Source organism: Homalodisca vitripennis, chromosome 8 (assembly GCF_021130785.1).
Source record: "Homalodisca vitripennis isolate AUS2020 chromosome 8, UT_GWSS_2.1, whole genome shotgun sequence".
In the NCBI taxonomy this organism is placed as follows: domain Eukaryota; kingdom Metazoa; phylum Arthropoda; class Insecta; order Hemiptera; family Cicadellidae; genus Homalodisca; species Homalodisca vitripennis.
In genome coordinates, this window is record NC_060214.1 from 124,136,665 (window position 1) to 124,208,753 (window position 72,089).

General features: G+C 31.1%; 4 protein-coding genes across 5 annotated transcripts in view; all 4 read left to right on the top strand.

The window, feature by feature from the left end:
* The first annotated feature begins 9,567 nt into the window (after positions 1 to 9,567).
* On the top strand, positions 9,568 to 14,878 carry LOC124368356 (zinc metalloproteinase nas-13-like). The gene is made up of 4 exons (XM_046825631.1): positions 9,568 to 9,735; positions 10,570 to 10,878; positions 12,552 to 12,685; positions 14,786 to 14,878. Exons 1-4 carry the CDS (start codon positions 9,639 to 9,641, stop codon positions 14,876 to 14,878), a joined length of 633 nt encoding a protein of 210 aa, XP_046681587.1. The 5' UTR covers positions 9,568 to 9,638.
* Positions 14,879 to 16,851: 1,973 nt separating this feature from the next.
* LOC124368003 (zinc metalloproteinase nas-13-like) lies at positions 16,852 to 28,341 on the top strand. Its single transcript, XM_046825270.1, has 6 exons — positions 16,852 to 16,950; positions 17,620 to 17,778; positions 18,939 to 19,115; positions 20,658 to 20,966; positions 24,077 to 24,210; positions 28,138 to 28,341. Exons 2-6 carry the CDS (start codon positions 17,646 to 17,648, stop codon positions 28,228 to 28,230), a joined length of 846 nt encoding a protein of 281 aa, XP_046681226.1. The 5' UTR covers positions 16,852 to 16,950; positions 17,620 to 17,645; the 3' UTR covers positions 28,231 to 28,341.
* Positions 28,342 to 39,808: 11,467 nt separating this feature from the next.
* Positions 39,809 to 50,909, top strand: LOC124368002 (hatching enzyme 1.2-like). Of its 2 annotated transcripts, none has more exons than XM_046825268.1 (6): positions 39,809 to 39,952; positions 40,612 to 40,770; positions 41,918 to 42,094; positions 43,626 to 43,934; positions 46,008 to 46,141; positions 50,708 to 50,909. In XM_046825268.1, the coding sequence occupies exons 2-6, from the start codon at positions 40,638 to 40,640 to the stop codon at positions 50,798 to 50,800; spliced, it is 846 nt and encodes a 281-aa protein (XP_046681224.1). In that variant the 5' UTR covers positions 39,809 to 39,952; positions 40,612 to 40,637; the 3' UTR covers positions 50,801 to 50,909. The 2 variants fall into 2 exon arrangements, with proteins under 2 accessions (XP_046681224.1, XP_046681225.1); XM_046825269.1 differs by having other exon boundaries at positions 39,936 to 39,956.
* Positions 50,910 to 67,558: 16,649 nt separating this feature from the next.
* LOC124367175 (zinc metalloproteinase nas-13-like) overlaps positions 67,559 to 72,089 on the top strand; it is a 6,497-nt gene continuing 1,966 nt past the window's right edge. Inside the window, exons 1-4 of the mRNA XM_046823826.1 lie at positions 67,559 to 67,625; positions 69,171 to 69,267; positions 70,051 to 70,197; positions 71,054 to 71,365. Coding sequence (XP_046679782.1) covers positions 69,180 to 69,267; positions 70,051 to 70,197; positions 71,054 to 71,365 — 547 coding nt within the window. The 5' untranslated portion in view covers positions 67,559 to 67,625; positions 69,171 to 69,179. The remainder of the gene's footprint in view (positions 67,626 to 69,170; positions 69,268 to 70,050; positions 70,198 to 71,053; positions 71,366 to 72,089) is intronic.

The window sequence follows — 72,089 nt, forward strand, 5'->3', positions numbered from 1 at the left end:
CTTTTAGTTTAAAATTTTAGTACGATATACATTGTATGGTTTTTTGGTTACTTTTAATACAATAAGGAAAAAGAGGTACTATATGCTTCTGTTTCATCTGATGAGGCAGTAGTGACAATCAAGGAGAGGAGGAAACTTCCGAGGCCACGAAACCGAGGACGTGGGCAGGATATGTGACGGTTTTAGGATTTCGTTATAACAATAAACATGTATTCGAACTTACTCTTGTACTCATGTATTACTCTGTGTATTTATTGTAATTACACACGCAAACCTAAAAACACATAAAAAGAATAGAAATATATAAGTTAGGCTTAACGAACAACAAGTAAAGGACTTGGACTGTTCTTAAACCAAAACAATCACAATTTTCTTGAATTTTGGTTGGCATAGACGGAAACAAGTCCAAATAATTTTCAGTATATAAATATAAACAGGACCTAATTCTATTTAATTAATAAAGCAATAAACTATTACACATGCGTGTTATTATAAAATAAACTTATGAACAACATTGTGTTGCTATTTTTAGTGTAGATTGCAACTTATGAAGCTAAAGGTATAGTTACAACTCAAGTATAAAGTCACACCTTGCTTGACGTCGAGAAGAGTAGAGCAGATATCAAGACTGATCTAAAGCCAGATTTATGCTCGTTATCTCTGTCTCTCATCGCTTATCTCTCTCTGCGTTTACTGAATTGGAAATTCTGCTCCGTTAGTCTTGTTTATTTTCTTGGAGGATGGATGAAAAGGATTTTGATATAGCATATAAGTTATTAATTTCCTCATGATCTAAGTATAGATCTGATTACAACTCTCTTTACAAACAAAATCCAGTTAATTTTAATCTATATTTCTTGTAATAATTTTAATATTTAATCTGTTAAAAATGTAAATTTTAGTTCAAAACCTATTCGGTATCTCCAATTGACTTTTCTTTTAAAGAATTCTTAAACAATGGCAATTACAAGGTGAATGTTCCAAATCAGTTTTAACAATTTTCAATTAAATTGCTTATTTATTTAATCGAAATCGAGTTTTAGTTTAGCTTTTAAAAGAATATCAAATAAATTTTATCGTAATGTGAAAAATCAGTTATCGTTTTCATTGTATAAAATACAAATTACCGTGCAAAAAGGAGAATACAAAGATATTTTATGATATGTTTTTGCATATATATATATTCAAATTTATTATACAGTACATAACATAACGTTTATTATTATATATTCAATATTTTAAAGTTTTTATGCATATCATTAAATATAATAAATTCTCTTTGTATACAAGACAGAGTTAAAAACTTAGGCAATCTAAAGATTTTAAGTAAGAAGGCGATAACTAGAACAAACTACCAGTACATACAGCTTGTAACTATCATGTTATATGAGATATATAGTATTGTGACTAGATTGGAGGAGCTAGAGGATTTCGTGTACTGATGATGTTTGTTATTTAGCGATCCTTGTGAAGCTGAGACTAATACTAAAAGTGAGGTCAGTTTGAAAGGATATGCTTAAACACGTCTTATTATGCAAACTGGACGATTCAAATACTCTAGAGACACAAATAACATCTAAATCCATTAAATTAAGTAACAACAATAAACCCACCTGTTATTCATTGAACAAGGTCCTTTAATAATGTACATCTCAATAACAATCTTGAGACAATTTCAATTACTTGTTGCATATAGCAATAAACTACAATCAAAATATAAATATCGCATAATAGAAAACATTTTGATTAATTTTGTATTCAATACCAGCCTTTTACAACCCACCTCAATGTAATACAAAAGAAAATAAAGAGAATAAATCAAAATTGCTCTTGAATGACTATACGATCTACTAAACACTAAAAAAATAAAAAATGTATTGGTATCTTCAACGGTTTTAGAGATATTATATGTAAATCCCATAATACAATTTCTATCACGAAGATATGGCTATAGGAATACTGGAACAAGTTCAAAATTTTTCCCAAAATTGATATCATAAATAGCTTGATTAAGTTCGTTCGCCAGCTTAGTATTCAATTAATTAATTTACATAATGGCGGAAAATTAATTAATTGTGATTTTATTTTTGTAATAGTTTATATACTTATAATATCTAAAAATGTTGAAACATGCAAATTATTTAAATTTAAGTTCACCCTCTACCAAAAAGAGACTGAATAGGCTTTAAATGTCCTTTGCCAACTGTATATAAAATGTATATATAATGCCAATATATTAAAAAATAACTTCTTTTCCTTTTCCACACGTGCTTTGTGTAGCACGTTGGAATTGCATGTTTTTTGTAAACTTTCTGGTAAATAAAGATTTTTTGGACTGTGAACATAAACGTTTTTTAATCATAAACCTTGAAAAAACTAAAATTTTTTTGTAATCCTTATATAATGTCCTAAACATGATATAAACATGATTTTGTATCTAGAACAGTTTTAGAGATATTTTGTACATGTAAATCGCACGAGAATAAAATCAAGAATATTTCAGTAGTCAAAAAAACCATTTTCTTCTGCGACAAAAAATAATGAACTATTTTACAGCACAATCTATTTTTGCACACTGAAATGAATATTAAAAGACATGCATGTATTAATTTGTACCGAACACATAAAAGTAGTAAATTGAATCTAAATCTAATTATGGAAAAAGTATAAAAGGGTACATTGGACAAAAACATCTTTACTGAAATCTTGCAAAACTCTGAAAAGTCTAAGGGCTTTTGGTGGGATGAATGTTAAACTGATTTCTTTGAGTAAGAAATGAAATATTTACGTAGTTAAATATTTTAAACATTTTAAATTAACTGTGTATAAAATACGTGTATAAATGAATAATGTTAAATCTGACTAAAATGTGTGAATAAAATTATTGTTTGTATTGCAAACATATGCCAAAATAAATACATATTTTCTGCATAGCATTATATTTTAGAAAAATAATCTAAAATTTTTTTATTTTTTTAATTTTCTTATTCAAAAATACTACTCTCTTAGTTCAATTTAAGATATCTTACTATAGACAATCGTTGTATTTTAGTTACGTAATAGGAGCATGCAAATTTTCATTTTCAATGCCGTGAATTATATTAGCAATGGACAAAATATGTGACTTCAAAGTTAATTGTTCAAGTTTACATTCCAACCTTACACTTTTCCTTTGTAAAATATAAAATGTATTTTACATTAAGACAATAAAAATATTTATATTGTAGGCTAGAGATAATATTATTATTACATTGCTAATAATATGTTCATGTTATATTAATAAAACCAATCGATATTGAACAATTTTGAGTTAGCTGAATATACCAAAGTTTACATTTTTAATACTCTTAAGCCGTATAAGTCACCATCACACATAGGTAGTGTGAAGATGTGTTATACTAAAGTTATTTTTTTTCATCTAAGAAAATAAATAAAGGAAGAGTTAGACCTACAATCGAGGGAACACAGAGAGAGATAAGCGATGAGATACTCAGATACGGAGTATAAATCCGGCTTTAGATAGGCTCGGTATCTGTTACCCTCTTGACGTGGTGATATACTCTGACCTTCCCGTTCTCCCATTGTAATCTGTAAAGAAATGCCATGTTATGAAATTTAGAGGTCATCCATCCTTCAAAGACAAAGTCTATTTACTGAATTGTTTACGCACAGCTGGTTAGATTTGGTGGAATTTTTATATTCCGCAATATAAACACTTAGTAGTAAACTTTCTTGATTATAATGCTTGTAAAATTTTACTCCCCTTAAAATTTTCGTAGGTGGTTTTATTTATATGTACAATGTACTAAAAGTGTACTTTTTGGCTAATTTCCAAGCTTATAATAGAATTCTTAAGTTTGATGATGAAAAATATAATAAGCACAGTTAAATTTTACGTATGATTTAGTTACCAAGCCTAATATGGAATACCTTACTTAGAAGACAACAAATTAATAATAAATTTACTATAGAGTGTTATATTTTGGACTCTTACCTCTGATAGCTTTTATTGTATTTCAGGAGTACTGAAGTAAATATTATTTCTTCGTGAAAAATTTGTTATTGAAGATGGAAGGTTTTCAAAGGATAACAAGATTTTGGACATTTTTCTATCGTTATATGTTTTGTTACAATAAAGATTAGCCAAGCTTGATACTAGTCCAAGTATCTTCATGTGATGTAACAGTAATCTCATGCGTTATTTCTGAAAAATGAGAATATAAATAGAGACATGCAACAATAACAAACGATGTGAGAGTGTTTTTGTAGTATTACACAACACAAGCTGGTAAAAAACTCGAAAAATTCACTCAAATCTTATGCATTTGTTAACTAGTTGTGCATATATTTACTAAAATCATAAACAAATACTTTCAATCAAATGAAAACATAACATTATTTAACCAAAAGATACCACTAGTACAACTCTTTATGTGTGTGACTTTTCGGCATGAAGGAATACTAGATAACTAACTATATGTAAAAAAAACTTAAATTAGTACAAAAATAACAATATAATTATTGATATGTTTACCTCATTATTGTTATCTGTATTATTTTTATCCACCTTGTGTTTGAAATTGGGTATTGGGATCTATTATATCAGTCTTTTGGTTGTAAACTTACGGGTAATAGTAGATATATTATACCTAACCTAAGTACTATTACTTTAATATTGCGTAGAACTAAGCAGTCAGTTATCTACTCTTCTAAGGAATGAAATATTGTGTTATTTATGAAATTATAAATACGACAATTAAAATTCTTGATAGAGCAACTTAACAACTAAAAATAACATTCAATTTCACTAACTAAAGATAGGTAAAATTCATATTTAATAAGCATAATCAAAACGTCGATATAAGCTTATATGGCGAAGCACCCTAATGGGTCATGGTATTTAAAGTAATTTACTGAGCATATAGTGAAGCCTGTGTTCTAATGGCTGGAAAAACTTAATTTCTGCTGGCCTGTCTAAAGATCTGTTTTGTGGTATTATAAAAACAAAGTGACCAAAGGACAAAATTTTTTATAAAGGTTCATTTATTACGAAGCACATCGAAATTCATTACAAAGTATGTCATTTGAGATTTTGTTGAGGGTTATCGAACATTTACTGATCCTGCGATCTACCACTATGGCAAACGAGAAAATCGTTGTATAAGTCAGCTTAGTACAATGATAGCCATACCATTTAAAATTTGAGAGAGAAAGAAATGCTGCCTAACGAAATAAGCTATAGACTTGAAATTTTTTTATAAAACCAAAGCGAAGCCTTGCGACAATTTGTGTGTGCACTAATTCTCTGTAGGGATCCTGCTAGTAATAAAATACTAAAAATATATTAGTAAGGTTTATTATGTCACAAGATATTTTAAGATTTGAAATTTAGTAAAAAAATGCAAATTCTTGATATCGATGTAATAATAAATACAAAATACTGTATATACACAACATAACTAAAATAGCTTATAAACGCCATGTTATACCTGTGCTATTATGTAATAAGCTGGATATCCATTTCAAAATGTGATTCTTCATATATTTTCTACAAAATGTATTATTTTCTTTGCATGATGAATTAAACCAATTACTTATGCAATTCTGAACGATTCGAGATCATTCATCACCTTTGTACAGGCCTTGTGGTCAATCATCACAAATCACCTTCCAAACATCGAGTAATCACCATCACAAAGCATCACGTAGGATCACACATAAAACAGTCACCTGTTGAACAAACACAACACACTGTGAGCACCGCGGTTACAAACCTCACTAATTATCGCTAACAATGCAAACCAATCGCACACACAGAGTCAGTGTACACATCATTTACAGCAGCTATGTCTAGGTACCGAGTATGAGGAAATAATTGGAAAATCAATTCTTTTGTTTGTTACAATGTAAAGAGAATTAAGTTCCGTAAACAATCATATCTTTTTACGGGAAGCAGTTGGGTAGTAGATTGCTCAAACTACACACAGCTGAAGCTAAATGTTTCAGTTCAGGTCAAAACTTAGTTCATTAATACAATTTAACATGCGAGCTCATTCTGTGACGTCACAGTTGAGAATTAATTTTGAAGTAATTATGTAACATAATACTTGCAATTTTATAGTTTAATCCATCTGTCCATTTATTTTATCGTGTCTACTACCATATAAAAAAATCAGTAAATGAATTTGAAAATACATATCACTTTTGGTAATGAAAGGGGTATAATGGTCATAACAAAAATGTGACCTAGAACGCAAAGAATATAAAATAAATGTGACAAAATCCTTTATGTTAAAATATAGTAGCGTGATGATATATTGATAAAAAGAAAGGTAATTTTAAATTATTCTTGTTATTTAGTGAGGAACTATGGGTTAATCCTTAGATACTCCTTTTTAAAGTAGAAAAAGAAATAAAAAATTATTAACTATGCTTTTTAGTACAAAATAGGAGTACGCTACACTAAGTATTGTTTCATAACTTTGCTGATGTTCCACTAACAATTTCCAGTTTTTAGCTCATTTCATTATCGAGAGATGATATGCGAACAGATGGAGAGACAGAGAATCATACAGAAAGTAGATGTTACCATTCCATTCGTTGATATTTTCAAATGTATTTTAATCTTCCGGTATTACAGAATATTATTAGTGAATGTATGAAAAAACGAATAGTAAAATGTCAGGATTAACCTGTAAGGTTTTGGTTTTATATGGTGTTGTTTATTTATTATAATCGAAAATAATCCAACAGTAATTATCAGTCAAAACAATTATTGTCATTATTAATCCTACTAATATTATAAATACGAAAGTTTGAATGTTTGGATATTTGGATGTTTGGATGTTTAGAGATTTGTTCTCGAATCATGCTAAAACTGCTATACGGATTGTGCTGAAATTTGGAACAGGTATAGATTTTGGTCTGAATTAACATTTAGAGTGCTTTTTACCACCCATTCATTTCACCACATAAAGTCCAATTGAAATTGAAATTATGATAAGAACGAAACGTAATAAAGTTTCACAATTCAAATTAAACTTGCACTAAACAGCTGTTGACAGCTATAATTCGACAAACTTTCTTAAACATCTGTTTACATTGCTAATTAAAATAAAAAGATAATGGCGAGCGGCTTATTATGCCAAAACACCGGTGGTGAATTTAAACTACCAAAACAGACCCATATTGACCGCAGCAACTTTTTAGTTGTACGATACACTTTCGTCATTGGGATAAAAAGGCTAACTCTTATTGTTACTGAAGCCATCAAAGAACTTCAATAAATTATCAATGGAATGTGGGAGCGAAATACTAATCTTATAAAAACTGTTTCACTTTACGACTTCAGGATCCCAAACCTCTGTTCTTTAAACTTAAATCTAAATTGGATCAGGAGATTGGAATAGCTTTGAGTGACTATCAATTATCTCTAGACTGTTTTTTATGTCATAGAAAAAGAATACATTGATATATTGTCCAGTTTTTCTAGTAAATAAGTGAATAAATAATCAAGCATTTTGTACTAATCATAAGTACTTGTTATCACAAAATTAGGACTGACACTGTTTCTCATGTGTCAAACCAAACGACTACGTCACACATCCACACGCTTTATCATCTCCGTATTAGATTGCGCACAAAAGAAGCCATACATATTGAACGCGATCGTGACGTACCCGGGCCACGGAAACTCATTACAAATTTCGGCACCTATTTGCAAATGAAAAGCCTTGTTGTGGCCCACTGATAGGGGTTTTGTTTCCACGTTATCTGTATTTAAAACATGTACGAGCCTAATCTCCACCTCCTTTCACCGTAGCCCACCGTAGGATGATTAATGATTAACTATAACAGTGACTTGACCTTCTAATCTCTAGTGTTTATACTCCAGTCCTGTTAGTTGCAAGGTCCAGTCAAGCCCAAGCAGTTGTACAATGCAGTCCGTTCTTCTGTTGTTGCTCGTGGGGGTCTCCACTAGCTCGGTCGGATCCTCGGAAACTCCAGAAGACAACCACGAACACGAAGAGACCGATTACACTTATGACGAGGATAAGTGGACATCAAATACTGTCGGTAAGAATGATGTACTCGATAAACATTTAATTTCAGTACCAATAAGGAAGGAATCTATATAATTAGAATCTCGTAACAAACAATACTGATAAACTTTATTATTTATAAATTTTAAAGCAGTTATTTAAAAGATTCAGTTTTAAAAAGTATTAAACAGTAAATCTATGAGATTAATATGAAATATTTGATGAATATATAATTTTACTTGTAAATTTCAGTAATATTAAAAGATATTCTTATTTTAATGTTATGACTGTAAAGAAAAGTCTTATCGGTAACCTACCTATTGTTACTTTGTGTGTCTAACATAATGTAAAATAATATAACTAATTTTTAAGATCAGTATTCTTTTTCAAATATTTTTAATCACAGTCTTATAGTGCGTTTTCCTTGAAAACTGGAAAATTTTAAACTTATTTACAATTCCTGAATATCTTGTATGTATTTGTAATATCAATTACAGACGTATTAAGATCATTCACATAGAAAACTGTTGATGATATGTATATGGTTTATTTTACAGTAGGCGTACTACTAACGTAAATACATAAATTGTTAATAGTTCAGTCACAAAACAAATTCTAACATCACTGAAATAATTTACGTTTTAAAACTCACGAACATCTTTTCTTCCTAATTCCTGTCCTAAATATTGAGAACTTCTCGTTGAGTGATCAACGTGTATGTATATATATATATATATATATATATATATATATATATATATATATACTGACAACTCTCTTATACATATAAAACTCACTCACTAAATCAAACTTTCAATTTTTTGCATGAAGGTAGTTGATTAATATACATATATAATATATTTATAAAAATGTGTGTGGGTATTGTGAGTACCTATACTTTTAAAGTACAGACGGTAGAAGTAAATTAGAAGTGATTTTATTAAGTATAAGTTACAAAAATTAAGTTCATGACCTATAATTCAAACTCATATTGCCATAGGCTATTGCTAATTGAAAGGATAACAGGACTTCGGACATTTGCCATCGTCACATGTTTCAAAAGGTATAACACAACGTTTCGAGGATTGAAATCTATCCTCTTCGTCAGGTGGGGGGAGGGATTTAAATAATACATAGAAAAATAAATAACAGAAAGAAGAAGTCTCACGTACGAGAATCACAATCACATATCACACCAGCACAGGCTACAATGGGATACCAACAAGAATGTCAATGCTCTTTCATGGCCACTGCGTAATGTCATCTGAAACAATGGTACCGGAAAGCGATGGTCATGAGGGGGAAGAGATAAAGGCAAGCCGCTTCCGGCCCTATGTTTTCGTTCTCAGTGTTATGGAGTGTGTACGAATTGTATTATTTGAGGTATATTTAATTGGTATAATCTTTTTAATTTTCTAGTTAGTTAATGGTACAATATAATATTGCCAATTGCACAACTAAGGACAACGTCAGTATGAATAACAATAAAAGATGTTGCATTGATTGTTTTTCCCCATAGCGGAATGGATTGATGGGTGGTTACCTTACGCAAGGCAGAACATCTGGGAACGCAGTGGATTGTTTGAGGGCGACATCATGGAAGACACCAGGGAGGTGGTTCGCAACGGCCAAATAGACAACCGATTCCTCTGGCCAGGTGGAGAAGTTCCGTTTGTCATCAGTCCGGTTTTCAGTAAGTTCGTAGTCAGTACTAATTGGGTTTCTTTATGTTCGTTTAGTTATTTGGTGATATAGACACTTAAACCCACGTAGAAAATCAGCCAGTGAGGAATAAGTAGAAAATTTTAATACAAGCGTAAGTCAAATTCCGTCAAAATAAATTTATTACTCATTGTCAGTCTATGATCATTTACAGATTTTAGCATTATAAATAAAATGATTCATATGCATGAGCTATATTAAAAGACCATACACAATAATTAAAAAAATGATTTGTAATAAATGGGAATTCTAATGACACAAATTTATTCGTCTAAGTAACTTTATACCAATTTACCTTTTACAACCCTTCACCATTCTCTTAATTTATTATAAAAGAAGAGTCAAGTAATTGTCTACCTTTGACCATACGTAATTCATTTTTCGAGTTTATTATCTTCACAGGCCTTATTTGAATCGTTACATGGACTATTTACTTTAAGTAGACACAAATTTTTTCCGGTTTGATAATTTTGTTCCTATTTGTCATTATTTTTTCTTAATAACACCTTAAAAGCAATATTACATGGAAAATGATTGAATTTTACATTTTTTTATCTTATCACAACGATCTTTAAAGAAGTCAAGGGTCACTGTTAGGTTTAAAAAAAATGTTTAGTTCTTATTTTGATTTATGTGATTTTCATTGTTTAATTTAAACACAGTAATGTATTCATTTGTATCTATTCTAACGGAGAATCCATTGAGCATTGTCTATTAGACATATTACATGCTATGTATGTAGTGTAATTAGCCAACATTGAATAGGAATCATTTATGTCAATAATAAAATAGTTTCTGTCTTTAGGAAATTCAGAAAGGGAAGTTATCCTGGGTGCGATGAACGAGATCAAGAGGAAGACCTGCGTTTCCTTCAGGCCTCGATCCTCAAGAGATACCGACTACCTGACTATAGGGGACGACCGGTCGAAGCCTGGCTGTTGGTCGTTCGTAGGTCGCAAGGGGAACGACCAACACCTGAATTTGCGGCGACCGTGGTGCCTAGAACACAGTGTCGTGGTCCACGAACTGCTTCACTCGCTTGGACTCTTCCACCAGCAGAGCGCCTCGAACAGAGATGATTATGTTCAGATACACTGGCAGAACATCGAGCATGGTACGATTTATTACAGTTGCCACATTTTTTTCATACTGTTTACTTCCTAATAATACCTAATAAGAGAATAAACTATTTTTATTCATCTCATAATTATATTACTGAAACGGGTGCTTAATAGATAAAACCACTGAATGTGGAAATAAGCAACATTTTTTTGTAAATAAAAAACCATAGCATGAATTTAAAATTTTTTATTTACAATTTAAACTACATTGCCGTACAACAAAGCGCCAATAAGTCCAAGTCTTTAAAGGCTAAAGTTATTAATAAAAAGTCATGGTAAACTGTTTTATTTGATTTATTTCAGTAAATTTATAGCAGCCTGTATTGTATTAATCGAACTAACCACGTTTAGCATAGCAGATTTGAATTTAAAATAAATGTTAATTAATCTTTTCTCATGAACCTAATCCTTATACATTATCATTAACATGACTTATACTTACAACTACTTCAAAATCAAAGTTAGGAAACAATAAAAATTGAAGAAATTCCGGGCATAAACGTAGTAAAAGTTAATAATAATACGTAAATTTTACAATATTCAAGGATACAGTATCAAAATTTTCAAACTTGGGAAACGTGTGTAAACAATGTTTCAAGTGATGACACACAGAAGAACTTAATTAAACGATATTGCTAGTACGAGAGCGATATTTTAACTTTTTCAGTAATTGTCCATTATTTAATTTTCTTTTCCAATTTAAGTATTAATACTTTGATAGGAGGAATACTTTATTTACATTTACATTACAGCTCTAGTGTTTAATAAATAAGTCCCAGTCCTTATTGAGTAAGTAGTACATAAGTATACCATTCGAAAAATGTATCATGAATATTTTGTGTGTTGTTTATTTACCGTTTTGTAAGTATTATACACTATTTTTTAATATTAGTTTATAATTATGTATAATATATAAAAACCGTACATATATTTTGTCTCTTTAATTACAAGATAAGCTCGGATACTCTTTGGATAGGTTATACAACTGAGCTATCCTGAGTCTACAAGCACACTGTCATCCTGTACTGCGTCATTAAAATGATGATTTAGTCTTAGTTCCACTTTTTCGTATTCTTTATGTGACTCCAAAAAATACACGGACGTTATTTAAGAATAATCATAATTCTTTACTGATGAGAATCACTCACTTTCTTATACTTGTACTGTATACTTGAACTCATACTCTGGTTTAAATTTGTTATTGATTCAACTGCATGTTTCCGTATTATCAATTCATAATTGTAAAATGTTTACTATGTACTATAATTCATTATTCAATCCTAATATGACTGATTAGCTATATATTATATCACTGTATCAGTACGCCAATCCATGTAGTTTACTTTGAAACATACTAAGTTTATAAAATCTTAAGAACTAAACGAAACTTAAAACAAAACTTAGTTCTTTTAAAACATTATCCTTTACAAATATACTTAGATGAATAAAATAAATTAGTATTATTTTTATATTTAAAATACTGTTTAAAAAACATTTAACATAATAACTTAACGACGGGAAAATTTGCTACGGTTGTAATCACATCGTGCCTGTCAAATTAAAAGAACTTGAATATTTAGATTGTAGGTATGAGTAAATTATATCACTACTACAAGTATAATAAAATATATTTTTAGAACGGAAAATGTAAAAATCTGTATTTTAGGACAAGAGGACAACTTTGAAAAACAGGACCCATCGACAGTAGCCAGCTACGGAGTCCCGTACGACTACAACAGCATCATGCACTACGGCACACACGCCTTCAGCCGCAACAGAGAACCGACCATCACACCCTTGGTGAGCAAACATATTTCTATTGGGCAATTTATTAGTAAAATTCACGTATCAGTTTGGATTATAGCTTTAAAAGAGCTGTTTCTCAGTTAATTTATAAGTCATAGCAATCACTTTAAAAATAAAAACTACTAAAATATCAGAAATCATAACTAAAAATATATAATAATTTCAATGAAAATCTTTATAAATATGAAAACAGAGTTAACTAGTTAGCCATATTTCTGAAACATTAGGCACTTCTATCCAACCGTTTTATTAGTTATGTTACTTTCCTTGTACCTCAACCTTGGTGAGAAAAAATATTGTATTGGTCATTTATTAGTAATGTTTTCATGTCAGTTTCGATTATAACTTTACAGGAGTTGTTTCTCAGTTAATTTACAAACCATAACAACCAATTTACCAGTATAAACCACTAAAGTATTAGAGATTTATAATAACTCGACTGGAAAAATCTGTACATTTTAAAACAGACTTATATAGATTAAAACATTGCTGAAACCATTAAGCAATTTCATATAACCGTTTATTAATTATATAACTTTCTACTTAAACCTTCTTTAACAGTGTATTAAGGTTATACCGTGGATTAAAAGAAACAAAGGCAACATTGTACTCTAATGAAGTTTAGACAATTGTATATGTTCATAGTAATGTCAACAGGGAATAAGATGATCATACTTCACATACATAGAACTTTCATAGTTAAGTCGTTCTAGAGATATTAATAGTAGGGGAAAAAAGTTTTATACAGATTGCAAAAGGAACATTTTATCCTTTCCGTGATTTTATTTCTTAAAATACGTCCTGAATACTTATCGAAACTTGAAATGTTCATTAGGCCGTGTCAAAAACTACACAAATTTTAATGTATTCGTGGGCATATCTATATAAAGAAGGTCAGGTGCACAGTATGAAATAGATTGCACGGTGGGTTATGTGTCACTGGCTTAACTTATATGACGGACTATGTGGTACTTTCCATTTGTAGTTATTTTTTTGTAAGCTATTGGTTTGAGAGGATGTATTGAGCTATGTCAATGATCTGCTGCCATAAATAGAAAGGTTAATAACTATTATGAAAGTTCATTCTGAATAACGTCGGATTAAAAAATTATATGAAAAGAGAGTAGCAATAATACAACATCAAATGTGAATGGTTTGGAACAAACAAACCAATACAACGTGGTAACTAAGGATTGAACAGAAGGTGTAGTAAAGAAAGGGGTTTGGCAGACGGACAGACAGACAGACACACAGAAATAAAAGATGCTATTTGACCATTTTAGTTAAAAAACAATATGGTTCTTCCTTGCTCCAAGAGAAATCTATGCACTAAGTTTCAAGTCTATAGAACCTTTCTATCAAGGTTTATCACACAGATAGATCATCAAGAAGGATGGATAAAGATACGATTCCGAGAAAGCTCCGTCAGATCTGTATTTCCGTCAATATCCAAACAAAGAAGGATCTTTCTGAGAGCCCTGCAATAGAGAAAAAACTAAAGTGAATGTTTTTGAAGTAAGTCATTACAATTCGAGATCTGGTGGTTATAAGGTATATTTAATATACGAGTATATAATTGGGATTAGACACTTTAAACGTCTTACATTGGCTATCTATAAATACGTACCCGGATATAAGCGTTACTTCGGGGACCAACAATTTTATTTCCAATGGATATAGGAATTTGTTTGGATACAGAAATTTTATAGTGAGCCAGTGATACTAATGTTAAATTTTAAAGACCACTAAAAACTTCAAATAATTAAATAACAATTTAAGATGAGTCCCAAGAAATAATTTATTGTTTTTGTCTCGAAGCTAACGTTATAAGGTTCTATACATTTAGTTCCATAGGTTGCACTTATAACATTATTTTAGGTTTTAAGAATTGATTATTTAATACTATTTACACAGCTATTAATTGTATTAGCAACTTGAAAAATTAATGAAAATAAAATAAATAGAAATAGTGTTAAGTTTCTTTAGAAGTATTCGCAGAACTAATATTAGTTCTAGACATTAGCCTATAGAATGCAGTGAGCCCTCCTCACAATGTCATTTTAATTGGTTTTCACCTTAATTCAATTTTTGCAGAAGGAAGGAGTTGAAATAGGGGTGCGAAAAAACTTGAGCAGAGGAGACGTGGCAAAAATCAACATCATGTACAACTGTAACTCTTCCGGCTGAATTGTGTGGTTACTTTTTGAATTGGATTAAATACACAAGTACAACATTTATAGAGTATTAGCTTTATTTTAAACCTCCATTCTTTTTCATTTAGTAATTTTTTATGAAGAAATCGTTATACACTCTTAATCATGCACGTGCCGGTTGATAGCAGAAGATATACAATATATGTATTTCTACGATAATTTAAAAGGTTATTTATGCGGCAATATGAAAGACCGTATTGAAGACCACACTTATTGAAACGTACAGACTATTTTTTCAAATAAAAATTTTTTTTGAAATTACTTCACTTTCTCATAATTTTAACAGCCTCTTATACTAAAGGCCATATTATTTACTGTTGGTCATACTGGTCGTTAATTGATGAAGCATCGTCTTGATCGCCCGTGTACAGACGGACATGTATTATAGGCATCTTCGGTTCAAAACCTGTTGATTGAAGGTGGCTTCAAACTAGGATAATTACTTGCTTGAATATGAGAAATTTTTTAAGATGATACTTTACAAATTCTGTTGCTGTCAGTCTATTTCATCGATTGTGCCCAATGAAATTGCGCAACAATGTAGGATTATTTCTGTGACCAGTGTTATGACAAAATAATCCCTTACTAAAGATCAATATTTTGTGTGTCGAGTCTCAGTTTAAGATAGCTTGACAAGATATGGGGCTACCTATAATATTTAAAAATGTTCCTTCTCGTACTGTAATTCTATTGGCAGTATTACACGCACTGTGAATCGAAACACTTCACTGCCAATAAAAACTTTATTTGCTTAGTGTTAGCAAAGCATACATATTTTCTGCCTGTAAATATTTCATTTCTGTCTGCCTGTCCCTCCACATTAGCCTCGAAAACAGACTGGCCTATAGACTTAAAATTATTCATGAAGCTTTATTTCTGTATAAGGATCACTGAATGTGATGAAGATTATGTCACTCTATGGGATTCGGTTAAGTTTTAACGAGGATTTTCACATTGGTCTTATGGGTAAACATGATATCAACGAGAAAATAACAGAATAAACACATTTGTAATCAAAATCATTATGGTCATAAGATATTGGTAACATAGTAACATTTGCAGCCCAATATCCCAACATATCCAGCATAACTTACTTACATTAAAACATAAAACCAATATTTAATACCTTTTTATTTTGTGATGCCTTTCGATATCAAGGATATCTTCTTCAGACACATCTCAAAAAGATATCCTTGATATCGAAAGGCCTCACAAAATAAAAAAGTATTGAATATTGGTTTTATGTTTTAATGTAAGTAAGTTACCAATATATTATAAATTATTATTAATATATTACCAATAAAAGCTCCATCTACAACATATCCAGCATAATTTAATGGTGCTTTGGTGTATAGTTTTTATTATTTACACTCTGTTATGAAACTCAATTTAATGAACAAAACAATAAATGCCTTTTTTGTCAAAGTTTGAAAAGGAATTTCATCTTTGGCCTTTATGAGACTTTAACCTTACATTGAGAAGATTGATTATACATAGAAGCTATGATTTTGAATATTCAACCATTTAAATGTTTTTGAGTGTTGTTGAAGCGTATCATTTTGCCAGGAAATTTAACTATTTATTTTCTGTATGAATGTCGTTCTATCTGTTAATAATGAAATGAGCTACGGGCTTCAAATTTTGCATTGAATCTCACCGAACCTGTTACATGACACGTGTTGTGGTGTACTCTAATCTTGCTCTTAGAAAATACAAGCAGTAAACTGAAGGTTACTCTTTATCAATTGCGTTAGTAAATAATATTAGCATTGTTATCTTGTTCATGCACAAAGATAGTGTTGTTATATCAAAATATGCCTAATGGAAGGAACCGTATTTACCCTGCCATTCTACTATTTAATGTGAGTCCGTACACCGTGAAAACATAACTGTTATCTCCACCACTCGTATTGTTTCAGCTCACTATTATGCAAATCCTTTGGTAATCTTATAAACGTATAATCTTAATTTGTTCTCTCTCTTTCAGTACAGCTTGCTAGCTGATACTTTCAGTTGCTTAAGAACAAGAACAAACACGGTTTAACTGCAAGTATTTTAGTTTTTAATTTAAATTTTAAAATATTTTAAAGCTAATTTAAATTTTGAATACTTAGTAAAATATTGAAAAATATAGATATATAAATTATATTAAACTATTTATAATTTAATAATTGAAAGGTAGTACTGTAATGTTTACATATAACTATATATTATACTTACGTATACCTACAAACTATTTTCCAAAACAACCAAACGGGGTTTAGCAAGGTGTTCTCAATACCCATTTCAATAATTTAACTTCAATCTCAAATTTACCGTCACAAAGTTTCCACCTGATCTGGTAACTAATAACCGAAATTAATTTTCCTTAGAGTAGCAATAAGACTTCTGCCAGGGAGAAATACATGCTCCTAAGCACACAAATCCACAGTTAAAAATACACATTGGATCCTGACTTTGGTTACGATTCAATATTTCTTGGTTTTTTTTTTTGTAGGCATTATTTTACATAAATAATGATCTCATTTTGTTTACAAGCATTTTTAAAAATGCATGGCAATTTTCAAATCTTGTTTTTGCGGTTGTTGCAATTCTTCTCTTACATTCTGTAACGTTATCTGAATGCTTTATTTTTTCCATTTAAATATATAGCATGTTTGTATAACTAGCAATAAATATGATAATGATATTGTCTTTTAAATTTTCCATCTAAAGCTAAGGTCCATCAAAGCTGTTGAGAAATGATGCTCATTCTGCTGTCATTCCTCGTCGGTGTCTCCTTTTGCTCATCCAGATCATTGGAAGTAGCAGAAGAGTTCAAGGAATATTCTGACTTAAATCTTGATGAGGAGAGAAGTGAAACTGAAAAAGGTGGTAAGGAATATTTATTAGGCAAATGTTTAGAAATCATTAATTTGAGTTAAATAATATACAGGGTGTAAATTTATTTTTCCTGATACGCCTGGATATATTTCGAACGGATTGAGATATCTATTTACAATATTCACTATAAATATTCTAATACTTTTTAGATATTTAGAAGGAAAAAATACCCCATCCACTTGTCGAAAGAGGGTAAATTTTAGTTTTCAAATTGCAACCCCTGCTTTTAAAATTTGCCGATTACTTTTGCTAGATACGTCTTAGAGATATTTTATTCATGTCATACTGTTTTTATTGAAGAGGTTTTTAAAACACATGTCACCTGATAGGGTTTTAAGTTTTAAAATTTAAAGTTACCCCCTTCTTCACCCCTTTGAAATGGTAGTAATACTTTATCCACCAAAAAATATTTTAATAAGTAAGGTAAAGATTTTACATGGATATCTCAATCTGTTTGGAATATACCCAGGACTTAATTTACAAACTTTGTATTAATATTAATATATTAATCGCTGATATATTTTTATATTATATATAGATATATTATTGATTATACTGAATACTATAGTATGATATAATAGAAAAAAGAGCATGTTTCAGGTGCTTAATGGATTTTAAAATATTTATTCTCCTTGCTTGAAAACGAAGCGTTTCGTCACAGTCAAGTAAGGGTTGCAAAAGTGCGTTCCTGAAAAATGAGTTGATCAGTGTATTTTTCAAGTTTTAGTGATTTTTAATTATTGTTGAAGAGATTTTCAAGGTAATTAAAATTTACTAAATGTGAACCTATGTATGTTTTTATTTAAGCATTTTTCTACATAGTCAACACCGATGTTGATGATGGTGAATGTCACTATATGGGATTTAGCTGAGCGTTATTGATAATTATTGTATTGGTAAAATGTGTAGCAGGGTGGCAACGAGATAATTTCAGAGTAACCATCTATTTTTACGTACATTTGTAAAAACACTTTATGTCAAAATGTTATAATAGCAGCAAATATTACTGTGGATCTGAAAATAATATACGTGTAACCTACATAATTACATAAAAAGTCTTCAGGGAGATACTGTTTAAGCTATCTCGGATAACTAAACTGGTGAAGCTTGAAAGTCAATAGGTGTAAATTATTTGTTTTTCTGCAAATTAGCCGAGTGGACGGACGAGTGGAATCCTGACCCGCAGCAGAACATCTGGGAACTAAGCGGACAGTTTGAGGGGGACATCGTGGAGGACGATGAAGACTATCAGCACCGGAACGGTCTCATCGATACCAGTTACCGCTGGCCGCGTGGAGTAGTTCCGTTTGTCTTCAGTTCAGATTTTAGTGAGTTCCTCAAAATTACTGTACGCATTTATAAAATTAAATAGGCATTTCCTGTTACTATAAGGAACATTTTAATGACGGTTAAAGGAAATAGCGTATAAAAACTACCATTTATTTTGAGTTAAAGATTGTACTAATCATGCGACACTTTATTTGTTTATATCACTTTCTGACAAACAGGTTAACAAAATATTATCCTAAAGTTTTTTATATATATAACTCCCTGCGAAGGACTGTATTTTTCAGTATTATAATATCAAAATTCGATCAACTGAACAAGTATTTTCAATGAAAGATAGCTTGGGACTATAATACATTAATATATCTCCTGCGACATTGATAAAATTAGTTAATGGGAACATCCATTACTTTATTTTTAAAACCAATGTGAGTGATTTTTTCGAAGATTTTCTCGTTGACTCAGAGCAATAATAAAGGAGGGCAAGACAGGTACAATGTTTAACTTAAAATAAATTTTAATTTTAAACAGTATTTACATGAATATTGTTATGACATTAATATTATTATAATATATCATATATTTTATCCATAAAAATTTTGATTTGATAGAGAGAAAAAGATTTTTGATTTTTTATTTAAAGGGTTGGAAATGAAATTTTGTGGCACACTCTCTAAAAGGTTTAACAAAATCTAAAACTGTAAAATATTGCTTTTCACACCGAATGCAACTTCTTTCTCGAAGATATTAATTTTCTATGATATAAAACATGGAACTTTTAAAACTATTGTAAGTATTAAAAGTATATAGTCGGACGAGCGTTAATGAAGCACATTTATCACTCCAGAGGTTCAAAAAATTTCATTTCCGTCTGTCTGTCCAAAAGAATATATCGGAAACGAACTAAAATTTATTGAACTTTAAATAAAATCCAGTAAAACTTATACATTTTTATATTCTTACAAACTTTAAAGTAAATTTTACAGCACTCTCATACCGCAAGGTTAAATGGAAATTAAAGTTACAAAAATGACTTTTAAACATGGGTTGTACTAATGTCTTCAAAATGTCTTCTTAAATTTTTAATTCGATCTTTAAAAATTATTGCAGATATTGAGGGACAAACATTGTAGATATTATAGAGCATATAACACATGGATTGTGTAATACCTTCATATCACTTTCTACAAAGCTCAAATGAGACTTAAAAATTATTTTTTTTACAACAATCACCTGATGTTTTGGAGGCCACATTTAACGTTAACCGACTCTTCCAGAAGATTACTGTCAAAACGTTACTGATTCAAGCATAACCCCTAATGTTAAAACTCAAGAAGTCTTATTTTATTTTTGTCAAACAGAACCAGTTCAAAAGGGCATTTTTTTTATTTACATAGTTAAAATAATACTAACACAGTTGTAACTGTTAGGTAATGCAACAAGTACCTACTCCAAGAAAGACAATATCTTTGGTGTAAAAGTAAACATCATGTAGACCCTTTTCAGTAACCACTGTACATATTGGGGGTTCAGTTAAAATCTTTCAGTGGTTTAAATGTCATCGAGTATAATTTTCTTTTCAGACTCTTCGGACAAAAGGATTGTCTATCACGCAATGAACGAGATTGAAACGAAGACCTGCATCGACTTCAGACCTCGATCCAGGGGGGATATAGACTACGTGATTATACAGGACAACAGGACGAAACCAGGCTGCTACTCGTCTGTAGGACGTAAGGGGAACAGACAGCACGTGAACTTGTTCCGACCTCGGTGTATGAGGCACGGGGTCATAATGCACGAGCTACTCCACACTCTCGGCCTCTACCATCAGCAGAGCGCCTCTAACAGAGATCAATATGTTCAGATAAACTGGCAGAATATCAAGGAAGGTATATCGCTATCAATTTATCTTTATCTTATCAATATTTATTTAATTTGTTCATTTTTTATTCATGTACATTTTTTCCTGTCAATAACTATCAATGTTCTTCAACCCAATGATACCATCAGTCACATAACGACACAATGTGAGAATGATGCTCTTAAGAAATAGTTAACAACAGTCTGTGCATTGTAACGTTTGTTTTTACTAGGGTGCAAAATTTTACCCGATTTTTAGCCTACGCAGATAGCTGCAGCTAGCTATTGTGCGTTTCGTATTTCTATTATAAAGTGTTGACTCTGAAGGTGAGTAAGTCTCAAAAGATCTGTTAAAGTGGTTATAGCTAAGGTTTCATCCTCGCCAACACATTAAAGGACAAATCGTCTGGTTGAAATGTTAAAATTGTATCCCTTGAAAGTAAACATGGTATCCAACTGACGGACTTGGTATACCTGTACGGGGGGACGAATGTAAGTAACAAAGCAGCTACATCAAAGATTCGCCAATGTCGTACTATCAATCCCTCTATCAAATTATCGAACAGGGAGTTTTATCATGCCGTTAAATACTTAAATAAACTCATGATTTCGTCGTTATTTCGTTTTATGACTCGCTTGTGTCAGAAGACCTGAAATTTAGGAAAGTATTAATTTATTTTAGACAGGACCGACTTTCACAGCATTCCAAGTGCCTAATAATAAATAAAGGGTTATTTAATCGAAAACAATTAAATTTACTAGCAATATTATATATATATATATATATATATATATATATATATATATATATATATGCATGTATATTTAATAAACATCAGGTAAGGCTAGAATAAATTACCAAATATAAATAAACTTCCAGCAGTATTTTATATCAGGCAGTATATTTATACATGCAATATTTTGCTGTGAGAGCACAGTTCTATTTCAAATTTAAGTTATGGCTTTTAGACTATTAACGCCAATATGTTTCTTAGTATAATGTTCTCGTTATTATTACTAATCTTACAGCAGGATTATAGTTTTAGTATAGTTGATAACAATCACAGAAAAAGTAATATTTCACCGGTATACATTTTAATTGTCTTATGTGAATTTTTCGTTCTAATAACATCGACTCAATGTTAACCAACTCTCAATAAAACTATCTGCCAATACAGTTGAGCTGAGTCCGTGCAGCTGTTATGTGGCAGTTATAGATCAACGTTAAACAATTATCCAGTTCAACAGTTTTTAAAGGGTTTGCTTATAAGGTTTCTTTAAAAAAGGCAAAGGTAGTTTTTAGTATTACTCGCAAACTGTGAAAATTTGTCTTTCTTGCACGTTTTTCAAAAGGGAAAATCCCAAAATAGTGGGAAAAAATAAATTTCTGTCTTTCAGTTAGCATGATAATATGTTGGTAAATATATTTACATTAATGGAATGGTAATCATGATTGTAACGAGAGCATAGTAGAATAAATAGAATTTTAACAAATCCAATACACTATTTCAAATATTTGCGTATTAAAAACATGTAGCCTAACTATCCTAAAACATACAATCTATTTTTTTAAATTTTTAATTATAGTTTGTAAAGAATAAATTAGAATAGAATATATCCTTATTTCACACATTCTTGGAGAACAGAGCAAAGGTCATACAGGTTTATGTAACAAATTATTAATGTGTTTGTTTTTCCACAAATTTGTGTGTCCTCCATTTAAACAAACTCTTCGATGCGTATTCTGGACTCTCCATTAGCCAGTATCTGAAGGCAATTGCTAAGGTTTTCTCGAAAATCCTCTTAAGGATTCAGTTAGAGCGTTGAAAATCATTGCTCCTTGATATGAAGGGTATTTTTCAAACAGGCTGACATTATGAGAAAGTTGTTCCTGCATCCTTTAGCTCTGTACTTTAAATTTGTAACAGTCTTTATTTCTACATAAATTACAACAGTTATTTCTATGGTGTTGCATATCCAACAGTGCGTATGCCACATAGTAACTGGGTGGGTAAACTATTTTTATTTAATCATTTTATTTATCATGTTAATACTTAAACTCTGCCACCGATTCACTTTACAAGACGCAAGCGTAACATTAGTAAGTATGTCTGTTACCACACTTCCAGTTTCAGTGTACCATAGAAATAAAGTAACATAATGTATAAGTTATGCCCTAGTGATATATTTATCAGATTAATTATTAAACTCTGCCACCGATTCACTTTACAAGACGCAAGCGTAACATTAGTAAGTATGTCTGTTACCACACTTCCAGTTTCAGTGTACCATACAAATAAAGTAACATAATGTATAAGTTATGCCCTAGTGATATATTTATCAGATTAATTATTAAACTCTGCCACCGATTCACTTTACAAGACGGCAAGCGTAACATTAGTAAGTATGTCTGTTACCACACTTCCAGTTTCAGTGTACCATACAAATAAAGTAACATAATGTATAAGTTATGCCCTAGTGATATATTTATCAGATTAATTATTAAACTCTGCCACCGATTCACTTTACAAGACGCATGCGTAACATTAGTAAGTATGTCTGATACCACACTTCCAGTTTCAGTGTACCATACAAATAAAGTAACATAATGTATAAGTTATGCCCTAGTGATATATTTATCAGATTAATTATTAAACTCTGCCACCGATTCACTTTACAAGACGCAAGCGTAACATTAGTAAGTATCTCTGTTACCACACTTCCAGTTTCAGTGTACCATACAAATAAAGTAACATAATGTATAAGTTATGCCCTAGTGATATATTTATCAGATTAATTATTAAACTCTGCCACCGATTCACTTTACAAGACGCAGGCGTAACATTAGTAAGTATGTCTGTTACCACACTTCCAGTTTCAGTGTACCATACAAATAAAGTAACATAATGTATAAGTTATGCCCTAGTGATATATTTATCAGATTAATTATTAAACTCTGCCACCGATTCACTTTACAAGACGCAAGCGTAACATTAGTAAGTATGTCTGTTACCACACTTCCAGTTTCAGTGTACCATACAAATAAAGTAACATAATGTATAAGTTATGCCCTAGTGATATATATATATATATATATATCAGATTAATTATTAAACTCTGCCACTGATTTGCTTTACAGGACGCGAGCGTAACTTTCGTAAGTACCTCCCTTCCACCACTTCCAGCTTCGGTGTACCATACGACTACAGTAGCATTATGCACTACAGTGCACACGCTTTCAGTTGTAACAGGCAACCCACCATCACCCCCTTGGTGAGTTTAAAGATATAAAATTAGATTTAAATCATCTTATTGCATTATATATTAATAACTATTTTTGACCTGTGTTGGTCAGATAACGTGCCTCGGATTACAATAAACTAAGACGTACAAATATACACTATCTGGCTACTAGCTTTTACTATTGTTTAACTACAGTTAAAAAAAAGAGTAAAAACAGTAATATATGTATAAATGGAAAGAAACATAACGTAGAACTTGAATGACTTATCATAAATGTATATTGGGTCTCCAGTAAATTTAAAAATAAATATCCAAGATTAAAAATAATATTTGAATGTTGAGTTTATTTTCAGTACCTTTTATTTCAGATTTTGTTATCTGAAGGTTTCTCAAACAGAACTAATGGGGTTTGGAGTCATACTTGTCTGGAGATATTTTAAGTAAGTCAGCGACGAAGAACCTATACATCTTTTCGACATTAGAGACACCTATAAATAGATGAAGTGAAAATCTCGTTGTCTCATCAGTGCACAATTGACTGCACTAAGATGTTTCTGCCACGATCTCTAAGTACGGTGGAGAAACGATGTAAAGCTACGTTTTGATTTTCATTGTCGCCGACCTTTTTGGAAGTTACTAGATCTCTTTAGACGAACATGACTCCAGACACCAAGATTCAAGTCTGAGACAGTGCCAAATACCAGACGCTGCAGTAAAAGTAAGGTGAGCTGAAGCTATACTCTAACATGACTCCAGACACCAAGAGTCAAGTCTGAAACAGTGCCAAATACCAGACGCTGCAGTAAAAGGAAAGTGAGCTGAAGCTATACTCAAAATTCGAATTAAGTTGACCCTTCCTACCAAAGCCAACTTATGTATAAAAATAATATTTTGGTACTAAAATTTTACTTTTTAATTTGTGTTAAAGAAATAATAGGTGCTGAGTTGTAGCTTCTCATTTACCATAAATTACGTAGTGAAATCATTAAAACATGCTTATACATTTTGTATTATACGAGCGTGTTTACTTTGTTGATTTGCGACTTAGGTGTAAGAATTGTAGATTGTCATTATTTCCATTTATTGCGTAGTTCAAACCCATCAAATTTTGAGTGAACGATGTATTTTGTTTTTTTTTTTTATGTTTCGGGAAATGCTCTTTACACCCTTGTCTAAACGACCTGCCTCTCTGCCCGATTCAAAAACTATGGCAATCGGAACAAGTTACAGTATTGGGCGAATTAATATTAAAAGAGGTCAAAATTCAGTTTCCATACGTTGGTACCTGCTCAGCAAATTCTATTAGGTGTTTTATACAAGACAACAGTGTAATATCCAAACCTTACCGTTCTAAACACTTGTTTTGTGTTTACACATTAGTATTACATATCTTTATATCTTAGGTTATGTATACGTTATTTTCATTGATTTTGTAAAAACTGTGCAATCAGGCTTAGCTATTTATTGACATGAATATCACACCTAGCAAAATATAAGAGATCATAACACTTAGTGAGTTTAAATTGTTGACTCAGAGGAACATTGTAAAGAGCGTTGTGTAAGTTTGGGTGCTGTAAACAAAATAATTAGACAAAAAAGAGGAAACAGGTCCGTTGAAGTGCAGCGGAATGGAAAATGTGGAAGGAAACGGAAGACTACTCCTCCAGATAAAGCATATCTTTTGCGTGGTAGCAAACTTCATCCTAGAAAAACAAGTTATGACCTCCAGCCAGATTTCGAAAGGCTGGAGTAACTGATCTAGACTCAACGGTTCGTAAATGATTCTTAGAAGGAGAAATAAGAGGCGTGAGACCTCAGACGAAACAACATATGACAACCCTTATGATTGAAAAACGAATAAACTGAGCAGAAAATACGCTCACTGGAGCGCAGAAGATTGGAGAAAAGTTTTATTTTATAATGTATAATCACTTCCTTGGTTGTAGTCTGCAATCAAAATTAGTTTGAAAGGCAGTAAATGAATCAATTTCTGCTAGACATATTAACTAAACTGTTTAACATCCCACCATGAAAATGTTCTGGGGCTATTTTATATACACCGGAACTGGTATAGCTGGGCAACGCTTAGCTGTAGAGCTTGACATTGCCCCGACCGAAGGGACTTCAATGTTTCAACAAGATGAGTTTCGTTCAACGTATGAAAGGCTATGATGAAATACTTAAGGAATAATACTATTAACCTTTTGGATTGGCTTGGAAATTCACCTGATCTTAATCCTATTGAGAATTGGTGTCTTTCCACTCATCATTTCATATTGTATGTCTTTAGTAAATATTATTTTCAAAATTATTGTGGGTTTGGAAAGCATGAGATTTGAAAATGTAATGATTGATGTGTCTGTTTAAATAGTTAAACGGAATGGAGGCAATATCGTTTAAAAATTCAAACACAGGATCTAAGTGTCAGACATTGCCATTAAACAGAACGACGGTGTTGCCTACATACCTATAATAGAGACAGAGTAATATATTACTGTATTTCTTCTGGTCAGACACTATGATTTATTTTTATGTGATTAAATCCAAATAATGGGGAACCTATCGCCATAATCTTACGCTGGGATTTAAATTTATTATTAAATTCAAAATATTTCTGTTTCTCAGAAACTATTTAGGAAGGATTATTATTATTATTATTAGTTCAGATATTTTCCTGGCAACACAAGTGAGGTCTGTAGATGGTTTTTAGTATTGAAAAATATTTCTTGAATACGTATATTTCAATATGAATTTGTTTTATCGAATAATGCTTACATTTGGTGTTATTTTTTTGTTTTCTCAATGAGGTCAAAGGAGCTTTCAAGAGGAAATTTTGGTTTATTTTTATGTAATTTTAAATTGGCCAAAAGCTGAAAACAATCTTAAATCAATTAACATGTTTGTTTTCTCCATGATATCAAACGAGTAATTCAAAACTGAAAAACGTATCCTAAGAGAGTAAATGTAAACAGCGGTGAGCATAATATGACAGAACATATAGAATAGTCAATCTCTCATAATTACAATCTATGGACTGAATATGATCAACTACCAGTTCATTACTTGCCTGTATGAATGGTCATATATTCATGTAATCAATGAATGGGGTTAATGACAAACCACACATCATGCCTCCTCCACGTGCATTACTGGTTTTGGTAATAGTATAGGAACCAAAAGCCAATTTACATTGTATTATCACACACCATGGATTATCCTGAAATCAATATAGAAATTTCTCCTCGATCATTATCCGTTCTAGTATTAGTGTAAATTAAAATGAAGGTATAAAAATGGTTGAAAATGTGAAACGATTATTTATTTAATATTATATGCTAATTTTATTTTACTAAAATGTACAGTAAAAAATGCAAATTAAATTAATATTAGAGTGAGACAAATGTAGAAAGAGGCTGACTATCAACACGGTCACGGCCTTTATGTATGTCATTTAATAATTTACTGTGCCTGTTTTTTTATGTTAAGTGTGGCAACCTTACATTAATATGGTCAGAGAAAAACTATATTTTCGTATTTTAACACTATATTAATTTTATCGACTTCTTTTTTAGGAGATTCTTGAAATTAATTTCAAGAAAAACTAAATTTTTGCCTACACAATGCAAATGGGCCTTCTGATACTCGGCTATAAATGATTTGACACCCATGTAGTTTCATATAAATATATATATATATATATATATATATATATATATATATATATATATATATATATATATATATATTTGTAGTTTATATTATTATACGTGTTTTTATTGCAATGTATTTTAAATATTTCTCTACATAAACAGTAAATTTACTGGTTTTTGTCTTAACAAATTTGGTTACTATATGAATATATTATCGGATAATGTTTTACGTATATTTTTTAGATGTTGTATTTAACTAAAAAATGGCTAATAATTATTAATGTTAAGTTGATTACTATTTTTACAGAAATCAGGAGTAAAAATAGGTCAGCGGATTAGTTTGAGCCCAGGAGATGTGGCAAAACTCAACAGCATGTATGGCTGCAGAACTTCAGGCTAACCAAGGACGGAGCACAAAAATTAAATATTGTAAAATTTGACCAAAATAGTAAATAGCAGTAGTGGTATTTTTAGTCGTTATATAGGTTATAATAAAGAAATTTTAATTATTTTCATTGTATTTCCATCTACCAAGTTCCGCGTTTGATGTTAGCCGGAATCAGTGGCATATTTAGAGAGTGGGCTATAGAGGCTGTCGCCCAGGGCGTCAAAGGCTTTAATAAACATGTGGAAACTATTCAATTTAGAATATTTAAAAAATAATGTTTTGTATGTCTAGGCTACCGTACTGTTCTATACAAATTATTATAAAGTTGGACTGTCAACCTTAGTCTGTACTGTATAGTTAATTATGATGTGGCATAATTAGTGTTGTTTCCGTTGAAGGAATACAACTCAAATAAAAAATGCTATAAAAACACATGTTGGTCAGTAAGAGATGACGCTTGCAAAGCATTAAATGGATATTAGAAAGAAGTAATGTGAGCCCTAAAAATTTGTTTAAAAATAAACAGAAAAAGCAACTACACGAATTGAAGCTCAATTGCATTTTCTCAATTCTCAGGGGAGATCTTCTGAACAGATTTAATACTGATAGTAAAAAGCTACTATCATCTGAAACCAACTTTTAAAACGTAGTACTAATGTATGGATCATTATCAGTGTATATTAGTAGATTGTTACTTATGTAAAGAGTTCGATATTTATGAAAATGAAACTCTGATAAAGTCGGAAATTTATGTATAAATGTATGAAGATGAAGTCAAGAAAAAAAGAACACGAAAGCTCCGACATGAGGAGACTGTAGAAGTTGAAATAAAACTTCTAGACAGAGAGAACAATAAATCCACACTTTTTATGCAATTTAGACACCCTCTCTGATGAATTGGAAAATATTATTGTTGCGTATGAAAAGCGGGGCTAGATTTTTGAGTTTGTCATCTTTAGGGAAAAAGAAGAACCGAGCAAAGACACTAACTGACCACTGTAAAAATGGAGACAGTTTTTATAGGAAAGATCTTCCTTTACCAGAAGATTTTGCTATAGAATGTCTACATTTACTTTGTTTCCCAAATGAACTTAAAAAGCCAAAACGTCCAAAAAGTATTTTAAATCTCTATAAACTATCATGTATCTACGTAGTTCAAGAGATATATTTCTATGTAAACATTAAATTTCAAATTTTTGAATGTCCTTGCTTAATGCGCTCAGCGGAAATTAGATATTAAATATCGGATATTAGACTTACCATTCATACTGACGACTCAAATATATTAGTTCGTATAGAATTGTAAAATGAAATATACTGCAGTGTTGTTAAATTAAAATACATTACTATAATTAATAAATTACATAAAAAAATATAACACAATTAAATTAATTTCAACTTATAATGTATGTATCTAGTACGTTTTAATAGAACTTTGGCTTTGAACCAAACAGGGGTTGGCAGATAGCCGCTAGGCCGGAATAGTAGTGCTTTTAATGTAAATAATATATGGTACGCACATTTTCCCATTGAAATTCAACAGAATAAAAATTATGTGTTTTAAATTATGCAAAAGGTATTAATATTTTGTATCATGGAATAAGGTTTAAATTTAAAATATTTTAAATTTTTTGTTGAGTGTAATATTCGTGTTATTAATATAGTTGTGTCCGATTTTGATTAAATAAAATACATATAATTGTTTATTCTTCTTTTTCGCAAACTAGTTAAGTTTTATATACATATATATATATATATATATATATATATATATATATATATATATATATATATATATATATATATATATATATGTGTGTGTGTGTGTGTGTGTTGAATCGCAAAAAGTAATTGCTCCGCCGGGAGTCGAACCCGGATCTCTCACTTGCCGGGTGAATGTGCTACCATTACACCACAGAGCCCTTACTTTTTCCGATTCAATTATTTTGTATTTGGCCGTATCTGTCACATATGCGTTTAAATAAGCAAACTAACATATGATCGGAAGACCAAATACCTGTCAAATTACTTTTGTTTACATTTATTAAATCTTTATAAGTAGCAATAGCCTAATTTAATTTAAATACAATTTAAGTTAATATATTACAATATATAATATTATATATGTTATAATATATATATATATATATATATACATACATATAGTATATAAGGAATTAGGTTAGGTTTTGGCTAGTTATCATCTGCCATTCTATCAGATTTTCTAACCTTGATGGTGTTGATTTAATATAAAAATCTCATATTTTAAGAGCATTAAATCATCTATACCGTTGAAATTTATACGGAATTTGAACGCCCCTGGTAAAAATACATTGATGATGTATTAGGAGTTTTTTCTCAATGTTCAACAGGCTGATACGAGCGAATACTTTTTCCAAAATCAGCGATAGAACACATTTTCTAGGTACACAGTTTAATTTACGCAATGAAATTAGCGTTAAAAAGGCAATAATATTATAATATTGGAAGTTTTTTTTGTAAAGAGACATTTCTTTATAAGCTTAACGATGAAATCTCTCCCTCCCCCTACCCCTCACCGCCCCCTCCCCCTCCGCGCCATCCACTGACCACACTACTGATAAGCCGGCAGCGGCTACCAGTTCCTTATCTACTGATGCGACTGATAAGGCAAGTGGTGTTACCTTGTCTGATATACTGAATGAAATGATTTCTTTTCGTAAGGAGGTTAAGGAAACCAATCACCAAAATTTAATTGCACATTGCAAAAATACTCAGATTGGTTTTTAAGAAAATGCGAAGAAAATTGAGGATGTATCCAATAAGCTTACTGTTGTTTCAAATAATATTGAAACACTTTTTCAAGAAAATGTCAATTTGAAAAGAAAGTTTATGAATTGACTAATAAATGTTATGATTTGGAACAACGGGAGTTGGGAAATGAAGTTGAGATTCAGGGCATACCTTGTGAAAAGGATGAAAATATTATAGTAATACTGGAAGAATATCTGAAGTAATAGGATTTAAAATTTGAGGAAGAAATGGTCGATAATTGTTACAGATACAAATCTAACTATACGGACTCCACAAAACCTAATGGCATTGTTGTGCGCTTTCTTCGCAAACGTGATAAAATAAAATTTATTGACTGTCGTCGGAAGAAGAAAAATCTCAATTCGCGGGACCTTGGTTTCAATACTGGAGACGGTCACGTTATATAATATATGTCATATATATATGACATATATATGTGTCATTGACATAATATGTCATAATATGACATATTATGTCAATGACACTCTAACTCGAGAGCGCCGCCAACTACTGAGAGCGGCGAGAGAAGTAAAGAAGAGTAAGCAATACGCGTATTTGTGGGTGGAAACATGGACGCACCTTCCTGCGTCGGTATGTGACTGTAGAAAGTGTCAGTGACTTGGAAAAGTTGGCATGACTTCATGAGTTATCTCCAGGAAAAAACGTATATATTAGTTTCTAAGGAATGTATATTAGTTGCAATATGCATGAGCGTTTTTTTGTATTTATATTCAGATTTCAATGTTTTGTTTATGGATCAATGTGCTTTATTGTGTTTAATGTTTAAGATGTCACGTGTCTTTACCACCTGTGAATTTAAGTGTTACAAGTCTTGCGCTATGTTTTATAGTCCTGTCTATGTCGGATAACTTGATTACTCAAAGAGAAACGAGATCAGCTGGTTGTAATAAATCTAAAAAATGTTTGAAAGCTGCTCATGTTAATGTGGAAAATTTAATTGTGCATTACGATTCTTTCTTTAGTCTTATCAAGGATGGTGGGTTTGATTTCATAGCTGTTTCCGAGACCTTTCTTAAACCTGTAATTTCTTCTTTGCCATATAAAATAAATGGATATAATATTATAAGGAACGACAGAGAGGGTAAGGAAGGGGGAGGAGTTGCTTTATATATTAATCAAATGTTTAAATATAAAATAATATCATCATCTCAACCCACTTACTGTAAAAAACCTGAGTATTTAATTGTAGAAGTATGTCACGGCTGGAAATTATTATTATGTGTGGTTTATAGACCTCCTAAAGCGGGTCAATTAGCTGAATTATTTGATGTGTTTGCAAATTTAGTACCTAATTACCAGAATATCTTAGTCCTAGGTGATTTTAATATAGACCTTAATACTAGTAGACCGTCTTATGGCAGAACTCAGTTACTAAATCTGGTGGATAATTTAAGTTTCACTATCTTACCTTTACAACCTACCTATCACCTACCGCAATCTGATACATGGCTTGACTTAGTTATTTGTAATTACATGGACAAGGTGAAGAATTATGGGCAGGTTCCAGCATCCGGGGTATCTTACCATGACATGATATATGTGGAAATAGATTTAAAAGTTAGGATAAGTAATATGTGTACAAATTTAGTTAGAGATTTTAAGAATATTAATATTAAGGAGCTTAAAGCCGAATGTGCTAATGTACAATGGAATGATTTGTATGAACAAAGATCTATTGACGATAAATTAAAAATACTTGTTAATAATCTTAATGTTTTATTTAATAAGTATGCTCCGGAAAGGAGAATACAAAAAAAGAGGCATGTTTGCCCTTGGCTGGATACTGCTGTAAAAAATATGATGACTGAGATAGATATTTTGTATGGACATTACGTTAGAACAAGAAATGTTAATATATGGGAAAGGTACAGAGTACTGAGAAATAATGTTAAACGATTATTGAGAGACAAACGAAACCGCTATTTTCAGTCATTGATTTTTTCTGAGGGTAGAAATAAAACAATGTGGGATATTATTAGAAATCAAGGTGTTGGTAAACAAACCGATAGGGTAATTGAGCCTATGATTAATCTTGATAATTTGGATGATTATTTTTGTGGAGTTCAAAATAATTTTAACTTGAACCTCATTGAGTACTATGAGAGCCTAAGTAAACCTAACGAACAAACGTTTAATTTTTGTGAGTTTTCAAAGGAACAGATTTTTCGTGCTTTTAATACAATCTCATCAAATGCAGTTGGTCCAGATGGGGTTCAAGTTAAATTTCTTAAGTTAATTTTCAAGGAAATAGTGCATGTGCTATGTCACATTTTTAATTACTCCATTAGTAATAGTGTTTATCCCAATGAATGGAAAAAAGTCAATATCTTGCCTTTGCCTAAAGTAGCCAATTCTGTACAATGTAGTCATTTTAGACCAATAAATATATTGTGTGTACTGGGCAAGTTACTTGATAAGTTAGTATATTATCAATTAAATGAATTTGTTAATAGAAATAACATAATGTTTAAATACCAGTCAGGTTACAGAAATTTTTAGAGTACACAAACAGCCCTAATTAAAGTTACAGACGATATTAGAAGAGCTATTGACAATAAACGTCTAACTGTACTTATGTTGTTGGATTTCAGTTGTGCTTTCGACTATGTCAATCATTTACTGCTAATGTCCATTTTGAAATCTTAAAATTTTGGCAATGCATCTATCGAATGGTTTGAATCCTATTTGTCTGATAGAATGCAAAGAGTAAAGACGCAAGGTGGAGCAACCTCTGATTGGAGAGTTAATTCTGTTGGTGTTCCACAAGGCTCTACGTTGTCAGCCCTTTTGTTTAGTTTGTATATAAATAGGATAAGTGATAATATATTGTTTAGTAATACGATGATTTATGCGGATAACATGCAACTATATATTCATTGTGACGTAGATAAATTGAATCATACAATTACGAACCATCTTAATATTGACCTTATGACTATGTACTTTTCGTGTAGAGATATGGCTTGAACCTAAATATAACCAAATGTAAACCAATTTTAATTGGATCTTCTAGACTAATAAACAATATTTTACACAATAACATAGCTCCGATAAAAATTGGCGAGCAGACTATTAAGCTATTACACTATAAAGACTATAAAGAGATGTTATTAACTTAGATCTAAGGCTCAGTGATTCATTGTCTTGGAATAATCAAGTTAATTATGTCACTAAAAGGATATATCAATGTTTATATCAATTTAGACGTTTACGTTTTAGACCTTCTTTGGATGTAAGAAAGCAACTAGTTTCGGCTTTAGTGTTTCCTATAATTGATTACGGAATTGCAGCCTACTGTGATATTAACAGTGTACTAAAGAATCAATTGCAAAAAGCTCAGAATGCTTGCATACGTTATATATATATAACTTGAAATACGATGAGCATGTAACAGCGTACTATAAACAAATGAAATGGCTAAAAGTACAGGAAAGAAGGGAATTTAGTGTACTAAATTTAGCTTTTAAGATTTTAAAATATAAAAAAATCAGAATATTTATTTGAATGTTATAATGTAATGCACAATGTCCATTTAAGAGCAACCAGATTTGGCTATGAGATGTTTCAGTTTCCAATTCACAGGACTGTCACGTACACAAAATCGTTTTTAGTGACATCAATAAGATTGTTGAATAGTCTGGATAGTGGTATAAAGAGAATTGAAAAAGAACACATATTTGCTGGTAAAGTAAAAGATTTATTGTTACTAAGATATGAGAACTAATAAAAAGAAAAATAATTTAAAAATTGTAATTCCTGAGTTATGTAAGATATGCATGTTTAGAAATAGTGATCGATTGTTATCGGTGATATAACTGTCAGCTGAATGTAATTGCAGCAACATCATAACTTTTGTAAGATAATATTGATATAGTGAATAGATAATCGTGTAATAGTTAACGGCAAATAATTTTTCCTCTATGATGTGTATGTGTTGCAAGTGTATAATTAGTGATAAAATAAGCAAAACTGTATTGATTTTAGGATTTTTAGAGTTGTACAATAATAGAAAACAGCGTGTTGAGATTAGACAAAAAAGCGATCGAACTTGTAATATGAAATGTATTTAGGGTGTAGTAATATCTGCTACATAATATATTTGTATTTAGCAGCAATAGTAAGACAAAACCCGCAACTGTAATGTATGTGTTGTAATTTTCTGTATATTTTTCTGCCTGTTCTGGTGTAAGAGTGGACCGTTGGTCTAAACCAGGGCAGGTTAAATAAATAATTTATCAATTTATCAATTTCTCTCTCTCTCTCTCTCTCTCTCTCTCTCTCTCTCTCTCTCTCTCTCTCTCTCTCTCTCTCCCTCTCCCTCTCCCTCTCCCTCTCCCTCTCCTCTCCCTCTCCCTCTCCCTCTCCCTCTCCCTCTCCCTCTCCCTCTCCATCTCCCTCTCCCTCTCCCTCTCCCTCTCTCTCTCTCTCCCTCTCTCCCTCTCGCCCTCTCTCTCACTCTCTCCCTCTCTCTCTCTCTCTCTCTCTCTCTCTCTCTCTCTCTCTCTCTCTCTCTCTCTCTCTCTCTCTCTCTCTCTCTCTCTCTCTCTCTCTCTCTCTCTCTCTCTCTCTCTCTCTCTCTCTCTCTTCAAAAAAATAGGTTCCAATTAAGAATCTCTATAAGCATCCATCATTTGTTACATTCATCTGTTAAAGTGAATTTATACTTATGTTTTTGCTGCGTATAACCTTCTACTAATATTAAAATACCAACTTATCAATGTTATTGTGACAGATTCCAAGGTTTTGATCGTATTTCCAAAAATAAACTGCTGGCTTAAAATAGATGTTCACTATTGTAATTTAGTCTTATCTATACAAGAAATTGGCAAATAAAATAGAAGTGGAAACTATATATATATATATATATATATATATATATATATATATATATATATATTTATGCTACTTACTGAATTTACACCATCAATATCTGTCAAAGTGTGACAGTTTGCCACTGACAATGGAATAGATTGTCAGTGGACAGGCACTGACATAAATGGCATATAAAAGGTGATATATGTGTTACAAATACAATAACGTTGGCCACAGTCATGATATCCTTGCAAATTTGGAATACTGCCATAATGAAGAGTTGTAGCAAAGTTGGCTCATAATTTGGAGACACATTACGCAAATTAAAAAAACGGGAGTCATTATTCAATATAATAAAGAGAAATATATTTATTGAGCAATAATTAGAGATATCGCAGATAAAATTTTAACTTATAAATGGCCAAATACTCCAGTATACAAGCCACAAAATATTTATAGTAAAATATTCTTTTTTAGATATTTTCTTGAACATTTAAAAATATTTCTACTTCTTTCCTCGACATATTGTGCAGACTAACAGACGTCAATGAAAATCTTTCACTACTCCCCCCCCCAGTTATCACTTTGTTACCGCACAGCCAATGAAGATATTATTGTGAGGAAATACACCATCTGGCAACTGATATTAATGATCTGCATATATTACGCTCTGTCTAGCTTGCATTCGGTACGTCTAATAAGCGTTGCCAATTGCGCTCCTGGTTTAATACCTATTACGTGTTCTTGTATTGACGTGCATGGAGATTATTTAAATCTCTCAAAATGACACTTTTTGTCATATGGAATAATATAAAATTTCTTAAAATAACTAATAGTTGAAAAAAACTGTATTTTATCTAAAATTTTATATTGTGTTTTCATGGAAAATACTCTAAATTATATTATATTCTTATTAAACAGAAGTTATGGAAGAAGTTAAGAAGTTAGTATTGCTTTCAGTTACAACAATGAACTAATTGCAACCCATGCAAATAATATAATAAAAATCATTGGAAAGTTCCTTAATAAACAAAATAACTCAAACTTTACGTTTCTGTGCAAAAAAACTAGAGTTAATTAATAAAGTAGAACCAAATTTTCCAAAAATTTATGTAATAATGCTAAAAGGATCCAAATTAGAATCTTCCATTACTACTAACCTAAAATTAAATAATCTAAACTCAGTAATAAGTAACACTAAAACGTAGAACATTAAAATTGTATTGTGAATATTGTAGATTAAGCTCCGATAAACGAAGATCTGGAATGTCTTTCAAAGGATACTTTCCGGTTTCATTCCACTATTTTATTTATGCAGAACCATGACTTTCAAGTGACGTTATCGGATATATAGAGTGCGAAAGTTTTGGGAGATGTCTGTTCAAAGAACAGACCGATAAAGGAGAGATATTCATAGTAATATGTATTACATATGCCAAAATAACAGCGGTAAACAGTTTCTGAACTGACCATTAGTACATATCACGTAGTGCTGGTAGTATCTTGGAAACTCTTGATGACATTTTTGATTCTGAAATTAAATACTTCCTCGTTAATGTTTCTTACACTTTCACCGTAGACTAATATCCTTTACATCTTTAACGCGTGTCCTTTAAAACATGCTAGTAAAATTGTCCATACAATCTAATAGGGTTTAGAAAACCCCTTTAGAATTCTTAGAATTAGAAGCTTGCTTATTTGGGTATCTGAAAGCGCCGAAGATCCATACATTTTTCGTCAACAGAAAAGAGCCATCAGGATTAGTTTGTTTTAAACTAAATTTTTCGCAGTCCCGTAGAAACGTCTTTCGTCAAAATAATCCCACGTAATTTACCCTGACTTTCCCATCGTTTTATATGATTCAATGCCTTTCCATCTACTAACGATATCCATCTCCAAATTGTCACGAATAACGCTACTCATAATTATTCTTCAAGAAATAGAAACGACCATGTCGAAACGATAAAAGATATTTTCTTAAACAGAGTTTATATATTTTCCTCCTTACTTAAAAAATTGTAATGATTTTAGGAAATGCAAGGCTGAACTTACATATTCTCTTGTTACCCATAGGTAAAAGAGAGGAACAAGAATTAATATTATTATTTTTGTTTTAGTTAAAACAAGTTATGCTTAGTTCTATTTATTATATTACTGTACAGATAGTAACCCCTGTTTCTTTACTCTTTGACCAAGCATATTAGTTTTTTTTACAATACACGATATAAATATTAAGCTTTTCATTAACAAGACTGGCATTAAGAGAATTTAGCACCAATCTACCTACATGATAATCCTATGTTAGTCACGAGGATCTAACCTAATGATAGACGGATATCTTCCTCGGTCTTACACATCTGTTGGGGTCAAAATTTTAATCTACTTTGTCATTATTTTTATTTTAAACCTCCATTCTTTCTCATTTAGTAATTTTTTATGAAGAAATCTTTATACACTCCCAACCATGCACGTGCCAGTTGATAGCATAAGATATACAATATATGTATTTCTACAATAATTTTAAAGGTTATTTATGCGACAAAATGAAAGACCTTATTGAAGAATACACTTATTTAAACGTATAGAACTATTACTTCATTCCCTGATAATTTTAACAGCATCTAATACAAAAGGCCATATTAATCACTGTTGGTCATATTGGTCGTTAGCTGATCAAGCATCGCCTTGATCGCCTGTGTACAGACGGACATGTATTATAGGCATCTTCAGTTCAAAACCTGTTGATTGAAGATGGCTAAAAACTAGGATAATTACTTTCCTGAATATGAAAAATTTTTCAAGATAGTACTTTCAAAATTTCGATACAACCCAGTTTATTTCATCAAACATACAACTAAGTAATTCAATGCAATTATGCAACAATGAAGGATTATTTCTTTGACAAACATAATTGATAATATCATCCCGTACTAATGATCATATATCGTGTGTCAAGCTTGAAAATAGCTTGATAAGAGATGCCCCTCTGTAATGTTTTAAAGCGTTTCTTCTCGTACTGTATTCGTATTGGCAGTATTACATGTAGTGCAAATTAAAACACTTTATTGCCAATAACAATATTATTGGCTTAGTGTTAGCAAAGCCTACATATCTTGCGGCCTGTCCTTTCTGTCAGTCTGTCTCTCCACATAATAACTCGAAAATAATAACCTATAGATTTTAAATTATGCATAAAGCTTCATTTCTGAATGAGGATCGCAGACTTCAGTAAAGGTGAATGCCACTCCATGGGGATTGGCTAAGTTTTCTATTTTTTTTTTAAATTCTCACATGTTGAAAAATTCATGTGATAAAATAAGAGAATCAATAAATTTGCAAATAAAATCAATATCAACCTAAAAAAAGTTAATATGTGACACAGGAACATATGTAGATTCACTATCCCAACACATCCAGCATAATTTTATTGTGCTTTGGTGTGTAAACTGTTATTATTTAGACCTACACTCTATTAAGAACCTTAATTATACGAACAAAACTATTAATGCCTTATTTGGAAAAATTTGGAGAGAAATTTCATCTTTGGGCTTCATGAAGCTTCAAAATATACAAAGAGAATATTGAGCTATGATTTCGCATATTCCACCATTTAAATGTTTTTGAGTGTTGTTCAAGCGTATAATTTTGCCGGGAAGTGTAACTATTTATTTGCTGAATGAACTTTCTATCTGTTAGTAATGAAATGTTCCAGTGAATCTCAGCGAACCTGTTACATGACACGTGTTGTGGTGTACTCTAATCTTGCTCTTAGAAAATACAAGCAGTAAAATAAAGGTTATTCTTTGACAATTGTATTATTGAATAATATTAGCATTGTTATCTTGTTCATGTACAACGATAGCGTTATATCAAAATATGCCTAATGGAAGGAACCGTGTTTACCTTGCCATTCTACTATTTAATGCGACCCTGTATACCGTGAAAACATAACTGTTATCTGCACCACTCGTATTGTTTCTGCTCACTATTATGCAAATCCTTTGGTAATCTTATAAACGTATAATCTTAATTTGTTCTCTCTCTTTCAGTACAGCTTGCTGGCAGATACTTTCAGTTGTTTAAAAACAAGAGCAAACACAGTTTAACTGCAAGTATTTTAGTTTTTAATAATAGCTTTTATTTAAAATTTGAATACTTAGTAAAATACTAAAAATATAGATATATAACTTATACAGTATTAAACTATTTATAATTTAATAATTAAAGGTAGTACTGTAATTTTTACATATAATTATATATATACTTACATATACTTAAGGACTATTTTCTAAAACAACTAAACCGGGTTTAGGAAGGTGTTCTCAATTTGCATTTCAATCAATTACTGCAATCTCCAATTTACCATCACAAACTTTCCACCTGATCTGGTAACTATTAAAAAAAATAAATTTTCCTTACAGTAGCAATAACATATCTGTCAGGGAGAAATACAAGTTTAAACATCTGATACGCTCCTAAGCACACAAATCTACAGTTCAAAATACACACTGGATCCTGACTTTGGTTGCGATTCAATATTTCTTGCTTTTTACTGTAGGCATTTACATAAATAATGGTCTGATTTTCTTTTCAAGTATTTTTAAAAATTCATAGCAATTTTCAAATCTTGTTTTTGTGGATGTTATGTTCTTACATTCTATATCGTTATCTGAATGCATTATTTTTTTCTATTTAAATATGTAGCATGTTTGTATAACTAGCAATAAATATGATAATGATATTGTCTTTTAAATTTTCCATCTAAAGCTAAGGTCCATCAAAGCTGTTGAGCAATGATGCTCATTCTGCTGTCATTCCTCGTCGGTGTCTCCTTTTGCTCATCCAGATCATTGGAAGTAGCAGAAGAGTTCAAGGAATATTCTGACTTAAATCTTGATGAGGAGAGAAGTGAAACTGAGAAAGGTGGTAAGGAATATTTATTAGGCAAAGTTTAGAAATCATTAATTTGAGTTAAATAATATACAGGGTGTAAATTTATTTTTCATAATACGCCTGGATATATTTCGAACGGATTGAGATATCTATTTACAATATTCACTATAAATGTTCTAATACTTTTTAGATATTTAGAAGGAAAAAATACCCCATCCACTTGTCGAAAGGGGGTAAATTGTAGTTTTCAAATTGCAACCCCTTCTTTTAAAATTTGCCGATTGCTTTTGCTAGATACGTCTTAGAGATATTTTATTCATGTCATACCGTTTTTATTGAAGAGGTTTTTAAAATACATGTCACATGATAGGGTTTTAAGTTTTAAAATTTAAAGTTACCCCCTTCTTCACCCCTTTGAAATGGTAGTAATACTTTATCCACCAAAAAATATTTAAATAAGTAAGGTAAAGATTTTACATGGATATCTCAATCCGTTTGGAATATACCCAGGACTTAATTTACACCCTTTGTATTAATATTAATATATTAATCGCTGATATATTATATATAGATATATTATGATTATACTGAATACTATAGTATGATATAATAGAAAAAAGAGCATGTTGTAGGTGCTTAATGGATTTAAAATATTTATTCTCCTTGCTTGAAAACGAAGCGTTTCGTCACAGGCAAGTAAGGGTTGCAAAAGTGCGTTCCTGAAAAATGAGTTTATCAGTGTATTTTTCAAGTTTTAGTGATTTTTAATTATTGTTGAAGAGATTTTCAAGGTAAATAAAATTTATTAAATGTGTACCTATGTAGGTTTTTATTTAAGCATTTTTCTACATAGTCAACACCGATGTTGGTGATGGTGAATGTCACTATATGGGATTTAGCTGAGCGTTATTGATAATTATTGTATTGGTAAAATGTGTAGCAGGGTGGCAACGAGATTATTTCAGAGTAACCATATATTTTTACGTAGATTTGTAAAAACACCTTATGACAAAATGTTATAATAGTAGCAAATATTACTGTGGACTTGAAAATGATATACGTGTAACCTACATAATTATATAAAAAGTCTTCAGGGAGATACTGTTAAGCATCTTGGATAAATAAACTGGTGAAGCTTAAAAGTCAATAGGTGTAAATTATTTGTTTTTCTGCAAATTAGCCGAGTGGACGGACGAGTGGAATCCTGACCCGCAGCAGAATATCTGGGAACTAAGCGGACAGTTTGAGGGGGACATCGAGGAGGACGGTGAAGATTACCAGCACCGGAACGGTCTCCTCGATACCAGTTACCGCTGGCCGCGTGGAGTAGTTCCGTTTGTCTTCAGTCCAGAGTTTAGTGAGTTCCGCAGAATTACTTTACGCATTTATAAAATTAAATACGCATTTCCTGTTACTATAAGGAAATCTTTTATGACGGTTAATGGAAATAGTGTATAAAACTACCATTTATTTTGAGTTAAAGATTGTACTAATCATGCGACACTTTATTTGTTTATATCACTTTCTTACAAAAAGGTTAACAAAATATTAGCCTAAAGTATTTTATATATAACTCCCTGCGAAGGACTGTAATTTTCAGCATTATAATATCAAAATTCGATCAATTGAACAAGTATTTTCAATGAAAGATAGCTTGTGACTATAATACATTAATATATCTCCTGTGACATTGATAAAATTAGTTAATGGGAACACCCATTACTTTATTTTAAAACCAATGTGAGTGATTTTTTTGAAGATTTTCTCGTTGACTAAAGCAATAATAAAGGAGGGCAAGATAGGTACAATGTTTAACTTAAAATAAATTTTAATTTTAAACAGTATTAACATTAATATTGTTATAATATTGATATTATTATAAATACATCATATTTGTATCCATACAAATTCAATAGAGAGAAAAATATTCTTTGATTTTTTATTTAAAGAGTTGGAAATGAAATGTTATGGCACACTCTCTAAAAGGTTTAACAAAATATAAAACTCTAAAATATTGCTTTTCACACCGAATGTAAATACATTGTCGAATAAATATTAATTTTCCATGATATAAATCATGGAACTTTTAAAACTATAGTAGGTATTAAAAGTATATAGTTTGATGAGCGTTAATGAAGCACATTTATCACTCCAAAGGTTCAAAAAATTTCATTTCCGTCTGTCCAAAAGAATATATCGGAAATGAACTAAAATTTATTGAACTTTAAATAAAATCCAATAAAACTTATACATTTATATGTTCTTACAAACTTTAAAGTACATTTTACAGGACTCTCATACTGCAAGGTTAAATGGAAATTACAGTTACAAAAATGACTTTTAAACATGGGTTGTAGTAATTTCTTCAAAGGTTCTTCTTAAATTTCTAAAGTCTATCTTTAAAAATTATTGCAGACATTGAGGGTACATACATTGTAGAAATTATAGAGCGTATAACACATGGATTGTGTAATTCCTTCATATCACTTTCTACAAAGCTCAAATGAGACTTAGAAATTACTTTTTTTACAACAATCACCTGATGTTTTGCAGTCCACATTTAATTTTAACCGACTCTTCCAGAAGATTACTGTCAAAACGTTACTGATTCAAGCATAACCCCTAATGTTAAAACTCAAGAAGTCTTATTTTATTTTTGTCAAACAGAACCAGTTCAAGAGTGCATTTTTTTATTTACATAGTTAAAATAATACTAACACAGATGTAACTGTTAGGTAATGCAACAAGTACCTACTCCAAGAAAGACAATATCTTTGGTGTAAAAGTAAACATTATGTAGACCCTTTTCAGTAACCACTGTATATATTCGCGGTTCAGCTAAAATCTTTCAGTGCTTTACATGTCATCGAATATAATTTTCTTTTCAGACATTTCGCAAAAAAGGATTATCTATCACGCAATGAACGAGATTATAAGGAACACCTGCATCAGCTTCAGACCTCGGCACAGGGGGGATATAGACTACGTGATTATACAGGACAACAGGACGAAACCAGGCTGCTATTCGCCTGTAGGACGTAAGGGGAACAGACAGCACGTGAACTTGGCCCGGCCTCGGTGTATGAGGCACGGGGTCATAATGCACGAGCTACTCCACACTCTCGGCCTCTACCATCAGCAGAGCGCCTCTAACAGAGATCAATATGTTCAGATAAACTGGCAGAATATCAAGGAAGGTATATCGCTATCAATTTATCTCTATCTTATCAATATTTACTTAATTTGTTAATTTTTTAATTCATGTACATTTTTTCCTGTCAATAACTATCAATGTTCTTCAACCCAATGATACCATCAGTCACATAACGACACAATGTGAGAATGATGCTCTTAAGAAATTTTCAACAAACAGTCTGTGCATTGTAACGTTTGTTTTTACTAGGGTGCAAAATTTTACCCGTTTTGTAGCCTAGGCAGATAGCTGCAGCTAGCTATTGTGCGTTTCGTATTTCTATTATAAAATGTTGACTCTGAAGGTGAGTAAGTCTCAAAAGATCTGTTAACGTGGTTATAGCTACGGTTTCATCCTCGCCAACACATTAAAGGACAAATCATCTGGTTGAAATGTTAAAATTGTATCCCTTGAAAGTAAACATGGTATCCAACTGACGGACTTGGTATACCTGTACGGGGGGACGAATGTAAGTAACAAAGCAGCTACATCAAAGATTCGCCAATGTCGTACTATCAATCCCTCTATCAAACTATCGAACAGGGAGTTTGATCATGCCGTTAAATACTTAAATAAACTCATGATTTCGTCGTTATTTCGTTTTATGACTCGCTTGTGTCAGAAGACCTGAAATTTAGGAAAGTATTAATTTATTTTAGACAGGACCGACTTTCACAGCATTCCAAGAGCCTAATAATAAATAAAGGGTTATTTTAATCGAAAACAATAAAATTTACTAGCTATATATATATATATATATATATATATATATATATATATATATATATATTCATGTATATTTAATAAACATTAGGTAAGGCAAGAATAAATTACCAAATAGAAATGAACTTCAAGCAGTATTTTATATCAGGCAGTATATTTATACATGCAATGTTATGCTGTGAGAGCACAGTTCTATTTCAAATTGCAGTTATTGCTTTGTAGATTATTAACACCAATATGTATTTTAATATAATGTTCTCGTCATTATTACTAATCTTACAGCAGGATTATAGTGTTAGCATAGTTAATAACAATCACATAAAAATTAATATTTCACTGGTATACATTTTAATTGTCTTATGTGAATTTTTCGGTCTAATTACATCGACTCATTGTTAACTAACTCTCAATAAAACTATCTGCCAATACAGTTGAACTGATTGCGTGCAGATGCTATGTGGTAGTTATAGATAAACGTTAAAGAATTGTCCAGTATAACAGTTTTTAAAGGGTTTGCTTATAAGGTTTCTTTAAAAAAGGCAAAGGTAGTTTTTAGTATTACTCGCAAACTGTGAAACTTTGTCTTTCTTGCAAGTTTTTCGAAAGGAAAAACTCCCAAAATAGTGGGAAAAAATAAATTTCTGTCTTTCAGTTAGCATGATACGTTGGTAAATATATTTACATTAATGGAATAGTGATCATGATTGAAACGAGAGCATAGTAGAATAAATAAAACTGTAATCAAATTCAATACACTGTTTCAAATATTTGCGTATTAAAACATGTAGCCTAACTATCCTAACACAAACACTCTATTTTTGTAAATTTTTAATGAATAATTTGTAAAGAATAAATTAGACTAGAATATGTCCTTATTCCACAAATTCTTGGAGAACAGAACAAAGGTAATACAGGAATACAGGTTTAAGTAACAAATTATTAATGTGTTTGTTTTTCTACAAATTTGTGTGTCCTCCATTGAACAAACTCTTCGATGAGTAGGCTGGACTCTCCATTAGCCAGTATCTGGAGGAAATTGCTAAGGTTTTCACGAAAATCCTCTTAGGGATTCAGTTAGAGCGTTGAAAAACATTTCTCCTTGATTTGAAGGATTGTTTCAAACAGGCTGATATTATGAGAAAGTTGTTCCTGCATCCTTTAGCTATGTACTTTAAATTTGTCACGCTCTTCATTTCTACATATAATACAAGCGTAATTTTAGTAAGTATGTCTGTTACCACACACTTCCAGCTTCAGTGTACTATACAAATAAAGTAGCATAATGTATAATTTATGCCCTAGTGATCTATTTATCAGATTAATTCTTAAACTCTGCCACTGATTTGCTTTGCAGGGCACAAGCGTAACTTTTGTAAGTTTCTCCCTTCCACCACTTCCAGCTTCGGTGTACCATACGACTACAGTAGCATCATGCACTACAGCTCACACGCTTTCAGTCGTAACATGCAACCCACCATCACCCCCTTGGTGAGTTTAAAAATATGAAATTAGATTTAAATCATCTTACTGGATTAATATAAAAACTATTTTTGACCTGTGTTGGTCAGATAACGTGCCTAGGTTGACAATAAACTATTACGTACACTATCTGGCTACTAGCTTTTAATATTATTGAACTACAGTTATAAACATGAGTAAAAACAGTAATATATGTGTAAATGGAAAAGAACATAACGAAGAACTTGAATGACTTATCATAAATGTATATTGCGTCTCCAATAAATTTAAAAATGAATATTCAAAATTAAAAATAATATTTGAATGATGAATTTATTTTCAGTTTTATTGCAGATTCTGTTATCTGAAGGTTTCTCAAACAGGACTACTGGAGTCCGGAGTCATGCTTGTGTGCAGAGATTGTGAGTCAGTGACGAAACCTTTACATCTGTTCGACATCAGAGACACCTATAAATAGATGAAGTGGAAATCTCGTTGTCTCATCAGTGCACAATTGACTGCACTAAGATGTTTCTGCCACGATCTCTAAGTACGGTGGAGAAATGATGTAAAGCTACGTTTTTAGTTTCATTGTCGCCGACCTTTTTGGAAGTTACTAGATCTCTTTAGACGAATATGACTCCAGACTCCAAGAGTCAAGTCTGAGACAGTGCCAAATACCAGACACTGCAATAAAAGGAAGGTGAGCTGAAGCTATACTCTAAAATGACTCCAGACTCCAAGAGTCAAGTCTGAGACAGTGCCAAATACCAGACGCTGCAGTAAAATGAAGGTGAGCTGAAGCTATACTCTAAAATGACTCCAGACACCAAGAGTCAAGTCTGAGACAGTGCTAAAACCCAGGCACTGCAATAAAAGGAAGGTGAGCTGAAGCTATACTCTAACATGACTCCAGAAAGAGTCAAGTCTGAGACAGTGCCAAATACCAGACGCTGCAGTAAAAGGAAGGTGAGCTGAAGCTATACTCTAACATGACTCCAGACTCCAAGAGTCAAGTCTGAGACAGTGCCAAATACCAGGCACTGCAATAAAAGGAAGGTGAGCTGAAGCTATACTCTAACATGACTTCCAGACTCCAAGAGTCAAGTCTGAGACAGTGCCAAATACCAGACGCTGCAGTAAAAGGAAGGTGAGCTGAAGCTATACTCTAACATGACTCTAGACTCCAAGAGTCAAGTCTGAGACAGTGCCAAATACCAGACGCTGCAGTAAAAAAGGTGAGATGAAGCTATACTCTAAATTCTAATTAAGTTGACCCTTCCTACCAAAGCCACCTTATGTATAAAAATAATATTTTGGACTAATCCAATATTTGTTGCATATGCAGACGTGTACTAAAATTTTACATTTTAATTTGTGTTAAAGAAATAATAGGTGCTGATTTGTAGCTTCTCATTTACCATTAATTACGTAGTGAAATCTTTTAAACATGCTCATACATTTTGTATTATACGAGCGTGTTTACTTTGTTGATTTGCGACTTAGGGTAAGAATTGTAGATTGTCATTATTTAAATTTATTGCGTAGTTCAAACCCATCAAATTTTGAGTGAACGATGTATTTTTTTTTTTTTATGTTTCGGGAAATGCTCTTTACACCCTTGTCTAAACGACCTGCCTCTCTGCCCGATTCAAAAACTATGGCAATCGGAACAAGTTACAGTATTGGGCGAATTAATATAAACAGAGGACAAAATTCAGTTTTCATACGTTTGTACCTGCTCCGCAAATTCTGTTACGTGTTTTATACAAGACAATAGTGTAATACCCAAACCTGACCGTTATAAACACGTGTTTTGTGTTTACACATTAGTATTACATATCTATAGTATTAATCTTAGGTTATGTATACGTTATTTTCATTGATTTTGTCAAAACTGTGCAAGCAGGCTAAGCTATTTATTGACATGAATACCACACCTAGCAAAATATAAGAGATCATAACACTTAGTGAGTTTAAATCGTTGACTCAGAGGAACATTGCAAAGAGTGTTGTGTAAGTTTGGGTGCTGTAAACAAAATAATTAGACAAAAAAGAGGTAACAGTTCCGTTGAAGTGCAGCGGAATGGAAAATGTGGAAGAAACGGAAGACTACTCCTCCAGATAAAGCATATCTTTTGCGTGGTAGCAAACTTCATCCTAGAAAAACAAGTTATGACCTCCAGCAACATTTCGAAAGGCTGGAGTAACTGATCTAGACTCAACGGTTCGTAAATGATTCGTAGAAGGAGAAATAAGAGGCGTGAGACCTCAGACGAAACAACATATGACAACTTATGATGGGAAAACGAATAAACTGAGCAGAAAATACGCTCACTGGAGCGCAGAAGATTGGAGAAAAGTTTTATTTTCTGATGAGATTCACTTCCTTGGTCGTAGTCTGCAATCGAAATTCGTTTGAAAGGCAGTAAATGAATAACTTTCTGCAAGACATTTTACATCCAGTTTAACAGTTTAACATCCCACCATTAAGATTTCCTGGGGCTGTTTTATATACACCGGAAGTGGTATTGCTGGGGCAACGCTTAGCTGTAGAGCTTGACAAAGTCCCGACCGAAGGGACTTCAATGTTTCAACAAGATGAGTTTCGTTCAACGTATAAGAGGCTATGATGAAATACGTAAGGAATAATAATAATACCCTTCTGGATTGACTTGGAAATTCACCTAATCTTAATACTATTGAGAATTGGTGTCTTTCCTCTCATACTTTCATATTGTATGTCTTTAGTAAATATTATATTTAAAACTATTGTGGGTTTTGTAAAGCATGTGATCTGAAAACCTAATGATTGATGTGCTGTAGATGGAGCTTATATTGGTCACTGTTAAATTACATTAAAATACAAAACCAATATTTAATACATATTATTGTGAGGCCTTTCGATATCCAAGATACCTTCATTTTTGTGATGTGTCTGATGAAGGTATCTTGGATATCGAAAGGCCTCATAATAATATGTATAAAATATTGGTTTTGTATTTTAATGTAATTTAATCTAATGATTGATGTGTCTGTTTAAATATTTAAGCGGATTGGAGGCAATATCGTTTAAATTTTAAACAAAGGATCTAAGTGTCAGACATTACCATTAAGTAGAACGACGGTGTTGCCTACATATCTATAGTGACAGAGTAATATATTACTGTATTTCTTCTGGTCAGACATTATGTATTTATTTATATGTGATTAAATCCAAATAATGGGGAACCTATCGCCATAATCTTACGCTGGGATTTAAATTTATTATTAAATTCAAAATATTTCTGTTTCTCAGAAACTATTTAGGAAGGATTATTATTATTATTATTAGTTCAGATATTTTCCTTGGCAACACTAGTGAGGTCTGTAGATGGTTTTTAGTATTGAAAATTTTCTTGAATACGTATATTTCAATATGAATTTGTTTGATCGAATAATGCTTACATTTGGTGTTATTTTTTTCTTTTATTTTTTGTTTTCTCAATGAGGTCAAAGGAGCTTTCAAGAGGAAATTTTGGTTTATTTTTATGTAATTTTAAATTGGCCAAAAGCTGAAAACAATCTTAAATCAATTAATATGTTTGTTTTCTCCATGATATCAAACGAGTAATTCAAAACTGAAAAACGTATCCTAAGAGAGTAAACATAAACAGCGGTGAGCATAATATGACAGAACATATAGAATAGTCAATCTCTCATAATTACAATCTATGGACTGAATATGATCAACTACCAGTTCATTACTTGCCTGTATGAATGGTCATATATTCATGTAATCAATGAATGGGGTTAATGACAAACCACACATCATGCCTCCTCCACGTGCATTACTGGTTTTGGTAATAGTATAGGAACCAAAAGCCAATTTACAATGTATTATCACACACTAAGGATTATCCTGAAATCGATATAGAAATTTCTTCTCGATTTTTATCCGTTCTAGTATTAGTGTAAATTAAAATGAAGGTATAATATGGTTGAAAATGTGAAACGATTATTTATTTAATATTATATGCTAATATTTTATTTTACTAAAATGTACAGTAAAAAATGCAAATTAAATTAATATTAGAGTGAGACAAATGTAGAAAGAGGCTGACTATCAACACGGTCACGGCCTTTATGTATGTCATTTAATAATTTACTGTGCCTGTTTTTTGATGTTAAGTGTGGCAACCTTACATTAATATGGTCAGATAAAAGCTATATTTTCGTATTTTAACACTATACCAATTTTATCGACTTCTTTTTTAGGAGATTCTTGAAATTAATTTCAAGAAAAACTAAATTTATGCCTACACAATGCAAATTGGCCTTCTGATACTCGGCTATAAATGATTTGACACCCATCTAGTTTCATATAAATAGATATATTGTATTTTAAGATATGTGTTATTATTATAAGTGTTTTATTGCAATATATTTCAAATATTTCTCTACATAAACAGTAAATTTACTGGTTTTTGTCTGAACAAATTAGGTTATTATATGAATATATTATCGGATAATGTTTTACGTATATTTTTTAGATGTTGTATTTAACTACAAAATGGCTAATAATTATTAATGTTAAGTTGATTACTATTTTTACAGAAAGCAGGAGTACAAATAGGTCAGCGGTTTAGTTTGAGCCCAGGAGATGTGGCAAAACTCAACATCATGTATGGCTGCAGAACTTCAGGCTAACCAAGGACGGAGCACAAAAATTAAATATTGTAAAATTTGACCAAAATAGTAAATAGCAGTAGTGGTATTTTTGGTCGTTATATAGGTTATAATAAAGAAATTTTAGTTATTTTCATTGTATTTCCATCTTCCAAGTTCCGCGTTTGATGTTAGCCGGAATAAGTGGCGTATTTAGAGAGTGGGCTATAGAGGCTGTCGCCCAGGATGCCAAAGGCTTTAAGAAACATTAATGTTTTGTATGTCTAGGCTACCGTACTGTTCTATACAATATATTATAAAGTTGGACTCTCAACCTTAGTCTGTACTGTATAGTTCATTATGTGGCATAATTAGTGTTGTTTCCGTTGATACGCGAATAAAGGAATACAACTCAAATAAAAAAAAGCTATAAAAACACATGTTGGTCAGTAAGAGATGACGCTTGCAAGGCATTAAATGGATATTAGAAAGAAGTAATGTGAGCCCTAAAAATTTGTTTAAAAAGAAACAGAAAAAGCAACTACACGAATTTAAGCCCAAATTGCATTTTCTTAATTCTCTGGGGAGATCTTCTGAACAGATTTAATACTGATAGTAAAAAGCTGCTGTCATCTGAAACCAACTTTTCAAACGTAGTACTAATGTATGGATCATTATCAGTGTATATTAGTAGATTGTTCTCTTATGTAAAGAATTCGATATTTATGAAAATGGAGCTCTGAAAAAGTCGAAAATTTATGTATGAATGTATGAAGATGAAGTCAAGAAAAAGAGAACACGAAAGCTCCGACATGAGGAGACTGTAGAAGTTGAAATAAAACTTCTAGACAGAGAGAACAATAAATACACACGTGTTATGCAATATTAGACACCCTCTCTAATGAATTGGAAAATATTATTGTTGCGTATGAAAAGCGGAGCTAGATTTTTGAGTTTTTCATCTTTAGGGAAAAAGAAGAACCGAGCAAAGACACTAACTGACCACTGTAAAAATGGAGACAGTTTTTATAGGAAAGATCTTTCTTTACCAGAAGATTTTGCTATAGAATGTCTACATTTACTTTGTTTCCCAAATGAACTTAAAAAGCCAAAACGTCCAAAAAGTATTTTAAATCTCCATAAACTATCATGTATCTACGTATTTCAAGAGATATATTTCTATGTAAACATAAAATTTCAAATTTTTGAATTTCCTTGCTTAATGCACTGTTCAGCGGAGATATAATTTTCGGATATTAGACTTACCAGCTATTGATACTGACGACTCAAATATATTAGTTCGTATAGAATTGTAAAATTAACCATATTGCAGTGTTGTTAAATTAAAATACAATACTATAATTAATAAATGATAAAAAATATAACACAATTAAATTAATGTCAACTTATAATGTATGTACCTAGTATGTTTTAATAAAACTTTCGTCTGTTAACCAAACAAGGGTTGGCAGATAGCCGCTAGCCCCTAGGTGGCAAAACTCGAAATACGCCACTGGCCGGAATAGTTTTAATGTAAATAATATTTGGTACGCGCTTTTTTCCATCGAAATTCTACTGAACAGTAATTATGTGTTATAAATTATTCAAAAGGTATTAGTGATCTGTATCGTGTAATAATGTTTAAATTTTAAATATTTTTGGAGTGTAATATTCGTATTATTATTATTTGTGTCCTGCTGTGGTTAAATATAAGTGTTTATTCTTCTTTTTCGCAAACTAGGTACGTTTTATATATATATATATATATATATATATATATATATATATATATATATATATATACATAAAACTATACATATAATAAATATTATATATATATATATATATATATTATATCACATATAATATATATGTGATATGATAACTGGAAATTTTCAGATTTTTTCGGACTGATGATGACAACTTCCAGTCCACGTAGCTCCTGAACCATTAGAGGTAGTGAAAAACTCTCTAAGGCAAAAATGTCTTATTTTGTAAAGTAGAATCTAAAAACAACATAAAATACAGGGTGTTCCATAAAATATTTTAAAGTTGGCCGCCATATTGGAAAATGGTGGCCTTATTCAAATAATTTGAAAGTGTATTCCTGAGTGACACTTAAAATTGAGCAAGTTCCAAATTTTAAGTGTGATGCTAAGTTGTGTAATAAAAAAGTTAGCTATTGGATCACTTTAAAAAACTCACCCGGTATATATATATATATATATATATATATATATATATATATATATATTAGGAGTTAAGCTAGGTTTTAGGCTAGTTATTATCTGGCAGATATGAGCGAAAACTTTTTCCTAAATCAGCGATAGAAAACTTGTCTAGAGCTGGCGTAATTTTCTAGGTACACTGTTGAATTTACGCAATGAAATTAGCGTTAAAAAGGTATCAATAATATAGTATCGGAAGTTGTTTTTGTAAAAAGAAATTTCTGTATAAGCTTAACGATGAAATCTCACTCTTAAATTAAAAATCTGAATGCTTTGATTAAGAAAATAGCGCTTTTTTAAGAAAATGTTTTTGCGCAGACTTATTAATACAACTTTCTAACTGTAGCCCTCTCCGGCTCAATTAAGTCATCCAGTAAAGTAAAATAACCCAATTAAGTTATACAAATCTAATTTTATTTAGTATTTTTATTTTCTTTATTTATTAGAAGAATCATACAATTGCTTACAGGACCTATATCTACTAAATCACCACTCTCGTTTCCAATATAGAGACACTGGCGTAAATCCATAGGTTCAAATTCGGTTCCATATTTTGAAATACGTTACTAAAAGCACCTCAAAGATGTCATCATTTGCCCGTGATGTCATTAGTGATGTCAGTCATTCTAAAACGTGTGATTGTAACGGTGTGAATGTGGAGTGGTTACATTTATTTCAATTTTTCTTATTATATCAAGTCCTGAAAGATCCAATAAACTTATATAAAGTGAACTTGTCAATCTTTCAACTGCACATCAACACAACTCTGTTCCTATAGTTTTATTTGTTACATTCATCATTTTTAAAGTGAATTTATACTTATGTTTTTGCTGCTTATAACCTTCTACTAATATTAAAATACCAACTTATCAATGTCATTGTGACTGATTCCAAGGTATTTTATCGTATTTCCAAAAATAAACTGCTGACTTAAAATACATGTTCACTATTGTAATGTAGTCTTATCTATACAAGGAATTGGCAAATAAAATAGAAGTGGAAACCATATATATTTATGCTACTGACTGAATTTACACCATCAATATCTGTCAAAGAGTGATAGTTTGCAACTGGCTTAAAATACATGTTCACTATTGTAATGTAGTCTTATCTATACAAGGAATTGGCAAATAAAATAGAAGTGGAAACCATATATATTTATGCTACTGACTGAATTTACACCATCAATATCTGTCAAAGAGTGATAGTTTGCAACTGGCTTAAAATACATGTTCACTATTGTAATGTAGTCTTATCTATACAAGGAATTGGCAAATAAAATAGAAGTGGAAACCATATATATTTATGCTACTGACTGAATTTAAACACCATCAATATCTGTCAAAGAGTGATAGTTTGCAACTGGCTTAAAATACATGTTCACTATTGTAATGTAGTCTTATCTATACAAGGAATTGGCAAATAAAATAGAAGTGGAAACCATATATATTTATGCTACTGACTGAATTTACACCATCAATATCTGTCAAAGAGTGATAGTTTGCAAACTGGCTTAAAATACATGTTCACTATTGTAATTTAGTCTTATCTATACAAGGAATTGGCAAATAAAATAGAAGTGGAAACCATATATATTTATGCTACTGACTGAATTTACACCATCATCAATATCTGTCAAAGAGTGATAGTTTGCAAACTGGCTTAAAATACATGTTCACTATTGTAATGTAGTCTTATCTATACAAGGAATTAGGGCAAATAAAATAGAAGTGGAAACCATATATATTTATGCTACTGACTGAATTTACACCATCAATATCTGTCAAAGATTGATAGTTTGCAACTGGCTTAAAATACATGTTCACTTATTGTAATGTTTAGTCTTATCTATACAAGGAATTGGCAAATAAAATAGAAGTGGAAACCATATATATTTATGCTACTGACTGAATTTACACCATCCAATATCTGTCAAAGAGTGATAGTTTGCAACTGGCTTAAAATACATGTTCACTAATTGTAATGTAGTCTTATCTATACAAGGAAATTGGCAAATAAAATAGAATGTGGAAACCATATATATTTATGCTACTGAGACTGAATTTACACCATCAATATCTGTCAAAGAGTGATAGTTTGCAACTGGCTTAAAATACATGTTCACTATTGTAATGTAGTCCCTTATCTATACAAGGAATTGGCAAATAAAATAGAAGTGGAAACCATATATATTTATGCTACTGACTGAATTTACACCATCAATATCTGTCAAAGAGTGATAGTTTGCAACTGGCTTAAAATACATGTTCTACTATTGTAATGTAGTCTTATCTATACAAGGAATTGGCAAATAAAAATAGAAGTGGAAACCATATATATTTATGCTACTGACTGAATTTACACCATCCAATATCTGTCAAAGAGTGATAGTTTGCAACTGGCTTAAAATACATGTTCACTATTGTAATGTAGTCTTATCTATACAAGGAATTGGCAAATAAAATAGAAGTGGAAACCATATATATTTATGCTACTGACTGAATTTACACCATCAATATCTGTCAAAGTGTGATAGTTTGCAACTGGCTTAAAATACATTGTTCACTATTGTAATGTAGTCTTATCTATACAAGTGAGATTGGCAAAATAAAATAGAAGTGGAAAACCATATATATATTTATGCTACTGACTGAATTTACACACCATCAAATATCTGTCAAAGAGTGATTTTTTTAGTTTGCAACTGGCTTAAAATACATGTTCACTATTGTAATGTAGTCTTATCTATACAAGGAATTGGCAAATAAAATAGAAGTGGAAACCATATATATTTATGCTAACTGACTGAATTTACACCCATCAATATCTGTCAAAGAGTGATAGTTTTTTGCAACTGGCTTAAAAAATACATGTTCACTATTGTAATGTAGTCTTATCTATACAAGGAATTGGCAAATAAAATAGAAGTGGAACCCATATATATTTATGCTACTGACTGAATTTACACCATCAATATCTGTCAAAGAGTGATAGTTTGCAACTGGCTTAAAATACATGTTCCCCACTATTGTAATGTAGTCTTATCTATACAAGGAATTGGCAAATAAAATAGAAGTGGAACTCATATATATTTATGCTACTGACTGAATTTACACCATCAATATCTGTCAAAGAGTGATAGTTTGCAACTGGCTTAAAATACATGTTCACTATTGTATAATGTAGTCTTATCTATACAAGGAATTGGCAAATAAAATAGAAGTGGAAAACCATAAATATTTATGCTACTGACTGAATTTACACCATCAATATCTGTCAAAGAGTGATAGTTTGCAATCTGGCTTAAAATTACATGTTCACTATTGTAATGTTGTCTTATCTATACAAGGAATTGGCAAATAAAATAGAAGTGGAAACCATATATATTTATGCTACTGACTGAATTTACACCATCAATATCTGTCAAAGAGTGATAGTTTGCAACTGGCTTAAAATACATGTTCACTATTGTAATGTAGTCTTATCTATACAAGGAATTGGCAATATAAATTTAGAAGTGTGAAACCATATATATTTATGCTACTGACTGAATTTACACCATCAATATCTGTCAATAAGAGTGATAGTTTTGCAACTGGCTTAAAATACATGTTCACTATTGTAATGTAGTCTTATCTATACAAGGAATTGGCAAATAAAATAGAAGTGGAAACCATATATATTTATGCTACTGACTGAATTTACACCATCAATATCTTGTCAAAGATTGATAGTTTTGCAACTGGCTTAAAATACATGTTCACTATTGTAATGTAGTCTTAATCTATACAAGGAATTGCAAATAAAATAGAAGTGGAAACCATATATATTTTTATGCTACTGACTGAATTTACACCAATCAATATCTGTCAAAAGAGTGATAGTTTTGCAACTGGCTTAAATACATGTTCACTATTGTAATGTAGTCTTATCTATACAAGGAATTGGCAAATAAAATAGAAGTGGAAACCATATATATTTATGCTACTGACTGAATTTACACCATCAATATCTGTCAAAGAGTGATAGTTTTGCAACTGGGCTTAAAATACATGTTCACTATCTGTAAATGTTCTAGTCTTATCTATTACAAGGAATTTGCAAATAAAATAGAAGTGGAAACCATATATATTTATGCTACTGACTGAATTTACACCATCAATATCTGTCAAAGATTGATAGGTTTGCAACTGGCTTAAAATACCATGTTCACTATTGTAATGTAGTCTTATCTTATACAAGGAATTGGCAAATAAAATAGAAGTGGAAACCATATATATTTATGCTACTGACTGAATTTACATCATCAATATCTGTCAAAGTGTGATAGTTTGCAACTGGCTTAAAAATACAATGTTCACGTATTGTAATGAGTCTTATCTATACAAGGAATTGGCAAATAAAATAGAAGTGGAAACCATATATATTGTATGCTACTGACTGAATTTACACCATTCAACCAGAATATCTGTCAAAGAGTGATAGTTTGCAACTGGCTTAAAATACATGTTTCACTATTGTAATGTTAGTCTTATCTATACAAGGAATTGGCAAATAAAAATAGAAGTGGAAACCATATATATTTATGCTACTGACTGAATTTACACCATCAATATCTGTCAAAGTGTGATAGTTTGCAACTGGCTTAAAATACATGTTCACTATTGTAATGTAGTCTTATCTATACAAGGAATTGGCAAATAAAATAGAAGTGGAAACCATATATATTTATGCTACTGACTGAATTTACACCATCAATATCTGTCAAAGAGTGATAGTTTGCAACTGGCTTAAAATACATGTTCACTATTGTAATGTAGTCTTATCTATACAAGGAATTGGCAAATAAAATAGAAGTGGAAACCATATATATTTATGCTACTGACTGAATTTACACCATCAATATCTGTCAAAGAGTGATAGTTTGCAACTGGCTTAAAATACATGTTCACTATTGTAATGTAGTCTTATCTATACAAGGAATTGGCAAATAAAATAGAAGTGGAAACCATATATATTTATGCTACTGACTGAATTTACACCATCAATATCTGTCAAAGTGTGATAGTTTGCAACTGGCTTAAAATACATGTTCACTATTGTAATGTAGTCTTATCTATACAAGGAATTGGCAAATAAAATAGAAGTGGAAACCATATATATTTATGCTACTGACTGAATTTACACCATCAATATCTGTCAAAGAGTGATAGTTTGCAACTGGCTTAAAATACATGTTCACTATTGTAATGTAGTCTTATCTATACAAGGAATTGGCAAATAAAATAGAAGTGGAAACCATATATATTTATGCTACTGACTGAATTTACACCATCAATATCTGTCAAAGAGTGATAGTTTGCAACTGACAATGCAATAGATTGTCAGTGGACAGGCACTGACATAAATGTCATATAAAAGGTGATATATGTGTTACGAATACAATAACGTTAGTCACAGTCATGATATCCTTGCAAATTTGGAATACTGCCATGATTTTCAGTCGTAGTAAAGTTGGCTCATAATTTGGAGACCCATGACGCAAATTATAAAAGGGTAGTCACTATTCAATATAAAAAAGAGAAAACAACTTATGAACCAATAATATTTTTCAGAGATATCGTAAATAAAATTTTACATTATAAATGGCAAATACTCTAATACTCTAGCCAAAATATATTTAGAGTTCAAGAATATGTATTAAATTTATTAAAATTGGATTGAATTAAACAGTACTTTAACAATAAACGTGTTTTACTAATTTCAAGCTCTAATTATAATTATCAATTAATTAAACTAAATATTATAATTTAAATAAGAATAAACATTTTAGGGTATTGTTGAAAATTGTATGAAATTGTCGAAATTGTTATTAAATTCTCTTCGGATAGCTTAAAATAGATTATGCTCACTTAAACAGGATTCGTGTAGGTTTTTTTGTAATTTGAAAATTTATTATTATTAATGTTCGCTAACGCTCATTGACATCCCATAAAAGTGAATTTTGCTTTTATATAAGTGAAGTTCATGAATAATTTCAAGTGTACGTTCGTTCATTCTCAATAAATCGTGTTGAGACACAAATGAAACTTTCTGAATCTCAAGGGATAAGCTTTGCTAAAGCAAAGGCCAATACCCCAATTATTATTGTAATAATTACAAATATATATATATATATATATATATATATATATATATATATATATATATATATATATATGAATAAAAATATTTTAGATTTTATAGACTTCAGAGAATTTTTCCAATAAAAACGTAACAATGGCAGAATATGGAATAACAAAAAGTGGGCAGAACTAATAATTTTCTAGTTTTCTTTATTTTTTGAAGATAGATTTACGTAACAGTAAGGGATGAGAGAATACCCAAAATCACATGAATGACTGGTTCATTAAAGTTATACAATATTTATATTTTCAAACTAACAAAATAAATTTCAAAAATGTCAACCATTTAATTGAACTTATCTTCTAATAACAAATACGTTTAGTTTTCTCGATTAACAGTATAGGAGTGAGCCACTCCTTGTACCACATAACAGGGTTCTCAGAGGTGTCTTACAAAATGTCACGTCTATAGCTCATTCCATACTGATATTAATCCTACAGGGTAGATATTAATCCTACACTTTGAGGTGTTACTATTTCACACCTCAAAGTGTCATTATGACTGTACTCAATATGATTGCTTTATTTTGCAAGTTTCTTGTTGTCATCATGGTTACAAATAAGTCTAATATAAATATGTTCTCTTACGCTTACCCAAATATTATCAAGTGACATGCATCATCTTTGAATTCGATTTGTAAGGTTTTTAAGTTTGGTTTTAGTTTAAGATTATGTTGTGACATATTATGAGCAAGGGTTGCTGTGAGAGGATTTAATAATAGGTTAAATTGGCAGTACAATACCCTCAAATGAACCAACACACTTTATTTTGTGACAACATCTCATTAAATTGATTAAAAATTTTAATTAACAATTGATTGGGTCAACCGATATATTAAGCACAAATTTCAATACCTTAATATTTTGAAGACATGTATAATATTAAATTACTCATTACAATTTATTTTAAATTTAATTCATTATAACATTTACTAGTAATTTTTAGTGTTGCAATAATTATGAGTTCATGGACTAACGTGAGAAACTTTCTTTTAAATAGCTAAACATTTACATGAATTTACATTTTCGAAATTGTGAACATTGAAATAGATATGGAATTGGAAATGATTAATGAACCCTAAAATATACTAAGTTCTTAAAAATTACTTACATTTTATTCCACTTCACACTTATTACGCCTAGAGATATTTTTCCGCACACAAACACAAACACTAGCACTCCCGAACCTCGTTTTTCGACTTCCCGTCCTCGACCTCCCCCTCTCTTCCTTGTTCTTCAGTTTTTGATGTTCTCTCCCGCCAGCTCTCCAATGGCCACGCCTATGCCAAATCTCTCCATCATAATTGGTGAGTACCAATTTTTCATATCAGCATGGCTGCCCCTTACATCGTCGCACGGTTTTTTTTTATATATAAGCATTTCCGCTGCTTAAGCAAGCATTTCCTGTTTGTTCACCATCGGCGTCTGGGCGGATGTGCGTATCCACTTACATCCGGAGGATGTTTGTCTCGAATTGTAATACAAGACTTCCTTTCCAGCAACTATCTGTACATCGATTCTATGAATTTTATTTTGCTAATAATTACATATGTCTTACAGATTCTTCCTTCATATATATCTAGTTTTTTGCAAAATTTCAAATCTATAGGTCACGTTTTTCTCGACATATTGTGTAGATATTACTTCGTTACCACAGTAAATGAAGATATTATTGTGAGGAAATACACCATCTGGCAACTGATATTAATGATCTGCATATATTACGCTCTGTCTCGCTTGCATTCGGTACGTCTAATAAGCGTTGCCAATTGCGCTCCTGGTTTAATACCTATTACGTGTTCTTGTATTGACTTGCATGGAGATTATTGAAAGCTCTCAACATTATGCTTTTTTCTTACAGAATCATGAAACAGTTCTTGAAATAACTAATAATTGAACAAAACTGTACTTTATCTAAAAGTTTTTATTGTGTATTGTTGGAAAATACTGTAAATTATATTTCAATATTATATTCTTATGACACATAAGTTATGGAAGAAGTAAATAAGTTAATATTGATGTCAGTTAGAACAATGGATTAATTTCAATCCATGCAAATAATATAATAAAATTATTAGAAAGTTCCTTGACAAACAAAATATTGAAGGGGAACAAAATTTTCCACAAATTTATGTTAATGCTAAAAGCATCTGAATTAGAATCTTTAATTTACCAACAAACTCAAATTAAATCATCGGAACTCAATAATAAGAAACATGCCTTTCGCCAAAATAGTATCCTGACGTTCCTATCACTTTAAACATTTCAGTGGCTTTCTTTTTACAAACGATATCCATCTTCTCTTTTTCAGTAATGACTGTACTCATAATTATTATTCTTTAAGAAATAGAAACGACATGGTCTATACGATAAAATATATTATTTGGGAACAGAGTCTATATTTTTGCTTGTTATACATTTTGAATGTAAAACAAAAGTCATTTGACAGGTATTTGGTCTTCCGATCATATGTTAGTTTGGTTATTTAAACACATATGTGAAAGAAACGGCCAAATACAAAATAATTGAATCGTAAAAAGTGAGGGCTCTGTGGTGTAATGGTAGCACATTCACCCGGCAAGTGAGAGATCCGGGTTCGAGTCCCGGCGGAGCAGGTACTTTTTGTGATTCAATATTTATTGAAATTATATATAAATATATATATATATAATATATATATACACTCCACGATTCAAAAATTTGACGCAGTGTGAATCTCAGGAAGAGTCATATTAAACTATTTGTATTGCATATTATGAGTAAAATTTGGTTAACAAATGAAATTCTCTAAAAAGCTGACGTTTTGTTATGTGTTTTATAGTTATATTTACTCCAACAATCAGATCACTAATACACCTTACGAGTACCATTTCATCACTCAAATATTGGAGTGATAGTATGGATGTCTGATAACCTAGTGTCAGATTTGTCAATATTGACAATGAGGCACTGCTGTGTGACAACAGTTTTGGTTTACTTAAGTCTCCACGTGTGTTCCGGTGACAAAACAACCTTGGTTAAAGAAATTCTCTGTGAAATAAATGAAATTACTAGTTTCTTGTTAGGGATTTATTTTTAACTTGTTAAAAAATATATACATTAGATTAAAATGTATAAAAACTAAAAATTTACGTTTTTATTTTCCTAAACGCAGTAACATGTTTCGGTAAGGATGGATAGTGTATTTATGTATGAAATTGGAAGGATAACGAACCAATACTCGCTGTGAGAACACAGAGCCAGAAATCAAGCCAGATCTAAAGCTAGATTTATATACCTCATTTGTTTACTAGACACAGAAATCCCTTCATTTTTCATACCATGTCTGATAATTGAAAGGATGTAGGTTGTCTCTCTCCATTACTCACTCTACACTTTAGTCTACTTCAACAATGAATCACCTCAATTATACTTAATTTATTTTAACTTTTACTTTATCAATACGTGTAATTGCAAGTAAATAACTATGCTATATTTTTAAACTTAGTATGACTATAGAAGATAATTGTATTTCAATAACACCAGTATTATGATTAATTATTAAGGCAGCTTTCAAATATTAATAAAGAATAAATCAGCTTGCATTGATATGGATGACACTGGGTTGAGCAACTATTTTCAACTATTAGCCTATCAGTTTGAATTGTGTTTTATACCGTGAGAAATAAAATTGCCTTAATAAATATATGCAGGTAAAATGATTTTTACAACCAAAAGATAGATTTTCTAAAAATTAAAAAGTAGGAAGGGCAAATAACACAAATGTTAATAGAATCTGTGAAACATCTCCTTAAAGTTTTATAATGTAATTGTAATAAACCACGGGTAACTGCTGGTATTCAATAAAGCACAAACCGTTTAGAACACAATTGTTTACATAAACGTATAATTGTCCCAAATGGTGTTGAAATACCCTGCTTGGTTGCTATTTATCATATCAAACATTCGTCAGTTGTTTTGGAAGAACTCTTCAGTGACATATGTGCAATCATTTGATACAATAAGTTTTATATGATTATATAAGTATACATTTTTTTATTTTAAACTAGTGCTTATAAATTAAAAATTTTTATGGTGCTGCAATAAATATCAGGATGAAAAGTTTCTTCATTTTGAAATTAATAGCCCCTAAAACAACCCGAAACATAAAAAAAGAAAAATTTAGGTTCATCCCTTTACATAAATGCATATAACATACGAAATTCGGGCAATTTTGAGATCAGGCTCAAATTAAAACACTAAGGAGTGTTGAACTGTTTTCAGTATTTAATAGTGATTGAAGAATCGAATATTTAAACGAATGGAATATGGTGTATTGTGTATTCAGAAACACCCTTGTATTCGAATACTTTATCTGCGTTGATTATTTTTAACAAATAAATCTAGACTCGGCTTACTTATTTCCCACAATCTGTTGCTTCTTGGTTATTTAGATTTGCCCTGCCAAAAGTTTTGGAAAATCCTTTACCTTTTTATGCTTCCTACAAACTTGTCATACCCATTATTTATGAACTTTAGAAAAGAATATTTGTTTTACCAGCTACTTCAGTCCAATCAGAAAAAACTATTTTCTACTGCAGGTTTTATTACCAATTATCGTAGGAATAGATTGAAGCCAAAAGCTGAGACATATTTTTGTGTTTTTACACAACAACATTAAATAAATATTCCATTATTCGTATTGTTTAATTTAAAATTTGTCATATTTGTCAAAGTTAAAATTTTGTAATTATTTATTCCTCAGTATAAAACTCCCGTCAATTATTATTTTTAGAGTCCAGCTATTTATATTAATTTTATGTATCCATTAAACCCCGCCTCCACTAATGAGTATTTGTATATGAACACGAATACCACTCTGGAATATTTTATTTTAATACTATTAGTCCGAATGAAAGAGTAATGCGGGAATTCTTCTAGAGAAATTGTATTTCCTTAACAAAAGTATTCGAATTCATTTTGAGATATTTTAATACGTGAATACCCGGGCTGTAATTGAATAGTATTCGATTCTCCCATCACTAGTATGCACACGAATTATACGTTCAAGTGGTGGCATGTATTTTATTTGTTCATGACAGAATAAAGTCATCATTTTAATTAAACATGATTCAAGAAAGTACAGTTTTTTATATCTTCTTAAGGGTAATACATACTTTATAAATAAAAAAATTTCACTCCCCCCAGTCAAAGTTTATGTACGTATTGTAAAAATTGTTAAAACTTCTAATAAATTCAACAGATTCATGGCATTGATGAAATTATTTCCCATTTGCTTTTTTCAATTCTTACCACTCCTCGGGAAATAATGTAATACACACCTAGTAGTTTTCTCTGTTAATCCTGTCTTAAATGGCTGTGACTAAACATTTCTTTAAAATATATATAATTCTTACTGACTTTTATTTTTGATAATTTTTCTCTTTCCTGTATGAAAAGATTTTACATGTTAAAATCTCGTACGATTGTACTTAGTTTGTAACAAATTTATTTATTCTGCTATATTTACGTTCTCATTATGGTTGCCTATAATAGCAATGTAAAACGTTCACCCTTATCTGAATTTCACAGAGGAATATCAACCTCAATGTTGCCTGTAGACGATTCATGCATCATTTGAATAGTAGTATATTGATCGGTTTGTGTTTTAGATATCATGCGGATAGACCAGTGACAGGCTTCACACACGCTCAGCCAATAAAGCAGTATTATAAACCACTTTTTGATATAACTGTTAATTTTATCAAATACAATTGATAATGGAAGGTAAAATATGATTTAAATGAGTACTTTTTAATCTCAAACATCATTATGTACCTTACTAAGTTAAACGGCCTTATATACACTCAATTATATCCGGATAATTGAAATGGTTGAAGCGACAGTTTATCAGTTCTACAGCTGGTGATCGAGATTATTCTGTGTACCGCATAAATCATCGGATGACATTTCTGTCGATGCATGTCAACAAGCAAACTGTGATATCTCCCCCAAACCAGCTCGTACTGGTTAGTTATTGTAGTGTATTATAACTGTTTTACAACATCGTGGCTGTATTAGTCTAGGAGCATAGAGCCGATTCGCGATGTAAAACCGCGTAACTTCGTATTTCTTGAATTGCATAGAGATATGTTTTCTAAGAAAAACATCGATGTAAAGATATAAAACGTGTAATAAAAAATGTGATGTAATAATATTTTGTTATTATGTTTTCCCTTATATTTGTTAGAATAGAAATAAATGTTATAATACCCACAGACAACTTGATAAAGAGACAACTTTTCAGCTTTCAGCACAAACTTTGTTTTTCTTGAATTCCATAGAGATATCTTTTCTAAGAAAAAACATCGATGGACAGATATAGAACGGGTAAAAAATGTCATATGATAATATTTTTTATTATTTTTCCCTTATATTTGTCAGAATAAAAATAAATGTTATATCACCCACAGAAAACTAGATAAAGCGAATAAGAGACAACTGTCAGGGTTAGTAAATGGATAAAAGCTCGATGGTTCAACAGTTTTGCGTGTCAAACGGTTGGGTTTAAATGCTGCAAATAAAAAAAAATAATATGAACAGAGAAAGAAACGTAGCTTTATACTGTTAACTCCTTTAAAGCTGTCCTATTGAAGAGTACCTTTCGTTTTCGGTGTTGTCAGCATCGTAGAAGCAATGTTTAGTAAAGTTATTTTTATATATTTTAATCTTACAACAAAGTAAAAAGTAATAAGCTTAATGCTGTAGATGGAGCTTATATTGGTCCCTGTTCATACACGATATAAAGAACATTGCTCCCACATTAAATTCAACAGAAAAGAAAAATCTGCCGTCGCACACCACTGCATCAATACTGGACACACTATATCACAGAAAAACTTAAAACTATTAAAACATGTTAACACTCCAAAATATTTAAATGCATGGGAGTCATATTACATAAATCAAACAAATACAGATGATCTATTAAATCAAGAAGATGGACCAATTCAAAATTAAATATTACTTAAACGAAGATTACAAAAATAACCTTCAAAATTTATATAGTATAATACCAGTAATAATTTAATTATATTTACACGCTACGCCACACAGGACAAATTAAATCACATATGTTAACTATTATTAATAATCAAATTTACTTTTTGTATTTACTTTTGTGATGTGTCAGAAGAAGATATCTTGGATATCGAAAGGACTCACAAAACAATAAAATGTATTAAATGTTGGTTTTATGTTTTTAATATAATTTAATAAGCTTAATCTTAAATGAGTATTGTTACTAAGCAGTTTCCATCTGGAATAATTGTGGCAAAATGTTTTCTCCACCACTTTTTTTAGCTTCCAATTAACGAGGTGAGTAACCGGACGGTCTAAGACAAAGCCTGGTGCAATAAACCCAATAATCTTAAAAAAATATTTCATAGAAATATACAAATTATAGAAAACGTACGCTTAAGCAAGACATTTTTTTGACTGGGCAGAAGCGAAACCTATCACACTAGGGGTCGGAATAATTTAATGTCTGCCTTTATAACTGTCGACGCAATATCTCGTGTACAAAATTACCTGTAGACTATAGATTGTAGATTAGTTTATGCATTGGTGACACCATGTTTGATGACGGGTCATGCCACTACATGGGATTTGGTTGTATTTCAGTGACTATTTTTACGTTGTTTTATATGTATACAATAAGAAATTCTCCGAGTAAATTAATTTTTAAACAAATATTTTAGATGAGCATAACAATATGACTTTTTAACATGAAACATATTTATATAGCCTAACTATCTGTGTGGATTTTAAATTTAGCACTAAAATTAATTTCCACTAGACATGAATGAGTTTTATAATGTAAAAAATTTGTCTTTTTTTGTCTGCAGGAGGGTGAAAAAATTTATTTTTTGCGCTTTTTTCATTCTTATATGTCACAGGACAAATAAGAATGAAATGAGCATGCAACATCAGCGAAACCTGATAACCGACACTTTTTTGCGTCCAAGGCATGCAATTGATTTTTCGTTAGAATAATTTTCTTTTAAAATTTACAACCCTAAATCGATATAATTTTCAAAATCTACATGAGTAAATGCATGGAAACTCTGCCAGTTTAATAACAAAGCACTAATAGAACGCCTATGGTATAACATTTTTATAATTTAAGGGCTGTAGGTTTTACGAGTGATATTTATGATATGCATAATGCAAAGTGCATAAGTAAATCGGCAGCATGTTTATCGTTGCCCAAGCGGTGACATTGAGTTTAGCTATACCGTTGCACTGTTTGTACAGATGAGTTGTTTGTACAATTGTCGCGAATTCTGCCGCTTTTCCTCAAAGATGTGTATAAAAGCCAAGATTTGAGCTGCTGTGAGTCAAATGTTCCTCATTATTGATTGTCTGCTGGTTTATCGGCTTTGATTTTACCAATAGTACTCATTCTGACACAGAGTAAGTATCCGTAAGCGTTTGTTACAAAATGGTGCTAACAAGTATTGCATATGAATTTTTAATGACATCTAACCATCGTTTACATCGTTGATATATTCTATTGAGGATCTTATTTCAATGTTTCTATAACATATTATATACATAAAATCCAACATGATAAAACATTTATGTAAGTATAATTTTCTTAAACACGTTTTTACGAATACTTAAAATGTTAAAATTAGATCTTTCGAAGTGTTAAAATTTCAAGCAGAATATTTAGGATTAGTTATAATAAAACTATTACAAAGTAGTAATTCCCTTGATTTGTAATAATTTAAAAGTGTTATTTACATGAATATACGATGCTCATGGATCCTCACAAAAGCAACCTCTATGTTTGGCTTGCTTAGGCCTAAATATATAATTCGGAATATTAATTGAATTTATTACGGTATTTAGTAACATTGAAAAGGTGAAAAATATTTTATTCCATTGTCTCTTTTTCAGAATAATTTGATGATAATAAGCCCTAATTGATGACGTATAATTTTCAAAAGATGCTGGCTCATTATAGAACTTTTAAATTTTATCCAAAGATTTTTTTGCCTAAATGGCCTAAACGCGTTCATATATGAGGTTGTTTATATTTTTATGGTAGCGATATTGTTTTAGAGATAAAAAATGTGACCCTCATTGTTACGATTTCATTATTTCCTTTTGAAACTGTAAATTCTTAAAATTAGATTTAAAACTTACTTTTACATAACTAATTATAATAATTCATTTTTTATTAAATTCTTTGGAAATCGAAGGGAAGATTCATCAGTTAATCTAATACCAACAACTATCGTATAATGGGATATTGTCAACATGATATTAATGTGAAGCTTATGCGCCCTTAATGCATTGTAATCGTGTAAATGTCCAGTCCCATTATTTTGTTACTATCTCAAAGTTTTTTATTAAATTTAAATTTAAAATATTTGAAAACTAATTACTTTTATATAGATGCCTACCTCCCAGGAGAGCCTACACTAGGATCATCGAATACTGATGTGTTACCTAATGAATGTCCAGTAGTGGCACATTACTGATTGCAAATTTAGAGATACTGGGGCAACATATGATAGGTCTATCGGTTTATTTGAACGCGAAGGATACTGTTTGATTGGGTGGGGCTTAATTAATGTTTTTAAAGTTTTTAAAGCATTAACATGAAGGAATAAGGTTCTCCATGCCCGCTCTGCCTTCCTTTTACGAGTTGATGATATGATTGGGATATAAAACTCTATCTCTCCTGATATAAGTGCCTCCCTTCTGTCAAGATATCCTGTCTCCCTGGAAGCAGTACAAAAGTCCTTTTTAGCTAGTCTTCTCCTAAGTAAACAAGAAAAAGAGGTAAACGAGTCAATCCTAGCAGGACATCTCAGTAACGTTAAACTACTAAAAATTTAACAAAGAGGAAACTTTTCAGATAGATATATGGTTATGTTCCATTATGTCTTATTGATAATGGTTGGTATTCTGAAACTAATTTAAATAATTTTGACCAAATATTTTCAGCAACACACCATGCTGGTTCCCGAAATGTTCCTGCTACTACTGGCAGGTGTATCAGCAGGTCCTGTGGAGTCTACAGATGATGCGGGTGATACTATTCGTAAGGAAATGCCTTTTTTATTTTTTGAATCCTACATTTAAGGTACATTTAACTTTATTCTTATATTTTTTTATATGTATGGTATCAGATGATACAATTATGCAAATGTTTGACAAATAAACTAACTGTTTGGTTTTAGGCGTAAGGTGATAATCTGTCTGTGTTGGTCCATTTTAAGAATTTTGAAATGAGTTACTTTAGTAATATTCAAACATATACGTTTAAAAATAATAAAGAAATTACTTTCCATAAAATTGGTTCAATCGGCCTTTGATTAGTAAGTTTTTACGACAGAGCCATTCCCTAAAGACATAAATTTGAAGTGAAAAATTTGCAATCCAAAACAAAAAACTATTTTTAGTAACATGTAACCCTTTTAAAATTAACAACATAAAATTTGTTTACCAGCTCATACGAGTATCAGTATGTACTTTAGCTACATGTAGCTTCAGGAAGTGACGTTTTAAATACCTTGTGACTAGGAAATTATAATTTTTAATGGAATACTGTTTTATTAAAAGCACAAATTTATTTTACTGAAACTTTTTTTCACTCCATTTACAAGACGTCTCTAAATTTTCCTTCAAATTTCTTACAATCTACGTGACATTATTACTAAATTTTTTTCCTTCTTTCATTCTGCTAAACTTTCACTCTATAATTACAAAGTGATAATCCAACTAAAGACCGATTGCATTTCCTTAACTTGTTCACATCGCCTCTACATTAAAAACCCCGAACATAATTTTAACTCTGTTTGATGTAAATGAATCCAATTTTCAGCTAAGCACGAGCCTTGGGAGAGCACCGGCCTGTTCGAAGGCGATATCATGGAGCCTCCCGGTACACTTGTGCACCGTAACGCTATGAAGGATAAAAGCCTTCGATGGCCGAACGGCGTCGTACCCTACAACATCACTGAGGACTTCAGTAAGTATTGCTTTATTAGGATTTGGACCATCCTGAGTACATTCTTTCAACGCAGGGATTTTTTATGCTTAATGGTGCTAAAAGGTACAATCTAACTTACACATTTTATTGACCTTCTTGGGAATCGAACCTATGACCTCTCGGTTAGAGATCCGCAGCTTTACTCCTACGCAACGGTAAAGTTCTATGCACTTTCTTTCATATTGGGTCTAGACCATATGGGTTTATTTTCAATTGGTCTTCCCTTTTTAATTGATATCCCCAACTATTTGTGTAATCTTGCTTAGATAAAATTGGTCACAAAGGTTTCAGGCTTCACAAAATTGTTGGAGGTTTCGAGATCAGCACTCATCAATACAGCAAGGCAATGATTGTCTCATGATTTGAACGCTCACTGTAACTCCATTAGCTGGAACAAGTTAATTAGACCAAATAAATAATATTAACTTAATTAGTCCTTTATTTTAAATTTAAAAATGGCTTTTGAACTTCAAGAGTACCCATATATTTTCATTTTCGATTGAAAGTGCTGTTTATGATACAATATCATTCAAATTTTGCCAAGCGCATACTGGTAGTACTTAGAATTTCTACAAAAATAAATGTCTTGTCTGAATTGTATCCTTTATTAGTAGATCTTAGTTTTTAAAAAATTGTTACAATACTATGTGAACCTTATAGCTTCTATTTTTTAAGGATAATTTATATTTAATGTTAAATTTATGTTTTGGTATTACCTAACTACAACAACTATTACAACGTAAAAGTTACTACTCACCTGTCAGTAAGAATAACCGGATATACGGATGAATTTGACATAAATACTCACATCCTCATAAATTAAATTCTGTTTCAGCTGAGGAAGACAGGAAAATCATCCGAAAGGCCATGGATGAGATCGAGGCCAACTCCTGTGTGACTTTCAAAGAGCGAACAGTGGACGACTTCGACTACGTGCTGATAGGAGACGACTTGACTAGACCAGGCTGTTGGGCCGAGGTGGGGAAGGTAGGGGGTGCCCAGACCCTGAACCTGGGAAGGGCTAACTACTGTGTGTACTTCAAGGGCGTTGTCCATGAGCTCATGCACACTCTAGGCTTCCAGCACCAGCAGAGCGCCTCTAACAGGGATGACTACGTCAAGATACTCTGGAAGAACATATTGCCAGGTACTATGTCTATCTCAACGGATTATTTACACTTTAAGTTCCATAGATCCGCGTCTGTGATATTCATCATCCAAATATGTTTCCTGCTTGCGCTCGTTATACATGTACATAATTACCTTAGAAACGGGGTCTCCATTCATCATCGATGTACAATACATTCATTAAATTCAATGGTGTGCCTATTGTATTTTAAAAATCAATACTATCTGTTGATATGTTATGACTACAACAAAAAATAACCGTTTTTTTCCTTTTACCTTTACCTTTACCTGTACCTTAGACAAATTTAAAAAAAATTAAAGAATAAATATTCTTTTCCCGGTCTGTTAAAGAGCAATAAAATAAGTGACGCAATCAAGGCAGTACTTTACATATTTCAGAAAATTAAAATTGACATCACTGTTCTTAATTCCTTTCGTTTTTACGTTACTCCTTTTCCTTACTTGATCTAGGGAGTGAGACTTTACACATAGTCACTTCCGATTTAGGAGGAAACAAAGAGAGGAAGTATACACAGTTTTTATTATATATTTTGGCCAGAAAATGAAGTCTAAATGAAAAATATTTGGGAAATCAATAAGGACATTGTTTAAAAATCTAAATTATAAATTATCTTTATTCTTATTGAAAGCAATGTTTTTTCCAATTAGTCTTTTAATAGAAAGACAGGTATTGAACATTTAATTTTTATGTTTTAAGATGATATTGGGTTTCAGTCTTCTAA

What these genes read in the sequence shown, in the direction of transcription:
- LOC124368356 (XM_046825631.1), top strand. Translation starts at nt 9,639, where the DNA reads ATGGAAGACACCAGGGAGGTGGTTCGCAACGGCCAAATAGACAACCGA. An exon ending in TGTCATCAGTCCGGTTTTCA is followed by an intron (nt 9,736 to 10,569) that starts GTAAGTTCGTAG and finishes TTCTGTCTTTAG; the next exon opens with GAAATTCAGAAAGGGAAGTT. An exon ending in AACCGACCATCACACCCTTG is followed by an intron (nt 12,686 to 14,785) that starts GTGAGCAAACAT and finishes CAATTTTTGCAG; the next exon opens with AAGGAAGGAGTTGAAATAGG.
- LOC124368003 (XM_046825270.1), top strand. Translation starts at nt 17,646, where the DNA reads ATGATGCTCATTCTGCTGTCATTCCTCGTCGGTGTCTCCTTTTGCTCA. An exon ending in CTGGCAGAATATCAAGGAAG is followed by an intron (nt 20,967 to 24,076) that starts GTATATCGCTAT and finishes TTTGCTTTACAG; the next exon opens with GACGCGAGCGTAACTTTCGT. An exon ending in AACCCACCATCACCCCCTTG is followed by an intron (nt 24,211 to 28,137) that starts GTGAGTTTAAAG and finishes CTATTTTTACAG; the next exon opens with AAATCAGGAGTAAAAATAGG.
- LOC124368002 (XM_046825268.1), top strand. Translation starts at nt 40,638, where the DNA reads ATGATGCTCATTCTGCTGTCATTCCTCGTCGGTGTCTCCTTTTGCTCA. An exon ending in AAGTGAAACTGAGAAAGGTG is followed by an intron (nt 40,771 to 41,917) that starts GTAAGGAATATT and finishes TCTGCAAATTAG; the next exon opens with CCGAGTGGACGGACGAGTGG. An exon ending in TGTCTTCAGTCCAGAGTTTA is followed by an intron (nt 42,095 to 43,625) that starts GTGAGTTCCGCA and finishes TTTTCTTTTCAG; the next exon opens with ACATTTCGCAAAAAAGGATT.